The sequence below is a fragment of the Equus caballus genome, chromosome 13 (assembly GCF_041296265.1).
Source record: "Equus caballus isolate H_3958 breed thoroughbred chromosome 13, TB-T2T, whole genome shotgun sequence".
Taxonomy (NCBI): Eukaryota; Metazoa; Chordata; class Mammalia; order Perissodactyla; family Equidae; genus Equus; species Equus caballus.
In genome coordinates, this window is record NC_091696.1 from 34,189,270 (window position 1) to 34,261,358 (window position 72,089).

Below are 72,089 nucleotides of genomic sequence, written 5' to 3' on the forward strand. Positions count from 1 at the left end.
TTAACTATTTATATTTTTGAGGATTTATAAAAGATGGGATGAACTTAGGTTTCAGAAGATTGTTGCAACATTATAGTTGACTCCTTTTCATTTTGTCTTAGCAGCATTTTAAGGCACATTCAATTTGTTGAAAGCTAAACATCATAGATTATTTGTCATCACATGAACTGATTTCTTGAAAATTCATATGAACAACCTGTTGTTTCCCCTCTATTCACTCATTTTATCATTTGACACTCATTCAGTTGGTAAAATTAACAGTTTGACAATACCATGTCTGAGAGATGGGGATCAGTGGGATCTCCTACGATCACTGGCGGGATATACACTGAAAGAGCAATTTTGGGAAGCCAAATTTGCATTCCTTGCAAATTTGAGCATTCCTATACTCTATGAATCAGTAATTCCATTCCTGGTTATACCCAAGGCAAAATTTAACTCACGTACTTGCATAAGAATTTCATGGAAGCTCTCTTTTTAATAGCAAAAAGCTGAAACAACTCAAATGCCCATGACTGGAGAATGAAAAATACATTATAGTTTATCCAGACAGTGTAATATTATACAGCAGTGAAAATAAATAAAATACAGTTATGTGCAGCAACATGTCGATGGGATCCTTTTAGCTGCTCTTGAGTCAAAAAAGCAAGTCTTAGAAGGTGACATATTACATAATACCCTTTCTATGAATTTCAAAAACAAGTAAAACTAAACAATGTATTATTTAGCTGGGCATACAAATTTAACACATCTGAAAAAAGACGACCAGGAAACACAAAATTCAGAACAGTGATTACCTCCGAGATGGAAGGATGAGCTAGATGGGGAGCCCAGGGGAGATATGAGTTTTTGGTAATGATCTTGTTGTTGGGTGGGTTCACAGGTATGTATTCATTACTTTCCTGAAAATAAAGACAGAAAGAATAATTAAACTAGAAGGAGCCATGCACAGAACAATGATGACAGGCGGTCATGAGATCAGGATTATGATTAAGCTATTCATGTGCCCCTAAGATTCCATCTCCCCTTTCTTCCCACTGCCAGCAAAGAATCTCACAAACATTCAGACAGAAGAAGGGAGTTTCTTTCAAAGAAACAAACATTAGGACAGCTCCCTAAACTCTTTGCAGCACTTCATGCCACAGCTGTACATAAAACTCACGTTTTGGTCATACTTTAGTAATTCAATTCTAGTTTTCCTCTGTTGACATCCGAGAGGGGACTTAGCCATCAGACTCTGGGTGACCTGGGGACCTGGAACCAAGGCATGTCACTAGTGACCTCACTTTGTCCAGTGTCTTCTAGCTTCACTCCACTCCATAAAAGTGGGACTCAAAACCAGGAATGTACTGCAGGGGTGGGGCCTCATAAAAGTGCTAGGGGACGTTATATATAGACAGACACACGCCGCTCTGCCTTCTCCTAGGAATCAGAGGGCACTAGGTAAACACAAAGGAGGAGCAGGGATGGGAATGTTACTGTGCCAGAGCTGGGGCAAAGCACAGAAACTTGGAGAAGCCTCTTTTTTCTCGAGTGAATGGGACTTGTTCATCCATTCCCCCAGCTATGAAATCTGTAATGAGTGCCACTGTGTGCCAGGCACTGTGCTGGGCACTGGGCAATCAAAGCCCCTGTCTGCAGAGAGTTTACAATAAGTAAAGGAGGTAATGTAATTTTAGAGTCTCCAAAATTTGCTGTGTGACCTTGGGACAGTAACAACTTCTCTGGTCCTTGGTTTCCTCCAGGGCCTGTTTCATGGGCCCCATGTGACTGCACTCAGAACGGCGCTGTGCTTGGTTTAATGCTCTGCTGTTGCCATCTTGACATTCCTCATAATTTTAATTTTGCACAGAGCCCCGCAAATTATGTAGCTGCTGTTGGTTTCTTGACTTGTGAAACAGGGTTAAAATAGTACCTTCCTAGAAACAGAAAGTAGGGGTTGGGGGAGGGGGAAATGGGAGATGAGTTTCAGTTTTTCAAGATGACAAGGTTCTAGAGAGCTGTTGCACAACGATGTGCACAACAACATGAACGTAAATGTGAATTTTGCAAGAAAGTGAACATGCTTAACACTACTGAACACAAAAATGGTTATGATGGCAAATATTGTTATGTGTAAAAAAAGAAAAGAAGACAAAAAAATGTACCTTCCTCATAGGTTTGTTAAGACAATTCCATCACAGTGGCTGGCGCAGAAGCTCCATGTAAATGTGGTTTGGGAAATAAATTAAAGTGGCAAATGCTAGAGATGTTTCTTTGAAGTGCTTGCAACTAGGATAAATATAACAACAACACAACAACTATGGCTGGCATTTGCCGCCTGTTTCCTATTTGCACGCCTTGTGCCACATACTTTTAATGTAATCCGCCTAAATCCCCCCAAGAACCCTGTGAATATGTCCCAATATTATCCCTACTTTATAAATGAGGCAATGAGGTTCAGAGAGGTGAGGTCAGGTACTTGAGGTGACACAGGAGCTATGATTTAAAACAGGGTGTGCCTGGCTGGGAAGAGCAATCTTTTAACCACTGACTCTATTTTACGCCCAAGGCATCCTATGGAGGGGCCCGTGGGAAGGGGTGCCCTCTCTCCGGGTACCAGGCGCAAAGTTGGTCCAGTGCCAGCACACTGTGCCCTGGCGTTCCTCCGTCTCCCGCCTCTCCTCTGTTATCTTTGGTCTTGTGTTTTTATCTTGTTTCTACTCCTAAATTAAGCTCCCAGAGGGCAGTCTTCTCTAAGGCACCTGGCAGGTGCTGGGCAATTATTTGTGGAGCCCCAAAATGACTCTTGATAAGTGGTTCTGTCTGGCTTTGCCAACAGTAACAAGCTTGATGGGTTAAAGCAGGGCAGTGGCCTTCAATCTCCCCTCATCCTCCCAAAGCTCCCTTGAGGAAGTGCAAATGGGGCCGCCTTTTGTACGTAGGCCATCCCTCGGGCTTTGTGCTTGCCCCTCCCCAACTCTGCATCCAGGACTACTGATCCAATGGCTCTGGCACTGTGTAGCTGCTTGGTGTGTCCTATCTCATTTATCCTTACCGTGATCCTGTGCGGTAGGTGCGATTCTTCTCCAAGTTTTACACAGGAGGAAAACTGAGGCATAGAGAGATGAGCCCAAGGTCACACACCCTGGAAGTGAGTCCAAGGTCACAGCTAGCAGCGATGGAGCCAGGATTCAAACGCAGTGGTGAGCTTACTCCTCCTGTCAGGGGTTCCTGGTGGTGTCTGTCAAACCCGCGCCATCTTAGGCATGAACCTTGCCTTTGGTATGCTGGCTTTGCTCCTGGAGAACACTGGATGAAAGGGGTGGGGCAAAGGAGTAAGGCACTCCTTCATCTCATAGATCCTTCTTGATTGACAGCTTGTTCCTGGCTTCGTTCTAGGTACTTGGGATACAGCAGTGAACACGATGGGCAAGGCTTTTGCTCCCCTGGAGTTTCCATTCTAGTGTGGGAGAGGCACAATAAGCAGCTAGACAAGCAAAGAGAAAATAAGTGTGGAATGTGATAAGTGCTATGAAGAAAATAAAACAAGGTAGTGAGATGGAGAGTGGGCAAGGGTGACAACACTGGATGGTCAAGATAAGCATCTGTAAGGAGGTGACCTTGAGTTGGCATCTGAATGACAAGAATTAGCCGTGTGAAGTTCTGGGGAAAGAAATTTCTAGGTAGGGTGAACGGCAAGTGAAAGAGCCCCGAGGTGTGATCCAGGGACAGTCAAAAGGCTGGAGTAGGGGCCGGCCCGGTGGCGCAGCGGTTAAGTTTGCACGTTCTGCTTTGGTGGCCAGGGGTTCACCCGTTTGGATCCCGGGTGCGGACATGGCACTGCTTGGCAAGCCAAGCTGTGGTAGTCGTCCCACATATAAAGTAGAGGAAGATGGGCACAGATGTTAGCTGAGGGCCAGTCTTCCTCAGCAAAAAGAGGAAGATTGGCAACATATGTTAGCTCAGGGCTAATCTTCCTCAAAAAAAACAAAAAAGGCTGGAGTGGCTGAAGTGTAGATAATGATGGGGAGTGACAGGCCTTAAGCCACAGAGGTAAGCTGGAGCCAGATCATGGAGGACCATAAAAGCCATTTAAACAAATTTTGATTTGAGAGAGGAATGTCCTAGAGGAGAACTCAGGACCACATACGTTAACGTTCAGGGCCGTTTGAGTGTGGCTGGTACCATGTGTTCCTAAGACCCAAGTTACAGCTGAACTATAACTACCTTCAGGAGCATCCTGGGAGGTTCCAGGAACTTGAAGGGGCCCGGGATGGCATGGCGTTGTCAGGTGTGGTTTATTTAAAAGGCAGAGGCTGGGTGACACATACACCATGGCTCATAGCATCGTTCCCAATAGTCATATGACCAGGTTACAGCTTCAGACAGGTAGGGAAGGATGATCCCGAGGACAGCTGTTTCTTCCTGCAGCTCATGGAGCCTGTTCCACCTGTCGTGCAGGCTGGTGACATAGATCTATCGGGAATGGGTCAAATGTAACTGTAATAATATAGGCCTGTGACTTGGTCGAGGGCCCAGAAGGCGCTAGCAGTAGAAATCCTCCCCAGTGAAGCAGGAAAAGGGAGACAGGGAGGGAATTATTGCCCGTATTGCAGCACTCTGTGCCACAGAGCTTGTTCCAAAGGCAGAGGCTGGAGAGTCGGCATCAGCAGGGCTTTGCGGGATGTGCAGGTGATTCTGATGCACAGCCAGGATTAAGAACCACCGAATTCGAGGTTGCGCATGGTTAAGTGCACAGGTGTAGGCACCCACAGCCTGGGTTCAAATCCCAGCTCTGCCACATACTACGTGAGGGGCACTGAGTAAGTCATGTAAACACACCATACCACAGTTTCCTCACTGTCAAATGGAGCTAATAATAATTTTATAGGCTGTTTATAGGCTGTTGCAAGGAATAAAGCAGCTGAGAGCAGTACCCACACAGAGTAAGTGCCATGGAAACATTGGCCGTCATTGTGCTATTTCATTGACCTTCAGGACCATCCTGTCAAGAAAGTCTCATTATTATTCAGATTTACGAATCAGAACTGAAGTTAAGTGACCTTTCCAAGGTCATACTGAAAGTATTTTATTTGCCAAAACAAAAAGACAAAAAACCCAAATTCCATCCCACAATGCTCGAATCATCTGGAGTCCAGTGAATGCGTGTTACCCATTGCTCTGAAGGCAGGAGGCAATACTAACACCTTTCCTGCAGGGTTGTTGCCCTGAAGGTGAAACGTGGCAGTTAAAAAGGGGGGGGTGGGGCAAAATTCCGCTCGCAGTCACTGCGAGTAACTCCTCCCAGATGGATGCTGTGCGGACGGCAATTGTAAACTCTGGACAAAAGGTGAGAAACTGACTACCTGAGGAGGGGCTGGAGGGGTGTCGTCACTTGGAGGAAGGGGACAGTACTGGGTGAGTGTCTGTATTCCCAGGGCAAGTTCGTCCCAAGGGTGGATGGCTGAAACTCCGCTAGAATGCACCCGGTTTTACTGGCCTGAAGAACCAGAAGTCAGGGTATACACAAACACAGCCTCTGGAGATGGAGGGGGGTGTCCTGGAAAGGGAGATCCAGAAAAGGGAGTCCCAAAGTCTACACATGAACTCAGCCCAAATCTCTAGCAGAACCCGTGTATACAGGGCCACTCTATCAAAGGCGAACGAAAGCCAACTGACGCTTCAGCCACTGCGGACCCCAGGGGAGGCAGGCCCCAGTTTGAGTTCAGCCAAGCTAACTGCCTGCCTTAAAAAAAAAAAAAAAAGGAATGAGATAGCCTGCTATGTACTGATTTGGAAGGGTGTTCAAAACATACAGTTAGGTGCAAAGCACAGTAAAAACCAGTGTATAATATGCTACCGAAATTACACATATATATATAAAGCTATTTGTAGACATATATATACACACATGTATACATGCATATATATACACACTTTATATATCTAGGATATTTCTGAAGAACTGAAAGGATGCACAAACTGGCAACAGTGATTGCCTTCTGGGAAGAGAAAATGCAATTGGATGATTGGTCGAAAAATATGAGAGGAAGAACCACTTTTTTCCCTTTGGTTTTTTTCTTTTTAAATTCATTGAGGCATAATTTTTGTACAGAAAAACTCACCCTTTTTAATTTACAGTTTTCTGAGTTTTGGCAAACATATGCAATCAGGTAACAACCACTAAGTCAAGATATAGAGGAGCCAGACTGGTGGCAGGTAGCAGTTAAGTTCTTGCGCTCCACTTCAGTAGCCTGGGATTTCCCAGCCTGGGTCCCGGGCACAGACCTAGCGCCACTTATCAAGCCATGCTGTGGCAGGCATCCCACATATAAAGTGGAGGACGACGAACACAGATATTAGCTCAGGGCCAATCTTCCTCAAAAACAAACAAACCAAAACCAAAAAAAAAGATAGAGAATGTATTTTTTTTTTGGTGAGAAAGATTGACCCTGAACTAACATTTATTGCCAATCTTCCTCTTTTTGCCTGAGGAAGATTGTCACCGAGCTAACATCTGTGCCCATCTTCCTCTATTTCGTATGCAGGACGCTGCCACAGCATGGCTTGATGAGCAATGTGTAAGTCCACACCCGGGTCTGAATCTGCAAACCCTAGGCTACCAAACCAGAGCACACAAATTTAACCACTACGCCACCAGGCCAGCCCCAGAATATCTCTGGGAAAGGCAAAATTGTAGGAACAGAAAACAGGTCAATGGTTGTCAGGGGCTGGAAGCAGAGTGAGGGGTTGACTACAAAGGAGCACGTGGGAATCTTGAGGGTGACAGAGATATTCTTCCATTGATGGATGCACCACGTTTGGTGTATACACCAGTTGAATATTTGATTTGTTTCCTGTTGGGGCAGTTATGAATAACACTTCTATAAAATTCATGTATAGGTTTTTTTATGGGGAAACAATAGTCTTTTCAACAAATATTCCTGGGGAAACTGGATATCCCACATGCAAAAGAGTAAAGTCAAACTCCTACCTCACACCATGTGCAGACTTACCTGGAAATAAGTCATAGACCTAAATATAAAAGCTAAAACTATAAAACTCCTAGAAGAAAACATAGGAATAAAGCTTTGTGACTATAGATCAGGCAATGATTTCCTAGATATAACACCAAAGAAAAAAATAGCTACCTTGCACTTCATTGAAATTAAAAACTTCTGTGCGTCAAAGGACATCATCAAGAAAGTGAAAAGACAAACCACATAATGGGAGAAAATATCTGCAAATTATATGTCTGATAAGGGACCTGTATTCAGACTATATAAAGAACTCATAACTCAACAACAAAGAGACAAATAACCCAATTTTTAAATGTTCAAAGGATCTGAATACATATTTCTCTAAAGAACATATATAAATGGCCAATAAGCACATGAAAAGATGTTCAACATCATTAGTCATTAAGGAAATGCAAAGAAAGCAATAAGATACCACTTTATACCCACTAGATGGCTGTGATCAAAAAGGACTGTAACAAGTGTTGACGAAGGTGTGGGGAAACAGGAACCCTCATATGTTGCTGAAGGGAATAGAAACTGGTATAGCTGCTATGGAAAACAGTTTGGAAGTTCCTCAAGAAGTTAAATATAGAATTATCATAAGACCTTGAAATTTTATGCCTGGATACGTACCCGAGAAGTGAAACTCATGTCCGTACAAACACTTGTACATGATTGTTCATAGCAGCATTATTCATAATAGCCAAAAAGTGGAAACAATCCAAACATCCACCACTGGATAAATGCAGAAAAAAAACTCTATACAATGGAATATTATTCAGCCATTAAAAAGCTAGACTATTATTCAGTGTCAAGTACGAATACATGCTAGAACCTGGATCTGGGCTGGCTCAGATCACCGTATAAATGGAATCATAGAGTATGCTGCCTTTTGAGGCTGCCTTCTTTCACTTAGCATATTGCATTTGGGAAATTCATCCATGTTGTTACAGCAGCAGTTCATTCCCTTTAGTTGTTGACTAATCTTCCATTGGCACCCTTGTTGAAATTCAATTAACCATAAATATAAGAGTTTATTTCTGAACTCTCAAATCTATTCTGTTGATCTGTCTATCCTTAAGCCAGTACCACACTGTCTTGATTACTGGAGCTTTATAGTAAGTTTGAAATCAGCAAGTGTGAGTCCTTCAATGTTGTTCTTTTTTTAAGATTGTTTTGGATATTCAGGGCCCCTTTTATTTCAACATGAATTTTAGCATCAGCTTATCAATTTATGGAAAAAATCTGGCTAGAATTTTGAAACAAATTGCATTGAATTTGTCAATGAGTTTGAGGAGTCTTGCCATCTTAACAGTGTTAAGTCTTCTGATCCATGAATATGGGATGTCTTTCCATTTATTTAAGATTCTTTAACTACTTTCAGCAATGTTTTGTAGCAGTCACCATATAAGCCTTTCTCTTCCATTGTTAAATTTATTCCTAAATATTTTATTCTTTTTGATGATATTGTATCTGGAATTCTTTTCTTAATTTCATTTTCAGATTGTGCATTGATAGTTTATATATCTTTTTTGGTGAAATATCTTAAAATATTTTGCCCATTTTTTAACTGGGTTTTTCATTTTCTTCTTTTGTTTCAAGAGTTCCTTGGATTTTTATTGTATAGCAGAACATGTTTTATAAATATTCTCTCCTTGTCTGTAGCTTGTTTTTCCATTTCTTTAACAGAGTCTTTCAAGCAGCAGAAGTTTAACATTTTGATGAAGTTCAATATGTCAAACTTTTCTCTTGTGGATCATGCATTTTCTGTCTTATCTAAGAAATTTTTGCTTCACTCAAGGTAACAAATATTTTCTCCTATGTTTTCTTCTAGACGTTTTATAATTTTAGGTTTTACATTTTGAGTTAATTTTTGATTATGGGTTGAGGCTTATTTTTGTTTTCATATGGATTTGCAATTTTTACAGTACTATTTACTCAATAGGCTGTCCTTTCTCTCTTGAATGCCTTTTCACGTCTTTTGAGAGTAATCCATTTCATACATGTGTTTTGCTTTGCTTTTATTTTGAAATGTATATATTGAAAAGTGCATAAAATACATGTCTTCAATTTACAGAATAATTATGTGGAGTACCATCCAGGTCAATCTCCAATTACAACCCCATTCTTCTCTCCAAGAGCACTGACCATCTCGATTTTGCAGTAATGATTCTCTTGCTCTCATTTAAAGACTTACTATGTATGTATGTATCCTTAAACAATGTAGTTTAGTTTTGACTGTTTTTGAACATTATTATATGAATGGAATCACAGAGTGTGTTCTTTTTTATTTTCAATTGGTAAAATACACATTACATACAATTTACCATCTTAGCCATCTCTGAGCACACATTTCAGTGGTATTAAGCACATTCACAGTGTTGTGCAACTATCACCACCATCCATCTCCAGAACTTTTTTTCACCTTGCAAAACTGAAACTCTGTATGCATTAAACAATAACTCCCTGTTAACCCTGAATGTTATCTTTTTCATCTTGCTTCTTTTTTTCAACATGATGTTTGTGAGAGATCTCCATGACATCTTATATAACAAGGTAGCTTATTCATTTTTAGTGTTACATAATGGTGTTTCTCAAAATTGGAGCATCTAAGAGGTCAAAACTATTTTTTTGGTACTAATTACACATACCTTGTACGTAATACTAAGAAGTTATTTGCCTTTTTTATCTTTATTCTCTCATGAATGTACTGTGGAACTTTCCAGAAACTACATGATGTGTGATATTGCAACAGACTCAATGTGGAATCAGATATGAGAATGCGGCTGTCTCCTATTAAGGCAGACATTAAAGAGATTTGCAAAAATCTAAAGTAATGCTGCCATTCTTGCTAGGTTTTAATTTTTTTTGGAAAATAGGTTATTTTTCATAACTATTATTTATGTATTTATTATTTTTTAAATGTATTTATTATTTTATTTATTATTTATTTATTATTATTTATTTATTTATTATTTTAAAAATGAATAAATAAATATTTGTAAAGTTTTTCAGTTTAAATTTCCTATATAGTAAATACGTATAGATAGAACCCATATAAACAAAAGCTCTTTGAGGTGGTCAATGGTTCTTAAGAAAGTAAAGAATCCTGAGGTTAAAAAGCTTGAGAAGTACTGCTGTATAATATCCATTGTGTATTGAATATATCACAATTTTATTTATGCAGTGTGCTGTATCTGGACATATGGGATGCTTCCAACAGCATTACAAACAACGCTCCTCTGAACAATCTTGACTGTATCTCCTGCTGCAGGTCTTCAGCTTTAATAATGTCACACTGTTTTCCACGGTGCTTGCGCCCCTTCGTATTCCCACCAGCAGTAAACGAGTGCCGATAGCTCTACATTTCAACCAACACGTGGAATTACAATGCGTTTTAATTTCTGTTGCCAATTTTGTGCATGTATGATAGAGATCTACTTTCCATCGTGTGGGATCCTGGATTTTGTTTCATGTCCATGTTCAATTGTAAAAATTACACTATATGTTTTTAAAAAGCAAATTTGTCTTTACAAGACCATTTTAAAATCTTTGCATACAAATATGTTAGGTGCTTACAGATTTTTTTCTTCTGAAAAATTTCCTTATAAAAATAGAATGTGCTATTCATCAGCATGTCCTATTTTTGGGGCAAATATGGATGGATGGCAGAGCTAGAATTTTAACCTGTGTGTCTCTCTTACTCCAGGCTCTTTCTCTTGTCTTTAGGAGAGCATGGTGGCAGGCAGCTGGTCTTTTCTTGTTTTATTTTGATATAATTTTAAGCAACTTGCTCTAGTGGGAGCTCCTGATGGCTGCCCCCTAGTGGACTCCAGCGAGACTGCGCTCACCGGATTGTAAGACGCTCCCCCTGCCTCACTCTGCTCATTCCCGCTGAAGGGCAAGGCCTCTGCTCTGTGTTAGCACACTGCTTCCAGCAGAGTGTAAACAAATCGATAATCCCGTGTGGCCACGGGGTAAAGAAGTGACATTCTTACCCCTGCAGAAGGAGTACACTCTTGGGGACCGAGATCAAGGTGGGCCTATAGCGTCACCGCTTTGGTTTCAAATTTGGTTGGGTATCAGACTGAAGAGGAACAGCAGGCTTTAACTTAATACGGTTTCTCAACCTCAGCACTATTGACATTTTGAGTTAGATAACCTTTTGTTGTGGGGGTTGTCCTGTGCATCGTACGATGTTTAACAGCATCCTTGGCCTCCACTCACTAGATGCCAATAGCATCCTTCCTCTAGTTGTGACAGCCCAAAATGTCTCCAGACATTGCCAAATGTCCCTTGGTGGACAAAATAGGCCCAATTGAGAAACACTCTTATAGGGGGATAGAAAGCAGGAGATTCAGCTCGCACAGTTCTCCATCCCGTCAGGAGGGCCAGCAGTACCAGGTACCGCACAGCGTCTGTTGCCCCCTCACCACACAGCGCGTGAGCTGCCCTGACCAGAGCCAAGGTGTGCGTGAGTCACCTTCATACGGAGAAGCCTTGGCCTTGATTTAGCACCAATCTTTTATGTCATATTAGTCACATGGGCCTGAGACGAGCATGCAGATTCAGAGAGCCTCCGATACAGGTGCATTTCCACAGGGCAGAAGAAACTGTCACAACACTCCACGCTTCTCCTGCACTGGCAGAACTCAGAGACCTGAGGTCGCTGCCAGGTAGGCCTGCCCCAGCCCAGGCCTGAAACAAATTAACCCTTTCCTCACACTGCCACAAAACCCCACCAAGCACGGTAGAGTTGGTTTGTTAAGTGCTTCCCCACCTTGCAGAGATGCTGTCTCGCCACCAGCCCACCAAAAAAAGACCAAACCTCAGGCTTCTGTGTTACCAGGACCTGCATAACCTTGGCAGCCTCCATCTAAGTCTACTTTCAGCTCCTCCAATCCCTACATCCCGATGAACTTCGTGGGGCCATCCAAAATCTAGGCTTCTGGAGTGGCTTGCGGTGGCTTACTTTGCTCGTCCATTTAAACTCCTTTATATCATGTACATTGGCTGAGTTAAGGTACATTGCCTATATCTGGAAACATTTGTCAGCCTGTAGAGACATCTTGAAACGTTCCCTTGAAAGAAAAGTTTGGGGAAATTCACAGGCCATGATTCCACGCCGGTGGGACACCACGATGCTTTCAAACTCTGGTGGCTTCTTACATGGCAAAGTAGTCTAGGGAACATTGGCAGCTGTTGGAAATGTGCTGGGGGCCAAGGAAAATCAAAGAGTTGCCCCTCCTTCTTGTTAAATGCCTCAGACCCTCAGAGATCCTTACTTTACTCCTCTCCCAGGGCCATAGAGGAATTCAGGGGAAACAATCTTTTACCCCCAATTTAGGTTGCTGGAAGGATAACTTGTAAACTTGGATTTACTGATGGCCATTGGGGAGACCCAGCTTGGAACGGAGTTTGTCCAGTGGAGTTCCCCTAGAGGCAGATCCTGCGACAAGGATGTGAGTGCAAGTGGCTTATTTGGCAGTTGATCCCAGGAAGCACCAGGAGGGGATTAGAGTCATGAGACAGGGATGGGAAGGAAGCTAGTTAAGAGTGTTTTAGGGAACAGGTTACTGCCATGGGCAACTGGGAGGCAGACTCCACTGGGGAAGTCTGGGAAATAGTAGAGAACACGCATCATAGAGTCATCCCGAGCAACAGAGAGAAATGGGGTATTGATCCATCAATTCTTATGGGCATTTCTTAAGGGCACTCCCAGCCTCCCTTGCAGGTGGACCACGAGGGCTCCAGTGGCCAGAGAGAGCCCTCAGGTAAAGAGTTGCAGCTGCTTTCAGATGGGAGCTATTGTGAAAACAGGGCACTTAGATTCCCTCATGCTTCACATTAGGTTCTTCACTCTGTCCGGTCACTGGTCCTTCCAGGTGGTGGCCCATTATTACAATTTCTTAAAAAAAAAAAAGGGTTAGTGGGGTAGGCTACATCTCTGCTGTTTCAGTTGGTCCTGAATCTGTAATTTATCTTCAATCACCATTCTCAAGTCTCCTCAACTTTTGGCCAACAATTATTTTTCTCATAAATTTCTTTTTTATTGAGATATAATTCACAGACCATAAAATTCACTCCTTTAAAATGTATAATGCGATGGCTTTTAGTATACTCACAAAGCTGTGCAATCATCACCCCACACCCATTGGCAGTCACTCCCCACTCCCTTGCCCCACCCCACCACCCAAACCCTGGCAACTACTTTCTGTCTCTGTAGCCTTGCCTATTCTAGAGATTTCATATAAGTGGAATCATACAATTTGTGGTCCTTTGCATCTGGCCTCTTTCACTCAGCATACTATTTTTAAGGTTCATCCATATTGTAGCATGTATCAATATTTTATTCCTTTTCTGGCTGAAAAATATTCTTTTGCACAAATATACTACTTTGTTTATCCATTCGAGATGGACATTTGGGTTGTTTCTACTTTTTGGCCATGATGAATGATGCTGCAATGAACATTTGTGTACAAGTTTGCATGTGGACATGTGTTTTCATTTCTCTCTCTTTTTTTTTTTTTTTTGAGGAAGATTAGCCCTGAGCTAACTACTGCCAATCCTCCTCTCCCTGCTGAGGAAGACCGGCCCCAAGCCAACATCCTCCGTGCCCATCTTCCTCCACTCCATACATGGGATGCCCACCACAGCATGACACCAAGCGGTGCCATGTCTGCACCCGGGATCCAAACTGGTGAACCCCAGGCCGCCGAGAAGCGGAACGTGAGAATGCAACCGCTGCGCCACTGGGCCGGCCCCTCACTTCTCTTGAGTATGTATCTAGGAGTGAAATTGCTTGGTCATATGATAACTCATAGTTTAACTTTTTGAGGAACTGCCAAACTGTTTTCCAAAGCAGCTGCACTATTTTGCATTCCCACCAGCAGTGTAGGAAGGTTCCGATTTTTTCCCATCCTCACCAACACTTCTTCTTTTTGATTCTGGCCATCCTGGTGGGCGTGAAGTGATATCTCGTGGTTTTGATTTGCATTTCCCTAATGACTGATGATGCTGAGCATCTTTTCCTGTGCTTATTTTGGCCAGGAATTCTGCTTGTCTGGTGGGTTAGCCTAGATCTTCATTCCTGAGGGCTCTGAGCCCCTGGTTTGCATGCTGAAGGAGGCTGGGGTTGCTGTAATTGCCTCTTTACTGTTAAAATTGGGCATTACAGCACCAAGGGGCACCCCAGTAAATCCTCTGAGTTTCAGAATCCTCTTCTCTGTCCTCATTACGTGGCAGCAATCCTATGTCTTTGTGATAATGAGAGTCAACTGGCTCTGCTAATATTTTAGCTGTTTTTTTTTTGGCCTGCTGGGCTACCGGCATAGGAGCCCCAAATGACCACGTAGCAGCTTAGCTTTAGGTTAGTGGAACGGTTACTGTTTCACCTGGTAGGAGCATCCTTCCCCTGGGAACCAGGGCCTTTAGTTCAGCAAGACTTAACCTTGCAGGGAAAGGAAACACAGACTCCCTAAGAGGGTCACTGGAAGTGATGGTGGAGGGGCAGTGACGCTGCCCCTTGGCTCTCAGATCCACGCATTGTAACTTTTAGGGACACACGCCATATAATGCTGTTGGTTCAAAGCATATATTGCATCTTGAGGGACAGCATCCTGACCTCCAAGGTGTCATCTCCAAGCTGGTATCTTACCTGTGCAAAAAAGAGGCCATTTCAGTGTTCCATCAGACAGGCAGCTTCTGAATGATGTGGAATATCATGGCCATGGTCATCTTTCCTTCATCATAAAATGAGTCCCATGGCCTATGACTTCGTTACCCAGGATCCCATGATGAGAAATCAGACACTTTGTGAGTCTTCAGATAGCGGTGCTAGTTGAGCAAAGAAATCCATTCTTGGAATCCACACGAATCCCAGTAGAGACAAATCACTTCCCCCTCCAGGGTACAAATGATCTAATGCAATCAACTTGCCACCCGTGGGCTGTTTGGGTTTTTCCAGGGACGGCATCATACTGAGGGTTCAGTGTCAACAGAGGATGCCAACAGGCCAAATGTCCAGCAGCAGCAGTGGCTAGATGAGCCTTGGTGGGAGGGAGCCCATGCTGTCGGGCCCTTGCCAAGTCTCCATCTCTGCTACCTGGTTATTCTGTTCAGGAGCTCACAGTTATAGCTAAATACAGAAGCTGGCTGACTTCCACTGCCCAGTCACCACCCTGTCCATCCGGTTGTTCACTTGCCTTCTTGTGCTGGATGCTCACTGATGGGCACCGACATGAGGCACAAGCATCCACACACTTTGTTCTCCCGCAGATCCATCCACATACTTCTGCCTCAAGATCTCTGATCTTCTAATACTGCTCCTTCAAGGCTCCTGACCAATCATTTAAGCCATTTTAGCGCCACCAAGAAGTCAGCATACATCCTTAACTCAGGCCACTTATCTTTTCTCACAAAGTTGACGACCAAGTATACTGCCCAAAGCTCTGTCTAGTCTTCAAAAGCTGCCGCAAGGGGGGACGTAGTTCAGGAGCCATACACTTTCAGCTCACACGAGTGGATTGAGCCAACCCATCCGTGAACTTGGCTTGGATTTTCTCCTTCTCCATCAGGCAGGTAGGACACAGGTAGGAGCTGAGGACGAGAGTCAGAATCAGGGAGGTAGATAACAGGGAGGTCTGGGCCACAGGTTGGTGTGACCTAATTGAACCCTCTGCACCTGCTCAGGACTGATCCCACATGTGCCATTTCCACTGTACTATGAATTTCTGCTCACTTGCCCAATCTTATGATTTGAGGGGTCTAACAACAGCCAGCTCCTGATTGGTGGGTATCCTATGGTAAGGTACTCAGTCTTTGCTAGAGCCCGGTAGCATGCCAGGAACGGCTTTTTCAAATAGTGAAGAGTTCTCTGCTGCAGATGGCATGGCCTTTGTCCAGAACCCTAGGGGTCTGTGTTGCAACTCTCCTATTGAGGCTTGCCAGAAATTCCACACGTTGTTGTTTTCTACCATGGGTACTTCTATGCCATGGGATCTCATGTTATACTACTCAAGTGGCAGGACCACTTGTACCGTGCAAACTCTGCTGCAAAGCCCTCTTTTTCTCTGGGCCTAATTAAAAACCAATAGCTCTCTGAGTTAGAAACAGCATCCCCAATTACGTATGAGTTGTCTCTAACACCCCAAGAGGCGTACCTTGTGCTATATCTTCTTAGTGATATGAAGTGCAAGATGCAGCGTCGTCTCCTTCATGTGGATAGGATGTCTTGCTATGCCCTAGACCATTAGGCTGGAAGGAAAGCCTCACCAATGGGCAGGCTCCTTAATCTTCGCAGAGTTTATGCAGAATGTGCAGACACTTTCCACTTCCTGCTTACCAGGTCCGGTTAGCATGGTCTGATCAGTACAGTGGACCTGAGTGATATTCTGTGGCATGTCCAGAAGATCAAGGTCCCTTGGGACTACATTGTGACAGAGAGCAGGAGCATTGATAGAGCTTGGGACAAGACCATGCATGTGTACAAGTGAACTGAACTGCTCCGGATCCTCCTTTCTGATGGGGATTGAAAAGAACTCATCCGACAGGCCCACGGATGACTCAGTGCAGAGGCTGCATTCATTTCTGCTGGTGGAGATTTCCGAAGAGCAAGAGGCAGCCATTGAAGGGTTTTGATTAGGGGAATGACATAATTATATTGGCATTGTAAAGGGCCTCATGGGATTCTGTGTGGGCAATGGTTTGGGGGAGAGGGCAAGAATGCATGCAGTAAGAGCTCATATTTTGTGTCCTCCACATATTTGGACTTGCTGCCTGTGAGTTTGGCTGTATTCACTGAATGGCTAAGTGAGAAGATAGGAGCTGGGATGAGACCGAGGTGTTGCTTAAGGTAAATAACACTGGCTGCTGTAACAAATGACCCGCAAATCCCAGTGTCCTAATACAATAAAAAATTATTTCTTACATGACAGTCCAACGCAGGTCTCATATTTTGTGCCCTTCACATATTTGGAGTTGTCTGGTGGGCTTGGCTCCATTCACTAAATAGCTGAGAGAAATAGCAAAGTCCAGCCTCACTCTGGATCCTGGCTGCTGTCCTTACCATTGAGCCAGTTTTCCTGTTACTAGTAGCCAAAAGCATCTGAACTGGTATAAGTACTGCTATGATGTTCACCACAGCACTGAGCTGCTCGCGCTCTCCTGCGCCACTACACAGAGAGAGAGTCTGCCTTCAAAAGAGGCCAACACAGAAAAACTGAGCCAAGAGGTTTAGAAAGACAAATTCCCAGGGCTATTTTTTGAAGGCCTGATCCAGCAGTGCTGGCATAATCAGTTACACAAGCCTGTAAACCAACTCTCTCCCCCTTTATTTTTAAGACAGTCTGAACTGAGGTTCTGCCATTTGCAATTAAAGAGTCCTAACTCTTACAAAGTTGCACCAGAAGGTGGGAAAATGAAATTGCTCCTGCTACGGGATGGGAAGAGCAGCAAAAACTGGAAACGGAGCCAGCTCTGATGGAAGTGCTCTGACTTGACTTTGTCATTTGTTAAAACATGTGATTGGGAGAAAGATCATTCTAAGATCAGCTGTTGAAACCAACTAGAGTTGAGCTGGAGCCTGGTACCACAAAGTAAGGATTCGACGGACTTAGGAGTAGATGGAGGGTGGTACAGCAGACATTCAGTGCCCACCCTATGCCCTTGGTGCTCCTATTCCATTCCATATTGACTGCCTCCTACTGTAAGCAGCTGCATCTCAGCCTGAGCACTTCCTGTTGGACTAGGAGCACTGAGGAGTTAACCCCCCGGGAGTGGCCAATAGCAATAACAAAGTGGATAACTCTGAGAGCGTTTCGCACAGTCTCCCACATGCCCCCAGTGGGGTCAGAGCTCCAGATGCCCACAGCTGTAACCTGCTCAGTAAAAAGCACCCTTCATTTGCTTCTTTCCTTTTCCCCTGTCATACTTCCTGTTACGGATTGACTTGTGCCTCCGCCACCCAAATTCCTATGTTGAAACCCTAACCCCAGTACTTCAGAATGTGAAGGACACACAGAGAGACACCAGGGGTGCACGCACAGAGGGACAACCATGTGAAGGGGCAGCAAGAGGAGGGCCATCTGCAAGCCAAGAGGAAACCAACCCTGCCAGCACTTTGACGTAGTCTTCTAGCCTCCAGAGATGTGAGAGAATAAATTTCTAAGTGCCGGAGTAGACTAATGCCCTTCCCCAATCCTCTCCTGGTGCCTCCTGAAATCACCTCCAAACAAACTACTTACACTCAGATCCTTTTCTCAGGAACCCAACTCTCAGACCAATGACAAGGAGGGAATGGGGTACATGGAATTTTATAGCTCAAGCTGCGTGCCCGGAAGTCAGGGCCGACGCGATACAGCGCACTGCTGAAAGGTGTGGGGTTTGGAGTCAGAAGTGGACCCAAGTCCTGGCTCCACCATCTCTTGGACAAGTTGCTTAACTTCTTTTTTTTTTTTTTTTTTAAAGATTGGCACCTGAGCTAACAGCTGTTGCCAATCTTCTTCTTCTTTTTTTTTTTTTTTTTGCTTTTTCTCCCCAAATCCCCCCAGGTACATAGTTGTATATTCTAGTTGTGGGTCCTTCTAGTTGTGCTATGTGGCACGCCACCTCAGCATGGCCTGATGAGCGGTGCCTTGTCCGCGCCCAGGATCCAAACCGGGGAAACCCTGGTCTGATGAAGCGGAATCTGCGAATTTAACCACTCAGCTACAGGGCCCGCCCCAGTTGCTTAACTTCAAGTCTCAGCTTCCTCTTCTGTAAAATGATAATGCCACAGACCCTGCCTCAGCCGGGTGCTGTGAGGGTGAACCGAGAGAATGTTGGTAAAATGCTTAGCGCATGCCCGGCAGGTCGGCATTAAAGGAGCCTTAGCTAATCCAGGTGGTAGTGTGTTCGTGAAAGGTGAGTCCCCTCCCACTGCATGGTCCCAGACGAAGCCCCATGGGTGGAATAAAAGGAAAGAAAATGGTGGGCTCTGTCTTTGCTGTTTCTAGTCCAGGTGGGCAGACCATGGCAGCGTTTCTTGTGTCCTAGAGAAAAGAGCACTTCAGTGGGACCAGGGGCCTCCGTTCTGGTACTAACTCTTTAGTCTTTCAGTTCCTGAGGGCAGGGATCTTGTGTGCTTTGCTATCTATTTATTGCCAGAGTCTAGCATAGTGCCCGACGCGGATGGATAAATATGCGTTGAATGACGGGCTGAGTATGACTTTGGGGAGGCCCTTGAGAAGTGCAGCTTCTAGGAGTGAAAAACGGGTGTAAAAACCTTTCTCACAGGGGCTGGCCCCGTGCCCGAGTGGTTAAGTTCGCGCGCTCTGCTGCAGGCGGCCCAGTGTTTCGTTGGTTCGAATCCTGGGTGCGGACATGGCACTGCTCATCAAGCCACGCTGAGGCGGCGTCCCACATGCCACAACTAGAAGGACCCACAACGAAGAATATACAACTATGTACTGGGGGGTTTTGGGGAGAAAAAGGAAAAAATAAAAAAATCTTAAAAAAAAAAAAAACCTTTCTCACAGAATGCGTGTGTTGGTCCAGTGATGTAGTGAGGGGCCTCATAAACGGGATTATCTCTCTGACTACGAGACGGTGGTTCTCTCCAGCCAGGCACTGCGCCTCGCGGATGAAGAAGGGTGTTCTGAAGCCAGCTGAGATTGAGTTACAACTCCACCCATGCCATTTATGAGCTGTGTGGACCTCATCGCAGAACCTAACCTCTCTGTGGATTACCACAATTCAGCGATTAGTGAACTCCGTGCTGGGGCCCACCCTTAGCTTTTCCACATTTGAGCCCTTCCGGCCAGCTTTCTGCTCAGGTTTCTGTGTGACCACTAGAGGTCAGCCTAACCCCAACGTTCAAAGCTCCCGGCCCAGGCCAAGAAACCGTGGCTACTGCGTCCAGAGGCAGAAGCAGAGATGTCCTGTGAAACTGGACACATGCGCCTTCCAAGTGTGTGTCTGACCTTCCCCACCAGCACTGGGAGTTTATCACCAGACTAAGAGGACGGAGACTCCCGTTGAGTTATTTCCGGGAAATCAGCAGGGGAGAAAAGGAGACAAAAGAAAGAGAGCTGGAAGTAATATACCTTTAAGTATTAGGTACGCTTTGGGGACTCGTAAAAATAATTTTGCACTTATTAACCGGTTTAACGCTGATAAACGGGATAGGTTCATAAGCGACTGAGATTAGCTTGGGCCCAGGCCTGACTGCCGGTAAGAACCAGCCAATTGATTTCACGCCTGGGGTCTGAGAATCCTAAGCTCTGAGCACTTCCCAGGCGCTGACATCTTTTGGGTGTGTTGGAGGAGGGAGGGCACTCGATCCCTCCCTCCTTCTTTCCTGTCTGTGGCTCTTTGGGGGTCTCATAGACATGGGTTCAAATCCTGGTACTGCTGCTTGCCAGCCTTGTGGCCTCGCTGTGCCTCAGTTTCCCTCTCCGTAAAATGTAGAACCTTTCTAGCAGGTCACCCTCCGACCTCTCTGACTCCTCTTCTGTGTCCTCCGGAGTGCGAGCTCCTGGAGGGGAGGTTCTTTCTTGTTTAGTACGATCTTTCTAATGCCTAGAACAGTACCTGGCCCGTAGCAGGTGCTCAAGAAATATTTGCTGATGGTTGCCTGACTCTTCCCACTGAATGTCCCTTAACGTGTAAGTGTCCTCTCCCCCTTTCTATATTCCTAGTGAGAGCACATGACTTCAATAATTTCCTAGTGACTGTTAAGCCATTCATTCATTCATTCATTCATTCCCGAACACTGTGCTTCTGATAAGTTCTGGGACTAGGAAGAGGCATGAGGTGCCCCCTCTTGCGAGTTTCCAGTCCAGGCTGAGACAAGCTGGCAAATATGAGTCCCAGTCTCAGCAGTCCCATCCCATCTGGCTCCACCATCCATGGACGTTTCCTGTGTACTGACCTTTGCCCACTTAGAAGCAGAACTCATTTTGGCCTCTTTGGCTAAGGGAAGAGTAGCACTGGGCTAGGCAGTCTCATCAGGTGTTACAGAAGAGGCAAGAACTGGGAGCATCTCTGAGGCTGCCCTAGAGAGATGGCCATGGGCAGGCCAGGTCGAGTCTTGGCTCTTTTGTTTTTTTTAAAGATTTTATTTTTTTCCTTTTTCTCCCCAAAGTCCGCTGGTACATAATTGCATATTTTAGTTGTGGGTCCTTCTAGTTGTGGCATGTGGGATGCCACCTCAGCATGGCTTGATGAGCGGTGCCATGTCTGCGCCCAGGATCCGAGCCAGTGAAACCCTGGGCCGCCTCAGTGGAGTGCACGACCTTAATCACTCGACCACGGGGCAGCCCCTGGGCTCTCTTTTGAATGGACAGGCAAGGAGGAACCAGGCTTCCCTGGTCCGAGGAACCTGCTAATCTTCCTAAAACTCGTTGCTAAAAAGCCAGCCACACTCAGACAGTTCATATGTAGGTTTCGATCCTAAATGCAAATAGATGCATTATAAGCCAGTCACACCTGCTCCTTTCAAGGCCTGTAGGCTTCAGGTAATTAGGGAGAGTCTCTTAGCCAAAGAGAGAAAGCCTCATTACAAAGGGGCACTTCCCAGACCCTGGAGAGATCCGCCCTCCCCCCCCCCCCCCCCCCCCCCCCCCCCGCCAGGAATCCAGAGCCCTACCATCCTTTGAGACTGTTCTGCATCTTCTGACTCATTGAGCGGTGGGCAGGTCTGACATCGTGGGGTAGACCAGATGGACCTTGAGCAGTGTTTGGGGCACACATGGGCATTGTTCCTCATGATAATCAATCAGCAACGTGGCAGCTACTGCAGTTCTTACTGGACCAGGTAGGTGGCCTTTCAGCCCTGATGCTGTGCGGGGCTCACTGACAGTCAACAGCAACGTTTCAGCCGTACTTGCTAGGGGTCCGTCATTGTTCCAAGTCCTGGTATACATTAACCCCCACAGCAGCCTAGCGAGGTGGGTACTGTTATCATCAGCCCCATTTTACAGAAGAGGAAACTGAGGCACACAAATCCCAGTCGTGGGACGAAGGTCACGCAGTTGACAGATGGCAGAGCTTCGATTTGAACCTCTGTAGTTTGACTCCAAGTCAGGGCCCTGAGCTTCCACACTGTATTACCTCCCAGGGGAGTCAGGGGGACTCCGTTTTCGCCAGGCACTGACTGGTTCCCAGTCCAGCTCTGTCCCTTCTGGATGTTGTAAATAGATAAAGGCTGTGGTGGCTCTATCTAGTCTGGAGTACGACTTTTTCTTTGGCTTTTGATCTTAAAAACTGAGAATTTGCTTCCCTTGTTCTCTGGTTTTCCGTGACAACCTTCTCCCTAAGGCGATGGGTAGGTGACTCATGTTGCGTTGCCTGGGGGATTGGGGTGGGGAAGAGCCTCAGAGAACTCGAGATGAAATATATCACACCCGCTTCTATCTCGCTCCCCGCTCCCCGTCTCCTCTAGCTCCCCTTTGTTCTACTTCCCGTCAGCCTCAGTCTTGGGGGTGGGGTTTAAGATTCTGTGGCCGGCCCAGGCCTAGCCCTCTGGGCAGTGCTGGCCAGTAGAAATATAATGCAAGCCACATGTGTAATTTTAAGCTTTCTAGTAGCCACCTTAAAAAGGTAAAAAGACGCCAAGCAAATTAATTTAATTTTATTTTTTTCTTTTTTTTTAAAGATTGGCACCTGAGCTAACAACTGTTGCCAATCTTTTTTTTTTTCTGTTTTTTCTCCCCAAATCCCCCAAGTACACAGCTGTATATTTTAGTTGTGGGTCCCTCTAGCTGTGGCATGTGGGACACCGCCCCATGATGGCCTGACGAGTGGCGCCATGTCAACACCCAGGATCCAAACCAGTGAAACCCTGGGCCACCAAAGCAGAGTGCACGAACTTAACCACTCGGCCAGGGGGCCACCCCACTCCTTTTTTTCTTTTGAGGACGATTAGCCCTGAGCTAACATCTGCTGCCAATCCTCCTCTTTTTTGCTGAGGAAGACTGGCCCTGAGCTAACATCCGTGCCCATCTTCCTCTACTTTATATGTGGGACGCCTGCCACAGCATGGCTTGCCAAGCGGTGCCATGTCTGCATCCAGGATCCGAACCTCGAACCCCGGGCCACCGAAGCAGAACGTGCGAACTTAACCCCTGCGCCACCAGGCCAGACCCGGAAATTAATTTTAGTAATGTTTTATTTAACTCAGCATGTCTAAACTATTATTATTTCAATATGTTATCAGTATAAAAATTCATTACGTTCCTTTTTTCACACTAAATCTTTGAAAATACTGGTGTGTTTAGGCCCAGTGGCTGCTGCATTGGACAGCACAGCTCTGGAGCCCTGGACTTCTACGTTCTGGAGTGATCTCACTTCAGCCACTAATGTCAGAAGATGGCTTACGTCCCAGGGTTATGCTTGTCCCCAACTTAATTTCTCCTGGAGAAGTGAACTTTGTTCTCTTTTAGCGGAGAATTGTGCTGGGTTTGGCAATCGTGGGATGTTTTCCAGAAGGCAAATGCTAAACCCTGACCCAGGTTGGCTTAACACGTGGAGAACAGGACAATATTTATTCCTACAACAACTACTTATTGAAGACTTTAGAAATTCAAGATCCTGTTCAAGGTTCTGGGGAAATGGGAGCCAATTCTCTCTACAGAGGTAAGATTCTGGTGATCTGCAGAAGGTTCTGCTCAAATCTTCAGCTGAGTGCAGATCAGAGGAAACTACCTGAGGCCAAGGAAAGGGCACCGAGAAGAATCAGGCTGAGCTTACACGGGGTCGGGAATTATTTGTATTCTCACCAATCACATGTGGGATATGGGCAGAATCCTGGGAAAGATATTGCTCAGTAGTGCCCAAATTAACCCTAGGCTAAAGACTGTTCTGGACCTGCCTAGCAATCTTAAAAGCAGGCTTCGAAACATTCAAGTTGTTTCTAGTAACTTAACTGCATTCTAAAACAAAATGCAAATGTATTTAAAGGAAGACAGAAAATTTCAGCACTTGACAATGTAAAATTCACAATGTCTGGCATCCAAGAAAAAATTACCAGGCATGCAAAGAAGCAGGAAATAGGAGCTATAATGAAGGGAAGAAAATCAATCAATAGAAACAGCTCCAGAAATGTCACAGATGACAGAGTTAGCAGACAAGGACATGAAAACAGCCATTAGAAACACGCTCCATATGCTCAAAAAGGGAGAGGAAAGCACAAGCATGTTAATGAGAGACACGAGAGATATAAAAAAAGACCCAAGTCAAACTTCAAGATCCGGGAATCTCAAGGAAACCCAAGCAAATCTTGGCTTCAACACTTGCTGTGCAACCATGGGCAAGTTAGTACCTCTGTCTGAGCCTGGGTTTCCTCGTCTGTTGCATACTAGCTAACACACCCTGAGCGTTCGTTCTGTGCCAGGCACTGTTCTAAGAGCTTTCCAGAACAAAATGACGTAGGTGTTGTTATGATCACCTCCATTTGACAGATGAGGAGACGAAGGATGAGGCGCAGAAAGCTGAGGTAACACTGCAGCTTACATGGCGCAGAGGCCTGGTGGATCCAGAATTCAAACCAGAGCCCAGGCTCTCAGCCTCTATGTGCTTCTACCTCTCTCAGCTCAGAAAGACTGGAAAAATAATAGTATTTGCCACATAGGCTTTTTTTTAAAAAAATTTATTTTTTCATTTCGGCTTTATTGACGTATAATTGACAAATGAAATTGTAAGATATTTAAAGCGTACATTTTGATGATCTGATATACATACATATTGTGAAAGGATTCTTCCCAGTTAGTTAATTAACTCATCCATCACTCCATCACCTCACATATTTATCTTTTTTTTTGGGTGAGAACATTTAAGTTCTATTCTCTTAGCAAATTTCATTCATACAATACAATGTTACCAACTACAGTCACCCTGTTTTCCTTTGGATCCTCAGACCTTGTTCATCTTGTAGCTGAAAGTTCACAGGCTTTTTGTGATGGTTAAACCCAATACTCCACGTGAATGTGTTCATTTAGCGCAGAGTGTTTGTTCAAAGCAAAAAATAAATGAAAACTTCAAGTGGGTTCAGAATGGCTGGTGTGGGGAGAGGTAAGGTCTGTGAGGTCACGAAGGAGCACTGACACCACTATTTGCCAACCACGGGATGGAAGGTTCTGGAGGCCACAGCCCACTCTGGGCTGTCGTGTAGAAACCTTGCTTCCCTTGGGTGCCCACCCCTTCCCACATCCCCACCTGCTCTTTCCCTGGAAAGGAGGAAGTGGGTGAAGCGTTGTGGCTTCTTTCTTCCTTCCCCTCTACTGGGAGTGAGCCAGGTATGGTCAGGGAAGCTGAGCGAAGAGAAGTTGACTGAAGGCTCTTTATGTCTTTGTTCTTTTTTGAGTCACCAAAATGGCATACTTCTTGTTTTGTTTAAAGATGTTGTCAGATCTCGAAAGAAGTACACAGGCATATTGGGTAAACGATCCAGTGTAATCTGGCTTCTAAAATGATCTTTGCTGCATTCTGAAAGATTTTCTTGGTTCTGGATTAGATCGATGGAACCTGAGTTCGAGCCCTGGTCAACTCTGCCATTTCCTGTCCAGACTGATCCCTGGGACCAAGTATTGGAGAAAAAGGCAAGTCTGCAGTTTACTAAAGCTGTGGACATCACTTAACAGGTTGGAATTACCCTCTTTTATGTATCTATTTCTTTGCATAGATATTTCCAAAGTTTTCGTCAAAGTTAGGTTAGTATCATTGTTACATTTATTCCTTAAAATTTCCTTTTATTGTTTCTTATTACGAAAATAACACATGTTCCTTGAACATTTAGAAAAGGTAGGTAAATAAAAAGAAGGAAACAAAGATTACCGGTTGTCCAGCACACTTTAAATTTTGAGGTATATTTTTCCAGCATTTAAAAAATGTCTTATCTGATGAAAATGGGGGTCACACTTTTAAAAATTGATGTATCATGGGTATCTTCCTTGGCCATTGTTTATTCTTCTGTAACGTAAATTTTTGTGTGGCCCCATGATAAAGATACAATCAGGTTACATTAAATGCAAATTTGAATTACACAGTTTGAAATAGTAGGGTATAAAATATTAATTAAATCTTGTTTTATGGGCAAAATTTGAAATAATGTGAATCCGGCTTTCCATTGATTTTTCGTAGGAAATTTAATCTTGCGTAATGTAAGTTCTGCATTCTGCGAGACCTTCAGCAATACCATCCCTTGCGTAAAATATGACTATCCTCCACTGCCGTTTATTTAGCCAGCCCCCTATTGATGGTCACTTATTACCGAAATGAGCTTCTTGGAGGATAAATCTTCACACATGTCCGTGATGATCTCTTTAGAAAAAATTCTTAGACGTGGAATTGCTGGGTCCAGGCTTTGGATGCACATTATCAAAATCCCGTCCTGAAAGGTGGTGTTAACATTTGTTTAACAAATTTTTATATAGTGCTGACCATGTGCCAGGCTCTGCTCTAAGAACTGTGCATTGCATCCTCATCATGGCCATACACAGTAGGTACTATTATCATCATCCCCATTTGACAGATGAGGAAGCTAAGTCAGCTGCAGGTGCCTGGGTCACAGATCTAAGTGTAGAGCTGGCTTCTGAGTCCTAGCTCCAACCCGCTCTGCTATGCTGCTTCTCCATCATTCTGAGCAGCAAACTACCAGGTCATTTCCCGGTACCCTTGCCCCCAAGGGGTGGTATCTAGCAGCTCAAAGAGATTCTGAATATACTACTTACACTAAGGAAATCAATCCACCAAAATGTGATTTCTGAGCGCTGGTAACATCAGAGACAAAAAGAAGTTCTAGTCCTTGGCTATCAGTGAATTGCTGGCCTGTTTGATTTCTTTTTTAAGAAACCCCATCAAAGTAATATTTTTGGAAGCTTCCCTCAGGCAGAAGAGACCTCTCATCTTTGGTCTTCATGTAACAGATGTTTGTGGGGTCCATCAGTTCTCTCCAAGGCTCTGCTCACAGCACCAGGATTTTAGGGAACTCTCCTAAGCTGCGGCCCTCTGCCTCTGCTGTCGCTACAGATGCTGGCTCCGTGCTTTGAGGTCTCCACAGCCTGCCACAGTCCCTGACCCAGTGCTTGCTTTATTCGCACACTGCCGTGAACTGTCACGCTGAGAGACTAACAAAGAGGCATGGCACTCTGTAGCTTTTAACCTGAGGTAGAGAGCTGAGTTTGTGTACTCTCCCTGAGCTCACCTGCGGGATGACTAATTCTTTTCCAAGACCTCTAGACCCTTGCCTTAGTTAGGGTACAAAATGCTAAGTTGCTATATCATAAATATCCAGCAATATGTGGCTTACAGATAGCTGGTTCTCTCTCATGTAACAGTTCCGAGGCAGCAGTTCTGATCAGCAGGATGGCTCTAATCTGCATGGTTTTCCTGGGACCCAAGTTCCTTCCATCATGATGCTTTGCCATGTTAGGCCACTAACCCTGTATGCACAGTCAAGGATTCCAGCCAGTGAGAAAGGGAAAGGACACAGAGGAGCCACGCCCAGGCTCAAGGTCTGGGCACAGATCACTTCCACTTGAGTCCATTGGCAAGAACTGAAATGTCATAACACCTAACCGCAAGGGAGGCAGGGGACGTGTAGCTCAGCCACGCACCCGGAAAGAAGGAGAGAACGGGTCTGCAGGAGAGCTCATGGCGTCCAGGGACCCTCCAAGCAAGAGGCAAACCCACCTGGGCATCTGTCTGCGCACAGTGAGGTAATCTTGATAATTATTTCTTGTCCCTCTTCCTATATCATGTCAATGGGTGAATTTAAGAATGGGATATGTACACATCTGGAATTTATTTAGTCTCGGTACACCAGCCTCATGGGCTCTGCAAACTTATCCTAAAAACATGTATTCATCTTCTTGTTTGCTCTGTTTGACTCAAAAATTAGCTCATAATTTAAAGTTAGAGCAGAGTACACAGGCTTTGGGGACAAAAAATCCTGAATAAGAAGCCCAGCTCCACCATTTACCGACCTTCTGTGCGGCTTTGGCCATGTTACTTAAACCCTCAACATATCCAGAGGAAGAGCGAAGGCTGCTTCTCCCCTGACACCCTTGGGGTCTCATTGGCCCTGCTAGCTTGTGTGCCTGTCCCGGAACTGCGGTTTGGGGAACGAGCTTAGCTGAATGGTTTAAGCCACTTGGGACCCACTCCTGGAGCCAGGGATGTGGTCACTCCCAAACAACTCTACGGCTGTCATAGAGTTCCTCCAAAGGGAAATTGGGTTGTAATTACCAGAAAGGCAGCCCAAACAACAGATGTCCACTACAGAGAAAGTGTATGAAGAATGAGTTAATTGGGCCTAATTATGGCCCAATTTTTATTTGTTTTTTGAAATTACAAGCTGACTTCTTTGATGACGATGGATGAACTAATGGTCTCTGGCAGTTTTCGTTCATATCCGTCTTAGCTGACTTTTAGAATTTCCTTTCACTGCTTTGTCCACACCAATGAATGCTTTCTTTCCCCCATGGTGTCTTCAGTGTCTTTCTGACCTACAGGTTCATCAGACACCCGTAGACCAATGGATTGAAGAGGAACCCAGCAGGAATCTGTATATTTCTGAACTTCCAGTATTTGCCTTAGAAAGGGCAATGAACTTTTGAATATATATATCATAGGCTTTGGAGACAAAAGTTTTGTATATATATAAAATTATATATACATATAAAATATATGTATATAAATATATGTCCATATATTTAATATAGATAAGTAAACTTTTGGAATCTGTTTCTCCTTTGTAAAATTTTACAATAGAAATTGATGCTCTCTAAAGTTCTTTTCAGGGCTGGCCTGGTGGCATAGTGGTTAAGTTTGCGCACTCTTTTTTGGTGGCCCAGGGTTCGCGGGCTGGGATCTTGGGCACAGACCTACAAACCACGCATCAAGCCATGCTGTGAGGGCATCCCACATACAAAATAGAAGGTGGCCACAGATGTCAGCTCAGCGAAAATCTTCCTCGAGCAAAAAGAGGAAGACTGGCAACAGATGTTAGCTCAGGGCCAATCTTCCTCACCAAAAAAAATAAATAAATGAAATTCTTTTCAGCATGAAGGCCCTTTGGAGACGCTGCTCTATAGTATAACAACAATAATAGTTGCGTACTCACTGGACGCTGCCCTAGGCTCTAATACATATAGTATTTGACCTCATTTAATTTTCACAACAACCACACAAGGTGTGAACTATTATTACTTCCTTTTAGAGATGAGAAAATTGAGGATTAAGGAAGTTGTGTGATTTTTTGTTCAAGGTCACATTAGAAGTGGTCACTCGGAGCTGGAATCAAGGTTGGTCAGATCCCACAGTCTTGTGCTCTTAATTGTGCTCTGCTGCCCTGCAGCTCCTACTTGGGAGGAAAGGACTCAGATGTGGGAGACAGAAAGACTTGGACTTGAATTCTAGATTTAGCACTGTGTGACTTTGTGAAAGTTATTTAACCTCTCTGAGCTTCAGGAAGATATACGATGGAAATAATAATTACTATCTTATGGGTAAGTGGTTAAATTGAAGTAGTTAAATTAACAGATGTAAAATTTTGGGCACATAGTAGGTACTCAATAAGGGACATCTATCTTAATGATTCACTAAACCAGCTAGATGCACGAGAACTCTATGAGTGAGTCACTGCTTTGAATGCCCATCATAAATAAGTATGTCTGTGAAAGATGTTGTCTTTAATGAAACTTTGCCTGTTTCAAACTGAAAGACATGTGTTTGACATATACAACTGACATGTGATGGAGCAGGGATAAAATTTTTAAAATACCCATACCAGTGAATGCTGTTTTGCAAACAGAAGTGTTTTTCCTCTTTCAGTAATCTGGGTCATTTTCCCTGTTAAGGGAAACCGTTTTCTCTAGCCCATGAGATTTATTTTCCTAGGAAAGAGAAGAGGTGAAAACACTTGCTAACACACAGAAGGCCATAGGATAGGGAAGAAGAAGGATATGATGCAGGGGAGTTCCACACAGGGAGGGAGGGGAAGTGGCACACGTGCCTCCCTTTTGGTCTAGGGGGTTGGACGTCAGAGTAGAGGAAAAGAGGAAGCACAAGGGGCCAGATAAGTGTGTCCTCTGTCCCTTCCTCTGGATCACAGCTCCTGCTGGGTGGAGTGGCAGGTGTAGATGAAAATCAACCAGAGGCATTTGGCTTGCCCGTAATCCCTATTAGGGATTCTGGGATGAAATGAGTCACAGGGAGCCTGCCTCAACATGAGAAGGCTGCAGTATCACTGATAGTGTACTGTGCTCATGCAGAGAGGGCCTGGGCTGGTGTCTTGAGTCTCTGTCAATTCCCAAGTGCCTGGGAACACCCCAGCAACCCCCTCCACCATTCTCCACCATCACCAAGAGGGACAAAGAAGCAACTGAATGTGCTAGCTGTCCTTTTCTTGTAAGGTCAAAATGACCCTGCAGCTAAGAACTGCAGGATGGATTACTTGGGCCAGGGAGATTGAATCGAAGTCACAACCAAGTCTCAGAAGGATCCACAGAGCCAGTGAAAGCTAAGGTGGGACCTACTCAGCACAGGGTGCTGGCCCAGCCACCCAGGAGTATCAGCAAGTAGGAGCACAGACCATGAGTTCTACCAGCTGTGGTACTCAGCAGCAGAGGCCAGAAGGAGCATCAGTGATGGGGCAGGACAAGGAACATCTCTGTGGAGGGCAGTGAAGATCCCGGAGACAGCACAATGAGGAGTCTGTGGACCTCATCCTTTGCCCACCTCCATCATCAGAAGGAAGTGTAAGATTTACTGTGCCCCTACATGCCATCTTGAAAAGGAGAATGAGGAACCAGCCCTTGAGAGGACATAGATATCCATGGTAGTGAATGTGAACCTTAAATTGGATTAAATATTTATCCAAAAGAAATTGAGCCAACTTGGGAGAGACTGTTCTGAACTAGAAGTGACCGAGTTTCCTTAATTGGAAGTTAAGATTTTTCACCTCTGCCATCAGTGGGATAGGAGCTCATGAGCAAGATATTTACAAATGAGAAAGCTCATTTTTTGCACACTGAGTTGTACTATGTAGCAGATACTGTTGGTTGCTCTGATTTTAGGGGTCCTCCTTCTTTCTTTGCAGCCATTTGTTCTGGGAAACTGGCCCTTTCCCCCATGACCCAGAATGAGATATTGATTAGTCCAAACTGGTCACTGTGCCCCTCTTCCCTTGTCAGCAATTGGTTTAGGCATGGGCTTGTGCAACAATTCTGGCCATGAGACATTGGGACACTACTGGGGGGCATCTGGGAAGATTTCCCTCACTGAAAAGGAGAGATACACAGGGAAGAAAGTCTCCATTCTGATGCAGTTAATGACTGGAACTGTGGCAGACAGCTTAGGACCAAGAGGCCAGTTAGCTGAGGACTAGCAGACACACTGTGAGGGCAGGGTAGGAAGCTAGAGGGAAGCTCGGTCCATGATGATGCTGTCACACTGCTGAATGGACCACACTACACCCACCCTTCTTGTTATGTGAGAAAACAAATTCCATAAGTTAAAGATATTTGAGGTGAATATCTGTTACTTGCAGCCAAAAGCACCCTAAATGAGGCAGGGTGTAGGCAAATTTTCGGCCTTGCTACTCTGGCTGCATAAATGTATCCATATGATTGCAAAAAGGAAAATAATGCTAACAGTCATTAATACTGAAGACCACTTAAATTACTTCCTCCACGAAAGCTTTATTTCCAGACTACTGAACCCTCTGGGTTTGACAGCAGCGTCTATTTCACACGGTAGCATCTCCTCTTATTTGCCTTCAGTACCTTTCCTAAGGGACGAGACGAAGCCACACTTGTTAATTCTTCTTGAACATGAACAAAAGGATCTTTTTTACCCTTTTAAAATATATTATTAAAATGTAAAAAGAATATGTTTCCTCTAGAGTTGCTTGGAAACTGAACTGGGAGCAGTTAAACCTCAAACTCACTGACGCTTTTTGGCTTTAACTGGAATCACCTTTGCCTTTTCCTATGGAAGAAAAGAAGTCTTAGAACATGAAAGTATTTCCAGAAGAAGTGGATTTTAACTGCTGAGCTGACCAGAGATAGAAGACTCACACCAACCGGAGATGTATAATTGGGCTCTTTTTTTAACATTCAAAGTTCTCTCTGACTCTCCAAAATTGTATCTACTTTGGTTTAGCTTATTTTTTTCCCTAATCAAATGACAGTTTTTGGAGTTCATCATCACACATGCCTACTTACTTTGTGCAAATTATTTCAGGATAATTTACTAGCTGGAGAGAAAGAGGGAGGGCAGGAGGGAGAGAAGGAAAGATAGAGGGCAGGAGGGGGAGAGGGAGAGAGAGAGAGAGAGAACTGATCCTTCCAAGGACTGTTTCCATTGCAAAATATCCCAGAATTTCGTATTCAATGGACCAGCAATTCTCAAGCCACGTCTTTCCTTTTAGAAATGCTGTGATGTTCTAAGGTAACTTCAAGGGGTAAGTTGGAGACTGGGATAGAAGATGGCAAATTGTCACTGCTTCCCTCTGCTTCAATTTGAACAAGCTCAGATATTATTTGTTTTAAACCGGGGGCTTTGAAAAGGGCTTGTGGAAAAAAATATTTCCATTGCAAAATAGAGTTTTAAAACAACAGTGTTCTATAAGAACAAACAAATGCATACCATTCAAATATTATGGCCTGACCTTTAGTGTCATGTGGGTTTCTCACACAAAATAGCAGATGAGAATAGAATTTAAGTGAATAATATTGTAGTAGTTAGAGTAGTTATTATCCAATGTAACAAATAAACACCAAATGTTCAGTGGCTTAACACTGTAGACATTTATACATCGCTCATTCAAGGCATGCACTCTAGTCAGTGGCAGTTCTCCACCTGGCAGTCATTCAGGGACCCAGTTGTATTGGTTGTCTATTGCTGTGTAACAAATTACCCCATGAAAACGCTTTTTATCTCACACAGTTTCAGAGGGTCAGGAATTTGGGACTGGCTTAGATGGGTGTTTCTGGATAGAGTCTCTCATGAGGTTGTATTCAAGATATTGGCTGGGGCACAGTGATCTGAAAACTTGACTGAGATCTGCTTCCAAGATGGCACACTCATGGCTAACAAGTTGATCTTGGCTGTTGGTAAGAAGGTTCAGTTCCTTATGATGTGGACCTCTCCACAGGGCTGCTTCAGCATCCTTGGAACACAGTATTGGCTTTCCCCAGAGTGAGCGATCCAAGATAAAGCAAGACAGAAACTACAATGTCTTTCCTGACTTAGCCTTGCAAGCTGTACTTCACCATTTCCATTAAATCCTATTGATTACACGTCAGTCCTATTCAGTATAAAAGGTGAATACATAGGTGTGAATACCTGGAGGTGAGACTCATTGGGAACCATATTAGAGGCTGGCTACCACATTAGGATCCTGCTGTCTTGTGGCTACCATCCCCTTGGGTCTTAGCATTTTCTGCTTCAAGGCAGAGGAAGAGGAAAGAGCACAAAGGAGCCCCATGTGGGAGGCTTTTACGGACCAGGATAAGAAGTGGTGCACATTACTTCCATTCACACTCCATGGTCAGAACTTGATCATGTGGTGCCCCTAACTATAAAGGTGGCTAGGAAATGTCATCCCTTGCTGGGGAGCCTCTTCCCAGCAACAACCCTGTGTTACGGAAGGGAGAGCATGAACTTTTGGTGGAAAGAGAATGGTCTCTGCCATGGAAGGACTAAAAAGTTAATATATGCAGAATGCTCAACATAATGGCACAGAGCAAATGCTCACTGAATGATAATCATTATATACAGCTCTTCTGATGATCTAGTGCCTACTCAGAACATGAGATGTATTTGCCTTAAATAAAGATTTATTGTGGGGCCGGCCTCATGGCCGAGTGGTTAAGTTTGCACGTTCTGCATCAGCAGCCCAGGGTTTTACTGGTTAGGATCGTGGGCATGGACATGGCACCGCTGGTCAGGCCATGCTGAGGCGGCATCCCATATAGCACAACCAGAAGGACCTAAACTAGAATATACAACTATGTACTGGGGGGCTTTGGGGAGAAGAAGAAAAGAAAAAAAAAAGATTGGCAACAGATGTTAGCTCAGGTGCCAATCTTTAAAAAAACAATAAAATAAAGGTTTGTTGTATGGATGAATGAGTTAAGGTAATGGATGTGAGAATGGTGCAAGTGGGAGGAATTATAGTTGATATTTCTTGAATTGAATTTCTTGAAGTTACATTGGCTATCCTTATGGAGGTACAGATGATTCTCTGGAAGTGGATATTACTGTCCCCATTTCAGTTGGTCAACTAGAGATAGCAAACATTTAAGGCTTTGAGCGTGATATGGTCATTGTTGCAACTACTCGACTTTGTCCTGTGTAAGCAGCCATAGACAACATGGAAATGAATAGGCATGGCGGTGTTCCGATAAAACTTGATTTACAAAACAGGTGGTAGACTGGATCTGGCCCAGGGGCTGTAGTTTTCTGACCCCTAAGGCATTGAGAAGGCAAGGGCAAAGCCGCAAGCAACAACATGGATAAATCTCTAAAAAACATTGAATGGAAAAAGACAAACACCAAAGAATCTTCCATTTGTATAAAGTTCAAAAGCTTGAAAAATTAAATTGTATTGTTTAGGGGTGCATACTGAGGTGGTGAAACTATAAAGCAAAATAAGGAATTGATTATACAAAACGCCAGGATTATGGTTACCCCTGGAGAGTCAGGAGGGGAATGTAAGTGGGAGGGGGCACACAAAGCACTCCTGGAGTGCTGGCAATAATCTTATTTCTTGACCTGGTGGTGGTTTCACAGGCGTTCACTTTAAACAATTTGTTAAGTTGTATTTTTATGTTTTATACACAAAGAGTGCATTCTGTTTCTCCATAAAATGTTGAATAAAAATGAATATTAAGAATCATGCACCATGCTATTATGCTCCATTAACTAATTGAAATCTCTTTTCTTTGGTTAACAGACATTAACCTTTATTTCTACATCATTCTTATTAGTCAACTCATTGGTATTCAGGCCTGGCTATGCATCAGAATCTCTGGTGGAGTATTTCTTCCCCCAAAACACAGACGCCTGAGCCCATCCTCTAAAGATTTTGACTCAGCAGATCCAGATGGGGGCCCAGGCCTGGAGAGTTTGCAGACACTCCCCAAGTGATGGGGATATGCAGCTGATGCTGAGAACCTCTCGTTTAAACTGTGCTATCTTACCACAGTTTCTGCATAGAATTCCCCTTAGTCACACACTTCGCCCCCAATATTCCTCCAAATTGACAAGCTGAGCATTTTATTTTTAATTGCGTTTGCAATTTGAAGTTGGTTTTCCTTTGAGTAAAAAAGTCCAGTCCTATTCATGGTGTTATCTCATCTGACATTTATTCTAGCCTCCCATTCACCCACTCTCTTAAACTGCAACACCTTGAAACTGCCTTTTTAATACACGCATTTCCTTATTTGAAGCCAAGTGCACATTCTTGGCTCCTTACAGCCAAACCTGTCACTCCTCCTTTCTCCCTGCGTTGCAGAGGGCTTGCCACCCACCCTAGCGTAGATAAGTGCCTGTTTATCCCTGCCTTTGTTTCTGGGCCCTAAGTCAGTTTCCTATCAAGAGGAAACATTCCTTCCATCCTCTGCTGACTCATCTTTATCAGCATTTACTGGAGAACCTTATCAATGGCCTTTTGAACATCTACATAAATTAAATTTATCCCTCTTATCCTCATTCTTTATTTACCCTTCCAAACATCTCTAGCAATTACAAAATATTCCAGATTGACTTCCTCTTTGAGGAAGCACTGCGCTTCTTCCCAATAGGTTTGAAATAAATGTTTAATAATTTGTCCATTGGAAGGTAATCTCCATTTCTGTTAAGCCAGGGTAACCATAAGTCCCTGTTAGCCTTGGACAGTCTTGCTTTATGCCTGGTAATTGTCAATGGGGCCCTCTTTTACTTAAAGAAAAAAAAGTGTCAGTTTGGGTGGTGAATTTGATGGTGACCTTATTAAAGTTCACGCGGTACAGTTGAAAAATAACAAGAGGAAGAATCAGGAGATCTGGTTCCACATCCCTCTAGGTCACAAACCAGCTGTGTGGGTTTGATGATTATAAACGCTCACTCTCAAAGTGTACTCCCCAGACCAACAGCATCAGCATCTCCTGGGAGCCCGTTAGAAATGCAGAATCTCGGGCCCCAGCGCAGACCTACTGAACTAGAATTTGCTCTTAACAAGACTCCCAGGTGATTTGAATGCACAATACAGTTTTTGAAGCGCTGTCCTAAATCTCGCTGGGCTTTGGTTTATTAATAAAATTAAAACTACAGCATTAAAAACAATGTCAGTGCATTCAGTTCATTGCATTTTAATAACAAACCCACAGGAACAACAGAGAAGTACATTAAAAATGTGTACTTACAGGGAGGATGACTTGCTTTTTTTAAAAAAAGTGAAGGAATGGAATCTTCTGTACAACTAAGTGCTACAAACACCATTTAGTTGTCATCCATAAGACATGTACCTGGCTAAGATGGCTGTCATTGGAGGAGAGCACCCTGCACAGATGGAGGCATTTGTGAGCAGCCAGTACTCATCGGAGCTGGACCTGGTGTCCTCTGTCCATGTAAAGAGTACCTGGTGGGGGGCCGGCTCCGTGGCCGAGTGGTTAAGTTGGCGCACTCCGCTGCGGTGGCCCAGGGTTCGGATCCTGGGCGTGGACATGGCACCGCTCATCAGGCCACGTTGAGGCGGTGTCCCACATCCCACAGCTGGAAGGACCTGCAACTAAGATATATAACTCTGTACAGCGGGGGTTTGGGGAGATAAAGCAGAAAAAAAAAAAAAAGATTGGCAACAGTTGTTAGCCCAGGTGCCAGTCTTTAAAAAAAAAAAAGAGTACCTGTGGGCCACCACTAGCATCTAATGTATATTTTACTAAATTTGATGCATTCTTCTCTATTCTCTCTTATTAGTGTTCGAAGCATTTACTAATTACTCTTTGATAATGGTAACTTTTTTTCATCGAGGTTATGATAGTTTATAACGTTGTGAAATTTCAGCTGTACATTATCATTTGTCGGTCATCTTACAGGTGTGCCCCTTCACCCTTTGTGTCCACTCCCCACGCCACTTCCCCCTGGTGACCATTAATCTGTTCTCTTTGTCCTTGTGTTTATCTTCCACATATGAGTGGAATCATACAGAGTTTGTCTTTGTCTATCTGGCTGATTTCGCTTAACATAATACCCTCCAGGTCCATCCACGTTGTAGTAAATGGGATGATTTTATCAGATAATGGTAACTTTTAAAATCCTGTGTTAATTCTTTTCAAACATTTTCATGGATGTCATAAGAGCGGGAGTGGATCCTCTGAAGCAGGCAAACTGCTCTCTGAAAGTCTGGCATTTGCTTAAAATTATGTGTTTTATCTCTAAAATCCAAATAAATTGCATCGTCTAGAAAAAAGAGAAAAAAAATGTACCTGTCTTAAAAATCCAAATGCTGCATCATCTAGAAAATACTTAACTGGTTTATTTATGATTATTATAGAGTTGTTCACTAACATTTTGACTTACATGAATGCTGTGTGTCCCTGTTTTGCAATAAAATTCCCACACAAGCAAAAGTGGGAAGAAAAAAAACCTTGTAATACCTTTTTTTTTTTTTTTTTGAGGAAGATTAGCCCTGAGCTAATATCTGTGACCATCTTCTTCTACTTTATATGTGGGACGCCTACCACAGCTTGGCTTGATAAGCGGTGTGTAGGTCCACGCCAGGGATCCGAACTGGCAAACCCCAGGCTGCCAAAGTGGAGTGTGTGAACTTAACCACTGCACCACCAGGCCGGCCCCTTGTAATGTTTGTTTTTGTCTCTTATTTTTCCATTCTCAGTCATACACTGAGATTGCTTTTACCCACTCAGAAAAAACAGTATTATATGCAAATTCCCAATAACAGCAAAAAGGAAAAGCTATTTTTCTCTCTTTTTTTAGGAAGATTAGCCCTGAGCTAACTGCTGCCAATCCTCCTCTTTTTGCTGAGGAAGACTGGCCCTGAGCTAAAACATCCATGCCCATAGTCCTCTACTTTATATGTGGGACGCCTGCCATGCCAAATGCTGCCATGTCCGCATCTGGGATCTAAACCAGCGAACCCTGGGCCGCCAAAGTGGAACGTGTGCACTTAACCGCTGTGCCACCGGGCCGGCCCCAGGAAAAGCTATTTTTACTGAGGTGAGAAGGAAATCTTCCTTGTCATACTGGTCTTGGGGAGCATATGCAGCATGCTTTCCAGATGTTTTGCAGTGTGGTAGTTACTGCTATAGACTGAACACTTGTGTCCCCCCAAAATTCATGTGTTGAAATTCTGTCCCCCAATGTGATGGTACTAGGAGATGGGGCCTTTGAGAGGTCATTAGGTCACAAGGGGGGAGCCCTCATGAGTGGGATTAGTGCCCTTCCAAGAGAGGCCCTACAGAGACCCCTTGCCCCTTCTGCCAGTGAGGACACAGGGGGAAGACAGCACAAGAAGATCTTAAAAGCAGCCGAGGAAGAAAAGACAATTAACCTAGTGTGTAGGCCGACAACGGAGCTCTCAACAGCAATAACACTAATCAGAAGACAATGAAGTAATATCTTTAATGTTCTGAGAGAAAACGATATGTATGAACCAGACACTGAACGTGCAGCTGACTTCACCTTGGACTTTCTAGCCTCCAGGACTGTGAGAAAGCAACGTCTGCTGTTTAAGAGCCCCAGTCTATGGCATTCTGTTATAGCAGCCCAAATGGCACAAGACACTTACTCACTGGGCACTAGTGGCACCAGGTTGGTATCTTCAAACAAGTAAGCCTGGTAGTCCTTGCTTGCCTCCCTAAAGCACCAATGTCAACTTTTTGGAAGCCCAGATCTGGTGTGAAATCCAGGGCAATCGCTCACACCACACACAGGAAGGAATGTTCATGCGTTCTATAGATCTCTGATAACACCTGGTTTCATGGAATGGCCTTGCACCAAACTTGTAGCAACGAGGTTTCACTGCTCCGTTGAAAAAGGATGTGCTCTTACAAGAGATTTCTCTAGAGAGCTTTTCCCTGGGTGTTTTTTCACTGGCTGATTGGCAGGCACTCTCTTTATCATCAGCCAAGGTGGAGGGAAAGCCTCATTGCCCCCTGCTTCTTGGTGAGAACTGGGTGAGCACGGGCTGTCTGGTGGTGGTGGCCGAACACAATTTATAGATCCCCACAGCATGCTGACTTCACAAGGATACTCTGCAGATATGAAGGTTTTTTGTTGTTTGTTTTTTTTTTTGAGGGAGATTAGCCCTGAGCTAATATCTGCCACCAATCCCCCTCTTTTTGCTGAGGAAGACTGGCCCTGAGCTAACATCCATGTCCACCTTCCTCTACTTTATATGTGGGACGCCTACCACAGCGTGGCTTGGCAAGCGGTGCCATGTCTGCACCCGGGATCTGAACCGGCAAACCTGAGGCTGCTGAAGCGGAACGTGTGAACTTAACCACTGCACCACTGGGCTGGCCCAGTTTTTTTGTTTTTTGCTGAGGAAGATTCGCCCTGAGCTAACATCTGTACCAATCTTCCTCTGTCTTTTAGTTTGTAGGCTGCCAGCACTGCATGGCTGCTAACAGAGCGGTGTAGGCCTGCACCCGAGAATGAAACCCGGGTTGCCGAGGTGGAGCGTGCCAAACATAACCAGCAGGCCACCGGTGCTGGCCCCACATATAAAGTTTTAATTGTGGCCCTGAGGCTGGCCAATATACTGTTGACACAAGTAATCCATGATCAATCCATAAATCAAAATTGGGGTAAGTTTATTATATAAGCCAGGTCTGAGGACTATAGCCCCTGGGGGCTTCCTTCCCTAAGGAATGAAGCTCACCTAAAAAGTGGGGTGTACAGAGTGGTTATATGCCATCTTGGAACAAAGAGCATAAATCACACATGACAGGAGTATTTCTTTTACTACTGTCACGAGATGCTTAGCTCGCACAGCAGGTCAGTGGTCACAAGGTGAGCACAGCAGGTCAGTAATTAATCTTTAGTTTCTTGGAAGAGATGCTTATCCTTAAGGAAATGGCGATATGGGGGGGAAGCTTCATCCTTGTCTTTAAGGGCATCATTCTTGTCTTTGGGACATTGTAAATGTTTAATGCAGATGTACAACGCCTGCTCAACAGGCCACATCAGGCCTTTCTGGAAAAACAAGGTCAGGCCGAATTAGTTTTAAACCAAACAGCTTCCTCATATACTCCAATATATCCTATTGCTTTTTATTTACTTATCATTGCCCATCCTGTGGGGCCTAGAAACTTCCAATATTTCACTCCCTGTATCCCCCTGCCCCCATGTACAGATGAGTATTTCCTAATGGGATTCTTGCATATACTCTATAAACACTCATTATGCATCATGCTTGGGGGATGTAGACACTCAGGGAGCTCAGTCCAGTGAGGGAGACGATCTCCAAGACTATCAAGACAGTTTAATGAGAGAGAAAAAAGAGCATGCACCTCGTTCATGGGAATGTGATGTACCTTGCTTACCTGGGAAGGTCAGGGAACAATTTTAGGCAGAGGTAAGACTTGACCTGAATCTCAGAGGATAAATAGGAGTGAAAAAGGCAGGTGACATCCTCTGGGGGAAGGTCACTGTAGGACAGTGGTTCTCAGTTGGGGCTGACCCCCAATCCCGATCCCCCCAGATATTAGGTAATGTCTAGAGACATTTTGGTTGTTGCAACTTGGGGGGTTTTCCACTGGCATCTAGTGGGTAGAGGCCATAGCTGCTGCTAAACATCCTACAATGTACAGGGCAGCCCCCCAACTACCTGGGCCCAATTGTCAACAGTGCCGAGGTTGAGAAATCCTGCACTAGGAGAACGGAAAAGCATCTTTAAAGGACATGAAGCATTGGAGGATGAATAGGTCGGAAAACTGATGCAGAGGTACCTAGCAGGCAGTGGAGCTAGAGAAGAGTCCTCTGATGTGTGTCTTTCCCAACGCCACCAAGCAACTCAACTGTTCCCAGCGCACACTGACTGGGTGTCCTACAAATTTAATTCAATTCTGGCACTATCTTCCTGGAGACAGCACCAGATTCCGCAAATTGAGAGCTTAGTCCCAAGAGACTGCCCTCGCTTCAGATGCCAATCACAAGTCCAGGTTTTTACCTGTGCTTCTTACTCGCTGGCTATAAGGTTCCTAGACCCCCTCCTTGGTTCGATTAATTTGCTAGAGTGTCTCACAGAACTCAAGATAAACATTTACTTACATTTGCCAGTTTATTATAAAGGATATTATAAAGGATACAGATGGACAGGCAGATGAAGCACATAGGGTGAGTTCTGGAAGGGTTCCGAGCACTGGAGCTTCTGTTCCCAAGGCACTGGGGCGTGCCGTCTTCCCAGCATGTGGATGCCTTCACCAACCCAGAAGCTCTTCAAATCTCACTATTCAAGAGTTTTTCTAAAGCTTAACCGGCTTCCCAGAAGTCAGCTAGTGGGCCTGGAAATTCCAGCCCTCTAATCACCTGGTCTTTCTGGTGACGAGCCTCATCGTGAGGCTGTCCAGAGGCCCCATCCTAAGTCATCTCATTAGCATAAACTCAGGTGTGCTTGGAAAGGCTCCTTATGAATAATAAAAGACCTTTTATCACTCACGGAACTCCAAGTGTTTTAGGAGCTTGTGCCAGGACCTGGGGACAAAGACCAAATATATTTCTTATTATACCACAGCATCAAATTTAACAATAGCTTTGTATATCGAGATAACAGTACAGAACAGTAGCCTGGGGGCATTAAGAAACCCCTGAAGAGTTATTTTTTTAAAAATTAAAGTAATATATGCTCTTACAAAAACAATGCTAAAGGATTGTGCCAGTAATCTCATTATTGGAATTACATGCCATTAATTTTCCTCTTTATTTACTAACATTTCTTTTGGAAATATCACGTAAATATTTTGTTACAAATGTTATTTTTACAGTACAATGTTATTAATTTTAATTTATTTAAGAAAAAGCTAATCATAAAAATGAAACCATAAAAGAACTATGAGAAAACGTGTGTGATTATTTTCCCAGATCCGAGGGAGGAGGAAAACCTTTTGAGCGTTAACAGCAAACAACTCATGAAGGGGAATACCCTTGGGTTTTACTATATAAAAATTCAAAACAGTGCTTAGAAAGTTACCAGGAAACAAGAAGAACCCTGTTAAACATAAAAATAATGGAAGAAATCATGACAGGAATGATTGATATTATTACGTTATTCTTCAAGTATCTGTGGCTCAAATATGTGTTAAGCAAAATGAAAAGGCTAAAGGCATTGTGGAAAAAACTTTAATATCAAAGATAGTCTTACAACTCAATAAAGAAAACCCCAATAATATCCAAGTATGAGAAATCAGCAAAGGACTTACAGATCTGTGGTGTGCACCTATATGTAGGTAATAAACATAAAAATATGGTTTAACCATGCTCGCAATGAAATAAATACATATTCAAATAATGAGAAACAGTTTTTCCTATCAAATAGGTGAAGTGTAAAGAAAAACTATCCACATAATGCTCAATTTTGGAGAAGTTCGGGAGAAGGTACAGCAAGATCCACCCTTTCATATTCTCGATGGAGGGGTAAACTTGAAAACCTTTTGAAAAGCAATTTGGCAGTATGTACCAAGAGCCTGGAAAAAGTTTATACCCTTTGGCCAGGGAATTCTGTTACCCAACCCTAAGGGACTGGTGACCTGCAAGTGGGTTCTTTTGCTGGGAGCCGCCCACCCAGTAGAACAAGACCGGGTTCGGAATGGCGGAGCAGAAACGTTATTCATTGATCAGTGAATGGAGGAGGCAGAGCTCGTGGTCTGTAACACCTTCTCCCTGAAGGGAAGGTGAACAGCGTTCTTGTGGGATGTGAAGTGGGAAGGGTCTCTGTGTCATGTTCGGGGTGGGGGCATTTGGGGCATGCGCACACCTTCCCTTCTGGCACACGGCACCTTTTGCACACGTTTCCTTTCGCACAGCACGCCATTGCCATCTTGGACCTTTCTGGTTTGGACCCGTCCTTCTGTTTAGCCATCTGGCATTATCCTGCCTTGGTTCCTATAAGTAAGCACAAATTGAAAACAAAGGATTTGACATGGAAAATGTATTAGAGACTTCCCTTGGTGACAATTCTACTTCTAGGAATCTATCCTGAGGAAATAAACAGAGATATAATGAGAGATTATGTATAATTGTTCATCAATGATGCTCTTATACGTGCCCAACAAGAAGGGCAAGAATACGTTATGATACACCCACCCAGTATGGTAAACTAATTTTTGGATGTATTTTTAATGACAAGGGAGAAATGCTCATGGCATATTGTTAAGGAAACGAGGTGAGACACAAAAATATTTTTATTTTGATTTGGCCCCAAACATCATGTAAATAGTGATGTGTATGCATGTGAGTATAACAGAGTACCTTGGCTAGAACTCGACTATTCTGCGTAGTTAGATAGCACTGCCTTAGAGGTGTTTCTGTTAATTTTGGGAAACAGAGTTGCTTTTCATGAGGATTATTTTAGGCTGGTTACTTTTAAAAACTGCAGACAGGAAGGAGGCTCTGAGGAGTGGAGTTTGCTTGCCCTTTGATGAGAGACATCTGCATTTGTGAAGGAAGTCTCCATCTGTGGGGGTGTCTCCCTCTCTGCACCAGGAGGAAGGGGGATGACCTTATCTCTGGAAACTCTTAATGGGGACGACAAGGACTTAAGTCTTGTTTATTGTGCTTGTCTGGTAACCTCATGTAGCTGACTCCCCCCACCACTAACATCCTCCTGGAAGCACAGGACATCCTGACTTAATCCGGTCTGATTCTTATCTAAAGTTATAGGAGCACCCAATAACCAGACCCCACCTGCACTGATACCATTTTAACAACTTTTTAACATATTCTTTCCTTTGTCTTGTGAAGAGATAACTCACATACCTATGCCTTAAATTTAGCCCTACCCTCAACCCATGTTTGCAGCAGCAGCTCTGACTGCCCATGGGTCCTGTCCCCATGCTACTCCATACTATTCTCTAAATAAAAGAGCACTATTGCCAGACCTTGACAATCCAAGAAATCTTTCTTTTGACTCCTCGTCTCACTGACCCTACATCACTTCAACTGCATGAAATGCTTGTGGACGCCTAAAACATATCTGATTCACATCCAAGCTCCTCTGCCTGGGGCCCTGGAGGAAAGATAAGGTTGCAATTTGGGTCCTGAACATGTCTAATGATCTTGGGGTATACCCGATGGAAACCTGCCTGAAGGGACAGACTGCACTGACCCCTAGACAAACACCATCAGATTCAGGGAGGAATGGTTCCTTGGGGTCTGGGCTCCGCGGAAGGGTCAGGAGGTTGAGAAGGAGCAGAAATTCTGGGTCGTGACCAGGCTAGAATGCTCATGCTCCCTGGGAAGGAAAAAGCTGAATGGTGGCATTAGAGGAACTGCCTCACCTGAGGCCTGAGTCACTATGTTGGGGGACCACCCAGAGCCATCAGGCAGTAAAATGGAATAGCTATGCCATCAAGGGCCTGAACCTCTTAGTGAAGGTGACCCACCTTGGAAAAGTCTGGATGCTGAAGGGGCAGGCATTTCTCTACCAGCCAGAGAGAAACGTAGGCAACGGAGACCCACAGAGGCTAGTGAAAGGGGCAAGAAGCTTAAGCAGTCAGCGGCAACAAAAAGTGGCATTGGTGGTGACGAGTGGGCGTGCCCCTGCACAGGTGGCTGAGCAGTCTGTCAACAGCATGATGCATCAGGGCTGGCATGGCCAAGCGGCAGCAGCAAGGGCGCAGGGAATGGAGAGGACCAGAGCTGTTGTAGAGCAACTCCCAGGCTGCATGTAGGAGCCTGTCTTGCATGTGAGATACTTCCCTCGTTTTGAGAATTCCTAGAGACACAAGGGGGAAGTGTCTTGCCATTTGATGGGTGGTACTAGCCATCCACTGGATGAAGGACAAGCTGTGAAGGTGGAGCCCTGCCTGGCCAGCTATATTTTAGACTTCACCTAGCGTTATTTGAATTCTAATGCAGTGACTAACCACTACCCCTAGAAGAGAGCCAGGAGTCTCCTCCTCACTATGGCTGGTAAACTGCTAGCTGAGTGGTACACATGACCTGGTGACCCTGCTGGCCTTTGGGATACAGCAAAGAAAGAGAAAACATTTGAAACTGCTAGGATTTTATCCCTATCAGTCCCCAAGGAGAGACTTTGGGTGTGGGGAGAGCGCACTGTTGAGGCATGGAAGTTTAGCCTGGAAACTTTTTCAGGAAGAGATGGGGAGGAGGAGTATATTTATAAGGACAATAGCTCATGTAAGAGAAGAGTTCGGGGGTTATCTGGCTCGGGCGACTCAGATGGGATATCATCAGATTTTGATCTCACGCTCTCCATCTCTTGGCCCTGGTTCTTCCATGTTAATTCCATTCTCTGCTTGCAAGGCCAGGTGTTAGAGGGTTTAAAGCAGCCTTGGTTGTGGGTCGGGGGATGGCAGTCCCAGACTGCTTAATGGCTGCTTGGTCCATCTTTAGCATTCCATATCATTTTAGTTCATTTTACAAGAAGACAGCTCTATTACCTTGCCCTTCTAACCTTCTAGTCTGTGTCTTCAAATAAGGGGACAGGGATGACAGCAAAATGAAAGGCTAAGGTGCCCTCCCCACTTCTACCCCGAGGAGGACACGTGAGTCTTCCTTTCGTTGATGCTGGAGAAGCCCTTTTCAGTGAAAGCTGAACTTTTATCCCAGCTTCAGAGGACTCAACTGATCCTAAGATAGTTCTTTGGGGCAGGTGACAGTCTCTGAAAATCTCTCTGCTCCTTGGAAACTTTGAAGGCGTGCAACCAAAAATGTCCCTTGAAGACAACAAGCAAATGGAAAATGTAATCCCCAAACGGACTCTGGCATAATGAAAAGTGGCCCCTGGAGAGAGAGGACATTGAGTTCAATGGAAACTCCCCCACATACTTGCTGTGGAGAAATCTTCAAATCATATTCTACACCTTTGCAAAAGGAGAGAATTGGACTTACTCAAGTGTTTTCTAATACTCTTTATACATACATAGTCCTCAAAACAAGCCTAGGAGGTGGATTCTTATCTCCCCCACTTTACAAAGAGGAAATGGAGGTGCAGAGAGGTACCCTGCGTGGGACTTGAACTCAGCTCTGTCCTGCTCCGGGGCGGGTGCGAGGCATTCCCTCAGGGAGCTAAGGGTTCAGAATATTTCTCCAAAGCTGATTTGACTACACAGGACAGAACTGCTTCTCTCTGGCTTAGAATCCACCAGCTCAACCGTTTTGTGTTCATTTGTGTTTTCGTAGTTTCAAGGAGCCACACCTTGTGTTCACAAGGAGGTGCTCAAAAAGTCACCCGTGGACAGAAGTCGGAGCCCAGGGGTGTGAGGTGGAGGTACAAGGGGTTGAGGGTGCTTGCAGGACAAATTCCGACGGGAGACTTTTCACAAGGGAAGCCAGACGAAAACCGTGTGAACAAAGCCACTCCTAGCTGCTGACTTCCTCCGCCGTCTTTTAGATCTCTCAACTTTGATCTTTGTTTTCTTATTTTCTCCTACAGATCTTTTCAACATAGTTCCTTCCTCATTGTTACATCTTTAACTTTTCAACTTTGCCTTTTCATCTTTAACTTTTCATGGGGTGTTTTTTTTTTAAACTTTGGGTGTATGATTGTCATAACTTCTTTGCATTGATCTGCATTCTTTTATTTCAAACCATATCTGTTTTTGCCTCTTTTAAATCTCAGCCTTGTTTTATTTGAATCTTAACAAAAGAAACATCATATCTCAAGTATCTAGTCTTCTCTTTTAATTCTCTCTCCCATCACATTTTAGCATTTTATTATTCACATAAAAATTTTAATAGATGTATTTAAATGCAGTTGCGTATAAAATAAAAAGTAAAAATCCTCACTCCCTAATCACATTCCCTAGAGGTAATTATTGTGAACAGTTGAGTGTCTGCTCCATTCAGGCGCCCCCCTGCCACCCTCCCGGAAACCGGTAAATCACGTAAACATGTAACACTCACATATTCATTTTTTACTAAAAACAAGATCTCACCATTCTCAACCTTCTGCAGTTTGCGTTTTTGCTTTTTATTTTTACATACCATGATCGATCTCATTTCAAACCTTATTCGTTTTCTTTATTCTTCCCCTCTGTGACTTAAATGGAATAAAAACATCACACTCATGATTTATTCCAAGTCTTATAATTTGATTATTTATATAGAGGGGCACTATTCTGCTTTGTCAACTGATGCGTTTTTTCCTCTTATAGGTTCCCCTTACCCAATGACCCCCCTCCACCTGGACAATGAGAAACGAAGCATCTGTAGCCTTAATGGAGAATGTCATGGAGGAATGGCTTTTGAACTCCTAAAGCTGAGATCGTGGTCTCTACCTCAGATTTAGAAGACTATTTGCTTAGCCAATTTTCCCTGCTCTAGAGGAGGTGAAAATTCCCTGGGCTGGGGCAGAGATGAAGAGTAGAAGAAAGTGTGAGAATGAGACAGAGGCGGGGGCCTTTGCAATGGGAAGGAGAAATGATTCGGACTCTGTTAGAGACTGAATGCTTGTGTCCCCCCAAAACTCTGATGTTGACGCCCTAATCCCCAGTGTGGCTCTGTTTGGAATAAGGAAGTATTAAGGTTAAATGAGGTTGTAAAGGTGGGGCCCCAATCCGACAGGATTAGTGTCCTTATAAGAAGAGACACCGGAAGGTTTGTCCTCTCTCTTTCTCTCCATGCATGTGAACGGAGGAAAGGCCATAAGGGGACACAGCGAGAAGGCAACTGTCTGTGGGCCAGGAAGAGGGCCCTCGCCAGAAAATGAACCCTGTTGGACCTTGATTTCAGACTTCCCAGCCTCCAGACGATGAGAAAATAAATTTCGGTTGTTTAAACCACTCAGTTTGTAGTATTTAGTTCTGGCTGCCAGAGCAGACTAATACAGACTCTTAGGTTTGGGAATTTCTGTATCACATCCAGGGGGTCTTGGGGAGGAGATAGCCCTCATTTATTCATTCAACAAATACTTAACGAGGGCCAATCATATGCGAGGCACTGTTCTAGGAGCCAAGGATATAGCCATGAACCAATAGATGCAGCTCCTGCTTACATTCTTAAATCTACCAGGTGCCGGCATGCTGTGACAGCCATAACCTAGGAGTGATGGCTTGGTAGTGGCTAGGCAGAAAGGGCATGAGACTCCCCACACATTTCCTGCTGCCCCAGAGCAGCATGGGAGAGCCTCTGAGGCAAAAGTAGGAGGTGGTAGAAAGTGAAAACGGAAGAGAAAAGAAAGAGGGAAAAGGAATGGTTGTCAATGCTGGACCCTCCTCTGTTTTTCCTGATTCTCTTTGCGCAATGGTTGATAGACTCATAGACTCAGAGACCAGCTTATCTAGTGCTTCTCAAACCTCAGTATGCGTTAGACTCTCGTGGAGGGCTTGTTAAAGCATACATTCTGGGCCCCTGCCCGGGAAATTCTGATATGGGAGCTCTGGGTAGCGCCCAAGCATTCTCTATCAAACTTTAGGGGAGGCCAGCTGCCCCAGTCCACAGTGCGAGTAGCTCTGATCTCATGTAACATTTTCAAACAGACACCCACAGAGGTAAATGACTCGCCCAAGGTCATACACAAGTCATACAGCAAGTCAGCAGAGAAGGTGGCCTCAAGGACAACAAGGATCTGTATTGTCTCTTATAGGACCATACACATGGACCAATCCCACTGATCCCTTTGGGATCAAGGGAAATGGTACGCTCTGATCGGCTGGGCCTGGGCCACAGGCCACCTCTGGGGCTGAGGGTGGAGTCAGCTCCATCACAAATACATGTTCTTTTTTTAATTTAATTTAATTTTTTTATTTTAATTTTTAATTTTTTTATTTTTACTTCTTCTCTCCAAACCCCCTCAGTACATAGTTGCATATTTCAGTTGTGGGTCCTTCTAGTTGTGGCATGTGGGTCACTGCCTCAGTGTGGCCTGACCAGCGGTGCTGTGTCGGTGCCCAGGATCCGAACCGGTGAAACCTTGAGCCGCTGAAGCAGAGCACGCGAACTTAATCACCCGGCCATGGGACCGGCCCCAGAACCTCATGTTCTTACAGTGAGAGAAGTTTGTTCCCCAATGAAAACAAACGGAATCGAAGTATGTGATTGTTGTTGGGCTGAAACAATACATTCTGTAGACCATAAACTCCTGGGGAGGGCAGATGGGCAATTCAGACAAAACCTCATCGTATGTAAGGGCAAAGGCTTGAGAAAGAGCTTGCCCAGGTTCAAAATCCCACTTGCTATGTGACTCTGGGAAATGGATATAATAAATATAATATATATATAAATAATATGGGAAGAATATCCATACTATTTCATAAGGCCGTTATGAGGACTGAATGAGACGATGCATATAAAGCACTTAGCACAGTGTACACTTAGCACTTAGTACACTGCAAGTGTTCCCCAAATGTGTCCTCCTCATCCACGGGGTGTGGGGAGAGGCAGTCTAGTTCCTGACCACGTGCCAACCACCATGATGCCCTGAGCAATGCCTGTCATGGAGCCCACCTTCAGAATGGAGGGTTGACTTCATGTCTAAAACCCGGCACTGAACAGAAGAGACATAGTTTGGGAGACTCTTTGGGATGGGTTCATGGCTCTAGGGCTCAGTCAAGGATTGTTTGTCCTTTTTTTGGTGAAGCTGACAATCCTGGGGAAGAAGGTCACAGAAGGGGGGTTTTCAAGGGATGGGCCTTTTCATTCCCATGGGATATATGTAACTTTTGGCCTAGCCTCCCTCTGGGGAAGAGGTGTGTGAGTTGCCCACAGGAATTGGGAAGCATAGGTTGGGCTATTGACCCAAGAGCCAGGACCCTGGTGTCTGTCCGACAAGGAATGAGCTGGGTCCCAGGTAGCAGCCACCAGACCCCCTTGCTCTACTTTGCTTAGCGGCTGCCACCATAACCCCCACGACTTGGTTTCTGGGCAGCAAGGACTGGGGTGGGGCCCAGGGAGTCACAAGGACCTTCAGTAGGGATGTTCCCGTTTGGCTTGGAAGGGTGGGTGAGACTAAAAATACCACCTACATGACATATTTACTCTTCTCTTGTTGATACCCCAGAGAGATTGCCAAGAGTCACTACCACCAAGCCTGTGATTAAACCATAATAACCACTTTCACGTTTATAAATTTTGTCCTTGATATCAGAGAGGAGTATTTTTAGGCTAGAACTTGGTGCTAACACATACCAATGCGAGAGTGTGGATTTAAGCAAGTGTATCTCTCCTTAAGGTTTACTTCCCAAGACACAGCAACGAGGCCAGGAAGGTTCCATCCTCAGGAGTTGAACTAGGAAACTCCAAGCACACCAGGGTACAAATCCCTGTATCCCAGGGCCCCTCACCAAATGTGGAAGCTTCAGGGACTCCCATGCTCTTTTATCCTCCCAACCTCCTAGGGCTACTTATTCCTTCATTCATTCACTCATTCATTCATTGATCTGTTCATTAACTAACTCCTTCAACATATATATATATTGAGTGCTTATTAGATGCCAGGCACTGGGGATAAGGCAGTAAATAAATAAACAAGGTTCCTACTTTCATGGAGTTTACATTGCAGTGGTGGTTGTTGTTGATTGGGGAACCAGACAATAAATACATTTAGTTATTTATTTAGAATTAAATAATATGAAGGAAATAAACAGGCAGAAATGCTCTATAGTAACTGTGGAGGCAGATGGAGAGAGTAGATGGCGAGATCAAGGAGGTAATTTGTGAGCTGAGAAGGAGCCAGCCAATGAAAAGCCAACTCTCTGCTTCCGCTTTTTTGATCCCAACCCCCCACTTCTCCCCGCCCTCGTAACCCTTCTTGTGCCCAGTTCCAAGGTAAACATCTTCCACCTCTCCATGAACCTGTTTTAACTGAAACTTGACTCTTCTTCCAGGATTTCACTTCCTCCTGCAGCTCTTGCAAATAGGGGTTCCTCATTGTCCACACCCCACTTGTTCTGGGTCAGAAGGAGGATGTTGGAGCCCTTATTCTCAGTGCTCTTTCCACAGGCATGTCAACATCCCCACTCCTTTGAGACTCCCACCGTCGGATTATACCACATCCTCCCTCTGGTTGCTGTCATTCACCTACTTCCTAGATACTCCTCACTGAAGACTTTGGGACCTGGTCCAGAGTCTTCATTTTCAAGCCAAATACTGACAGTCACCTGCATTGTTCATCTGGTTCTCTAGCCTAAAAGTCCTCTGACCTTGATTCTTTTGACTTTCACCTCCACGTCATTTCAGCCCTTTTCCACAGCTACAGCGTGGGCCCGCATGGACTCCATCTTAAAAATCTTACAGTGCTATATCTCACTCTAAACACGGTAAAACCAAGTTTCCTCAAGCCTATTTCTCAGCATGGTATCACAAGCAAAAGAAATACTCCTTCTCCAGAGAGCCATGAAAAACACTGTGAGTCCTTACTGAAAGGGTCTTGAGACAGTGGCAGAGGGGCAGGCTACATCAGACAATATCCAGGAAGACTTCCTAAAAATGATCTCCACTGTCTCCCCAGAGTCCCACATCTATGGCAGTTCTTTATCTCTTGTCCTTGCAGCCCACTCAAAACTCCCAGGCCTCTTCCTTCTCCTGTCTCACCCTCCCGTTCCTCTTTGCCTCCTCTTGCCAGCTGCTTATTCTCCTCTGCCTCAAGTTGGACCTGTCTTTTTAAAATGCCCTTGTGTAGAGTTCTTCATGTGTTCTGCATCTTCATCCATTGCCCCAGCAGCAGATCAAACAATCAAAGAACCTCCCCTCCTTGGAAAATGGGTGTGGGTGGGAGATTGTAAATATTTACCCTATGATTTGTCCTTATCACACCCCTCAGTGTCTGTCATCTCCTGTCCTTCCAGAGCTCTTGTTCCCATTCCTCCCACAACACCTATCCTTCCACCTTGTAGTGACCTCCAGTGCCCCATTCTCTCCCAGTCCACTGGCCCCCGTCTCATGCCTCTTCGCCCCTTCTCAAGCTCAGACTCATCTTGGGGGTGGTCATCTGAAATGATCATTTCTCTTGTTCTTCTCGACTTCTATCTTTTCATCATACCTGTCAAGCCAAACTCAATCCAAATTCCTCAATCAGCCTTTCTGCATCTACACCTGGAGAAAAATCACACAAATTGGAAACTGGTGCCTTGCAAACCCATGGCAACAAAAGCTGGGCCCACAGAGCTGCTCAGTACTCCTCTGACTGGTCCACCACCTGCTCCTTCTCCTGTTCCTCTCAACCTGCATCCAGTGTACCTGAAGCCAAACCATGCTTGGACTTTCCAGTTGCAAGAACAAATCATTCCTCTCCTGTGTTATCTTGTGTGTTTATTTAATTCGAATTGGATTTCTTCCGCTTGAAGTCAAAAGACTTCCGACAAATAGAATGACCCCAAGCTCAGAAAAGGTGCTGGGAGAGAGGGGAAAAAGCCCCTTCTGAATGAACATTAAGCGGTGAGTAGCTAATAATTCACCATGGGGTCCAGTCTCTGCAAATTCTGAGGATGAGTATGATCATCTGGGAAGCATAGGCAGCTCTTATAGAGAATATTCTGGAAGACAATTGACGAGAGTAGCTCTGTCCTCTTCCTGTCTTTGCTTCAAATCCCTCTTAGAAAAGCAGAACTGCCTGCAGTCTGAAATGGACAATCAGACACTGCTAACAGCTGCAGCCCAAGAACTTCGGTTCTTGGCAAAAGGATCCTGACACAAAAGTATTTCTTTGTGGAAAATTATGCATTCATCGGGCTCATTTCAAACAAAATATGATTTGCATCTTAACTTCCTGTAACAAGCTCCAGTTCTTCTGTGGATTTCAGAATGTCTGATTTTGTTGGACCAGATTGGTGGGGCACATGCTTTACCAAACAGTTGAAATTCAAGCCCAGGTTTTTCTTATTTTAAATAGCAACAGCTGCTAAGCATAATTATTGTATTTCATCAAAATAAACTCACTAAGTTGCTGCTGAATGTTCCTTGGAGCTGCTCTGCTGGGGGCTGGGGGTCCTCAGGGCTGTCAAAGAATGTACACAGTTTGGATCTGAAAAACACAGGATGTGAGGCTCCAGGCCTGGAGGAGGAGGGATGGACAATTCCAAGAACAGAGAAAGGAAAAGGCCGTCTCTAGCTGGAGGCGGATCCCGTGAGGTACTTCCCTCTTAACATCTGGTTGGGCTTTCTCTCTGCAATGTTCCACAATTCCAAATTTCTGAAAGATTGGAAGGATACGGGGAGGGAAGCGAATCTTGGGTACCAACTAGGTCCCTGGCACTGCTGTGGGGGTGTTATCTGTTTATGTGGCAGCCAGCATGATCTCTCCTAGGGAGAATTCAAATCATGTCACTCTCCTGCTTAAAACCCTCCTCCAGTGACTTCTCATTCCAGTGGTCAACCTTGGCTCTCCATCAGAATCACGGGGGAGCTTTAAAAAAACCCCACATGCCCAGGCTGCACTCCAAATTATATCAGAATTGGTGGGGGTGGGGCCAGACATCAGTGTTTGTTTAAAGCTTCCTGGGTGATTCCAATGCACAGTCAGTACCAGGAACCATTGCGTTAGACCCTGAGTTAAATCCAAACTTCTGACCAAAGCCAGGGGGCCCTGAGTGATCTCAAACCCCATCTTCAAACGCTCATCCTCTGTCTTAACTCAGGTCAAGCTACTGGTCTTTCAGTTCTCTGGTTTGTGTGGACCAAAGAACTTTCCATACTTTCCATCACAGAATGATCATACTTTCCATGTCCACAAAGATCCTTTGCGATCTGGCCTCTGCCCACCTCTCCAGCCTCTCCTGGGGCTCCTCCCCCTCTCCCCACTGCCCTTCTTTCTGTTCTTTAAATCCGTCTCTCCTTCCAGAACCTCTGCACCTGCCATTCCCTTTACCTTCTTCTGGTAACACATTCTTTGCCCAGGTCCTCACATGTGTGACCTGTCATTCAGGCCTCTGAGAAGCCTTCTATGACAGGCCACCTCTAACCTACCCCCGGTCAGTTTTCATCTCATTACTTCGAATTGTTTCCTGAATAGCATATCACCGTCTGAAGTTATCTTGTTTGTCTGCTTGTTTTTTGTCTCCCTCTGAGAAGTTAAGCTCTATGGGAGCTGAGCCCCACCTAGGTATTCTTCATTGCTGTACCCCCCATGCATTGGTATGTAGCAGATGTTCAGTAAATATTTGTTGAATGAAAGAATGAAGGCATAGCATGTCACTCAAGTATTGGCTGAATGAAGGGTCTCATTTGATTCTCCTAACAACAGGTGTTAGCACCATTGTATAGATAATTCATCAGGATTGGAGGTTAAGTAATTTTTCCAAGGTTGCAAATCATGGCAGAGGTTCACAGGCTCTTGCCACTGAAGGAAGAGTAGGTTATTGGGGGGAAAATGGGAAGCAGACATCCTTTTTTTCAGATTATGGATTTTTGGGGACTCTGCCATCACTAGAAACGGCAACTCCTTCACTAATTGGCAAAGATATGTAATTAGGTTTTAATTGTGGGCTTCTGAAGGGGCTATTTTAAAACCACATCTGTTGCAGACTTTGGTGGAATCTCACCCTCTGACCTTCAAGAGGGTGATGGAAGGGCAATTGCGATGATTTGGAAACGAAGGGAAAACCTCGTGATTTTGGGGTGACATGCTCTCAGCCTGCCCATAGGAGCTGGGGGCTGGAAAAAGCAGCAGGGCTCCAAATCTCAGGGACTCCCCTGCTGTTGACTCATAGCAATTGTCAGCTGGTTTCTGCAGAGATCTGCACCCTACACTGAGACGAGAACCGGCGTGAGTCATACAGTGATGGTCTCTGTAGCCGGCCAGCCGATGTTACAGGGCTGAAAAGGAATGTGGATTTTGGCTTCCTCTGCACGGTTCGTCCAGGAGCCTTTATCAGTATGGGAAACCAAGAGCATCCTGATCCTCAGCTTCACATCCGGATTTAAAAATAATAACAACAAGAGGTGATGAATTAGTCTGCTAAGGCTGCCATAACAAAATACCACCGACTAGGGGGCTTAACCTCAGATGCTTATTTTCTCACAGTTCTGGAGACTGAAGTCCAAGATCAAGGTGCTGGCAGGTTTGGTTTCTCCTGAGGCTGCTCTCCTTGGCTTGCAGATGGTGCCTTCCCACTGTATCTTTCCTCTGTGCATGGGCATTCATTCTTGGTGTCCGTGCGTCCACATTTCTTCTTCTCAGGACACCAGTAAGACTGGATTCGGGCCCACCCTAATGGCCACATTTTAACTTGGTTACCTCTTCAAAGACCCTGTCTCCAAACATAGTCATATTCTGAGTACTGGGGGTTTGGGCTTCAACATAGGAATTTTGGGGGGACACAGTTTAGCCCCTAACAGGTGATATTTATTGAATGCTTATTACCTGTTAACCTCATGCAAATTATTTTACAAACATCACCTCACATAATTTCCCCAAATACCCTGAAAGTTTAGACTATTATTATAACTCATTTCATAAAACCAAAAAACTGAAATAGAGAAGGAAATTGTCCAAGTTTTCACAGTTAAAAGCGCCAGAGCTCAGATTCAAGCCTGGGTATCTCTGATTTTGCACTCTTTTCTCATAAAGTCTGTGCTAAATTGCTGAATGCTACAATTCTGGCTTGTCTCTTCTCTCCTTGTGAAATCGCTGTTACGTATATTTTTTTGAGTAGTAAATATCTGTTTTTTATGTCTCACCTGTTCTCTAATAATTTTTATCTCTTTATTCTAAAAAAATAAAGAGATCCTGGGAGATTTTCTTGAGCTTGATCTTTGTCACTTATTCATTTTTCTGCCATAACTAATCTGTTCTTTCTATTTGTGTAAAAAATTCACGAAGGAAATTTTCTCCCTTTCAGGTCACTTTCCTGTTCATGATGTTTCTTCTCCATGCTTGCCCCTTCGTGTTTCTGCGAGAACAATGAGGAAGGGAGTATCAGCTGGGTACTGTATGAATTAAACATAATGATTACGTAGCCATGACTTCTGAGAGGAAGGTATGGCAGCCTGCTTTAGAAATCATCTCAGGTAAAACAAAGCAAAACAGACCAGGAACGACCTAGGGGGGCTGCCTGCATGCCCAGAGAAATCCTCCCCGATGTCCAGGACATGGACATGTTGGCCATTGAAGCCATGCTCGCTTCACTATCTTCTCTACTGTTCATCAGCCCGCTCGCTTTTCCCTCTCTCTGATGTTCAGTCTCTTAGTATGAGACCAGAAACCCTGCCCCAGGTGTGAATCCCCTCCAAGCTGCAGAAAAGCTGAAGAGCAGCGGGTTAGGAACACCAGTAAGAAGCAACAGCGTTTGGCAGCATAGAGACGGAAGAGAAGTTGAGCATCACGTTGAGGTTTAAGCCTCAGGGTTGAGAATTTAAAGCTCTGATTTACCTTGCACTCGAAGCACCAGCATAACTTCAAGGCCCACTGAAGTTTCCCTTTCTCTCAATGACCTCGTGGCCTGTCTGGTCTACTGCAGAAGGAGGGGGTGCAGGCTATCCCAGCTGAGTAGTGTTGTCCTGTGTGGAGATTTTTTTGGCATTCTCTGCACTTCCAGAGAGAAATAAGAAGAGAGAGCTGGGTTATTTCTTTGCTGGAGAAGCAGGGAGGTTGGCTCCATGACGGTCTCTGAGCTAAGTGCCCTGACTCTTGCCAGATGTCTTCTCTGTCAACCAAGCTCCCCCAGAGGTGTTTCCAGTGCCTCTGGCTCCCCTCTCCCCAACCCCACGTGTTTGTTTAGATTCGAAAAAGGGGTTGATTGTAGCAGCCTCTGGGCACACAATTCAAAAATACTCAAACCACAAGGAGAAATTTGCCCAACTCGCATTGTACCCATCCACACAGACCTGCCCCCAGCTATACTGAGGGGGACTTTTCATAGCAGCCTGAAGGTCAGTGCTACTGTCCTATGCCAAATCTGAGCAGTTCAGGCTTCAAATCACTTTCTGAATACTCTGTGAGATGGGCTCAGAGAAACAAGGCCAATGACCTTGAGGCTGTGCATACAGGTGATGATTATAACAGGGTGATCCGGAAAGGAGAGGCTCCATCATCTCCAGGAAGCCCAGCCCCCAATCTCCTTGATCTTGCTCATGCTGGTCTTCCGTTTTCCTTTCAGTCCCTTTCTCTGCCTGCCAAAATGTGACAACTCTTTCTCAGTCTAAATTTTAGAAATCACCTGTTTTTATGAAGCTTTCCCCTGTTCTGAGAATTAACTTCATCTGCACTCTGTTAGCACTGTGCATACACCTCTCATTCATAGGTTCGATAAATATTTATTTACCAGATCCTGGGGGCTGGTCTTTTGTTAGGCAATGGAGATACAGTGGTGAACGACATAGATAAGGCCGTAGCTTTCTTGGGGCTTACTTTCTAGGTTGCAGAGACAGACCAAAAAAACTCTCAGCAATGTATTTCTCTCCCCCGCTAGGTCGTGAGCTGCATTATCATCATAGTGGTCATCGCCATCCTCGTCCCCCACATCTTGCCAAACCCCTCTATCACTTACTATGTGCCTGGCTCTTCAGGCACCACCTGTTAACTCACGTAAGGCAGGCACCATGCCTTACTCACCCTGTGTACCGCCCTGATCCCCGCAGCCCATAGTGCCTAGCATCATGCCTGCCATGTGGTAGACACTCAATTCATCCTTGTTGAATTCATGATTCATCTATTGTCATATAATTAATTCTAAGGAAGCCTAGGCAGGTGATGTTCGTAACAGAAATATTTGAATCCAAAGGGACCTCAGGAATAAATTTGTCCTGTTCTTCTTAACCCAATCTCCTGAACATATTCAAACATACACACAGGGTCTAACTAGGGAAACGGTAACGCCTTCTAGTACTTAGCACGGAGGAAATGTATGCAGGGACTTGGTTAGACAGGTGATGGAGGAGATAATGGTAAGTTGTGGTAGACTGGAAAAACGATCCCCAATTTTTCCTCTCCCATCAATAAATGGAGTCTATTTCTTTACCTCTTGAATCCGGGTGGGTTTTCTGACCTGTTTTGAGAGGTAGCGTTGTTGTATAAGTTCTAAGCTTGGGCCTCAAGAGGTTTTTCCTATTTCTCTTCTCTTTCTGGGTACCAGCTGCCAACTAAATATGCCTGGGCTAGACTGTTGGATGATGAGAGACGCATGGACCCACCATCTCCCCAGATGCCAGCCAGCCAGCTCCCAAAGTAGAGCCCCCTGCTGCCTTGGCAGCTGACTGTGGACGCATGAGCAAGCCCAGCCAGGACCAGCAGAATTGCTCAGCTGATCCCAGTCTAAATTGCTACCTTATGGATTGTGAGCTACAAATAAACGGTGGTTGTTTTAAGCCGTTAAGTTTTGGGGTAGTTTGTTTCACAACAAAAGCGGAGCGTTACGGGAAATAACCCAGAGATTAGCAACAGCAGGGAGTCACTGCTATGTTAGGCTGTAGAGACAAAGGGAGGAGGCAATATAGCCAGGGCCCAGAGCTCCCAAAAGATGAGGAACGAGGCGTAGACATATCCCATGGAGGCTCAGAGGAACAGAGTAGCTGGAGGAGAGGCAGCTGACTGCAGCAGACAGGGGGAAGAAATACCCTGGCTTTTCGCTTTATCTGCCCTCCAGTCTCCCACCAGGGCCTGCCATCAGCTGAGCTCAGCTGGCAGCCAGTTGGGACGAGAGCCTGGAGATGCAGACTTCAGGAGTCAGCCTTTCTGCAACAGAGAGCAGAGCCGGGGAAGGGCTGGGAATGGATCTGAGGGCAAACAGGCCCAGGACTGACACTACACATCCTTTAGGGGAAAGAAAAGGAAGTGAGTTCACTGATTGAACTTTCAAAACAGCGCAATTGCATTCTCTTCTTTGTGTTTTATTCCCTGCTCAGGAATTTAGCTCAAAATAAAAATGAATTCTAGCAACTGGAGAACTGTGATTGCAAGTGTCTCAACTTTTTACAAAATATTCAACCAAGCTGAATTAGCCTATTTATAAAATGTTGCACCCACAATGCCCCATCAAAACGCAAATCATCAAAACAGCCTGAATGACGCTGGAGTTAGGTCAAAAAACACAGAAGTTTTAAAACACCAATTTGGTTAATTTTAATTCATTCAGCAACCATTAAAAACTTTTTGTATGCCGATCAAGTACAATGAAGGGTGATGCCACAGATTTGCACACACATCTACACACAGATAATTGGAATATAGTACAGATGTTGTCATTGAGGTATGAAGGTGGGGGTCATTTAAGCTGGGTTTTGAAGAATAAGTTAGAGTTCACCAGATGGAAAAGAGAAAGAACAGTTTTTCAGGAGGAGTGTGCAAAGGTTCAGAGACAAGATGTCATATTTAAGAAACTATAAGTACTGTAGCTTGGTGTGGCTGGAACACTGAGTGTGGGAGGAATATGGAGAGAGATGAGGCCATAGATGTGGCAGGGGCTAGACCATAGAGGCCTTAAATGTTGTGCTGAGGAGTTTGCCCTTTATAGGCAATTGGGAGACATCAGTATTTTTATTTTAGTAGATTTTTGAGAATTAAAAATAATACATGGGCACATGTACGGTGACGGATGGTAATTAGTCTTTGGGTGGTAAGCATGATGTAATCTACACAGAAATCGAAATATAACGACGTACACCTGAAACTTATGCAGTATTATAAGCCAATGTTACCTCAATTAAAAAAAAATACATGTTTATTTTAAGGAGCTGAAAGATGACATAAAAGGTGAAAAGAGGTCATGATCTCTGCCCTCTTTTATCCTTGAGGTAGCCAGGGCTAGTAATCAGGACACAGCTTTCTCTTCTCCAGGGTTGGTTGGTTTTCTTATTTGCTGTGGCTTGGAGTGCAAAAAATACACTTATTACTCTGCAACTTGCTTTTTTCCCTTAACAACATATGGACATCACTCCAGATGAGTTAGATTTAACTCAAATATTTCTTCAGCCATTCTCTTACTGGTGGGCATTCAACTTGTCTGTTTTTAGCAGTTACAATAATATTGTGGTATGCCTCCTTGACGATGAGTCTGGGGATATTGGGCTCTCGTTTCAGTAAAATAGATTCTGGGTCAATGGATGTTTGCATTTTTTATTTTAATGGATGTGTCTCAATTACTTTTTTAATAGGTTGCAGCTATTCCTATTTCTCAACACTGTCAAACAGAACTGGACATTAACACTTTTTCACTTCTAAATTTAGGCAAATGTAATGAATGAAAGAAAGGCTGTATTGGTTTAATTTGCATTTCCTTGACTTCTACTGACACTGAGCATCTGATCATGCTTATTGACAATTTGCATGTTCCCTTATGTGAATTGCCAGCTCATTTTTCTATTCAGTTGTCTTTTTCTTATCAACTGGTAAAAGTTCTTTGAATATTAGTAATTGTTAATTTTTATCCATGTGTTTTGCAAAGGTTCTCATTCCACCTCAGATTATCAGTTGCCTTTTTTTTTTTAAAAGTCTTTTTATTTGGAAATGATTAGAAACTAACAGGGTGTTGTGAAAATGCTAGAGTCCCATGTACCTTCAGCCAGCTTCTCCCAAAGGTAGCATCTTACATAACTATAGTGCAATATCAAAACCTCATTTGTCTTTTGATGTAGTTTATGATATTATTTTGATTTTTATAACTTTATTGTAAATTTCAATATCTAGTAAGGTAAGTCCCACTTCTCCATACTTTTTCATTTTCTTGACTATTCTCAGATTCTTATTTTTTCCATTTGAAATTTAAAATAATTTTAGCCCCTTAATCCCCTTATCTTCTCCCTAAATTTCTCTTGGAATTCTGATTGCAACTCACTTAAAGTTAGATATTAGTTTGCAAGGGATTGACATTTTAAGATATCAAGTTTTCCTATCCAGGAATGTAATATTTCTCTCCAACTATTCAGGCCTTATTTTATGTCCTTTGAGAAGATTTTAGTTTTCTTCGTGTAGATCATGTGCCTTCTAAGAATAATTTATTCATAGGCATGTTACAGTTTTGTCACTAGCATGAATGATGTATTAGTTTCCTTTTGCTGCTGTAACCAATTATCACAAATTTAGCGGCTTAAAAACTGCACAAATTTATCTTAAGTTCTGAAGGTCAGAATGCGTAAAATGAGGGGCTGCAGTCCGCAGCGCTGTGCTCCCACTGGAGGCTCTAGAAGAGTATCCATTTCTTTGCCTTTTCCTGCTGGTCAAGGCCACCTGCATTCCTTGGCTCTTGGCCCCCTCCTTGAATCACTCCCACCTCTGTGTTCATCATCCCATCTACTCTTCTTTGACTCTGCCTCCCTCCTTTAGGGGATGATGATTACATTGGGCTCATCTGGGTATCAAGAGACTCACCTCATTTCCAGGTCCTTAACTTAATCATATCTGCAAAGTTCCTTTTGTCACATAAGGAACATATTCACAGGTTTTGAAGAATAATATGTGGACATCTTTTGAGGGGGTCATTATTCTATCTACCACTAATGGGATTATTATTTTTAACTCATTCCATGTCTTACTGTTTATTTCTAGCACAAATAAAAATTTATTTTTGTATATTTAACTACTATCTCTCACCTTACCAAAGTTTAATTATTTCAAATAGTTTTTGGTAGAGTCTTTTGGATTTTCTAAATATGCAATCTTATCATGTGGAAATATAATTTTTAGCTCTTCTTTTTCCATAATTTATAGGGATTATTTAATTAAAAATAATAAATAATAATTAACTTATTACATTAGTTGAGGTCTCCAAAGTAACACCAAGAATGATGATTTTGACAGAAATGACTTCAGTATAATATCATAGTTGCTACTGGTTTTTGGTAAATAATCTTTATCATTTTGAAATAGCCTTCTTTTCTGTCTATTGGTGGGAAATGAGCTCACCCCACTTCTCACCTCTTTTGGGGTTGTGGAGGAGGTGGCTATCCGCTCATAACTCTGCGTCCAGGAAGGAGACAAATGGTTTTCTTTCGTTCACTCAAACAGATCAAATCAGCCCAAGTAAATACTTCCATTTCAGGTCTCCTGGGATCAGCAAGACAGGGCACTCCCCACCAAGGACACACAAAGGAACCTCGGTGTCTACCATTCATCTCTTCTCGGGGAACCATATCATCTTTGCCTCAGTCCAGGAAAGGAAGTCCCATAGCTGTCCCCCTCTGGAAGTCTCAGAACAACTCCTAGCCTCGTACACCTTCTAGTTTCTCTCAGAACTCCTATTTTGGTGTTCATGTCACTCGAAGAACAGATTGTAAACGGGAGGGATTGGAGATATTCACTCAGTTTTCCATCTTCCTAGAATCTCCTCAATCATATCACGCTGAAGTTTTGTTTTTGTTTGTTTGTTTTTTTAAAGATTTTATTTTTTTCCTTTTTCTCCCCAAAGCGCCCCCGGTACATAGTTGTATATTCTTAGTTGTGGGTCCTTCTAGTTGTGGCAGGTGGGACGCCGCCTCAACGTGGCTTGATGAGCGGTACCATGTCCGCGCCCAGGATTCGAACCGACGAAACACTGGGCCGCCTGCAGTGGAGCGCGCGAACTTAACCACTCGGCCACAGGGCCGGCCCCCACACCGAAGTTTTGAAGCGGAAGAACAGCTTGATCAGATTTCTGTTTTATAAAGTATTTCTGGAAGAAATAAGTGGTTTCTTAAGTGATTGATTTGAACAGCATCCCAGTTAAAAGACTGTCTGACAAGGAGGACTGTTAAATAAAATATGGCATATCCATGCCGTGTCCACTAGTTAGCTGTCGCTACACCACCAAGGAATCCTCTAATACCAGTCGGGTGTCCCACAATTCAACTCAGTTCAATTCTGACATAATCTACCTGGAGGGAGCATCAAATCCCACAGGCTAAAGGCTCAGTCCTACAAGACTGCCTCTCCCCAACTTCAGAAACCAATTGCAAGTCCAGGCTTGTCACCTGTGCTTCTGACTGAATGGCTGTAGCTGGGAGATTCCCACAACCCCCTCCTTGGGTTTGATTCATTTGCTAGAGGGGCTCACAGAACTCAGAGAAACAGTTTACTTACTAGATCACTGGTTTATTATAAAAAGATGTAACTCAGGAACAGCCAGATGGAAGACAGGCACAGGACAAGGCACATGGGAAGGGGTGAGGAGCTCCTGTGCCCTCTCTGGGTGTACCACCCTCCCAGCACTTCCATGTGTTTACTAACCCAGAAGCTCTTTGAACCTTGTCCTTCAGGGTTTTTAAAAAAATTTTTTAAAAATTTTTTCCTTTTTCTCCCCAAAGCCCCCCAGTACATAGTTGTATATTCTTCATTGTGGGTCCTTCTAGTTGTGGCATGTGGGACGCTGCCTCAGCGTGGTTTGATGAGCAGTGCCATGTCCGCGCCTAGGATTCGAACCAACGAAACACTGGGCCGCCTACAGTGGAGCACGTGAACTTAATCACTCGGCCACGGGGCCAGCCCCTTGTCCCTCTGGGTTTTTATGGAGCTTCATTACACAGGCATGATGGATTAAATCATTGTCCACTGGTGACTGAACTCAATCTCCAGCCCCTCTTCCATCCCCAGAGGTTGGGGTGGGACTGAAAGTTCCAACTCTCCAATCTTACGGTTGGCTCCGCTGACAACCAGCCCACATCCTTAGGTACTTTCCAAAAGTCACCTCATAAACACAACAAAAGATACTTTGCTCTCATCACAGGATATTCCAAGGGTTTTAGGATTGCTCTGCCAGAAATGGGGACCAAGACCAAGTATGTATTTCTTAATATTAATCACAATATCACAGAGGGGATTACACAAGGCTATGAATACTAGAAAACAGGAGTCATCTTAGAGGGAGACTGTCACACAATAGAATACTATATAGCAGCCCAAATTAGGTGGGTCTGTATAGACAGACATGGAAAATCTCCCAGACATATTGTTACATGAAAAAAGGAAGTAGCAAAACCATTTATGGCACCACTTACGTTAAAAAAATACAAGAGATAGTAAATTTTATTCTGTATAGATATGCATAGAAAATACACAAATCTCTCCCAGCTGATTACCATGGTTACATCTTGAATTTTTGATTATCTATATTGTTTGAATTTTTAAAAAATGATAATATATTCATGTTTTGTGCAGTTAGCAATAATTTTCAAAGAATAAATAAAACAAATTATGAGCGCAGCAGAGAGATGATGGTGCAGAATTGGTATGGCAGTAAGGGAGATGGAGAAAAACGGGATGGAAGGGAGAGGGATTTAGAAGGTAAAAACGAAGAGATTTTAAATCATCTGATAGAGAGGAGTCTAGGATCTCTTAAGGTTTTGAGCTTAGTGATGGGGTAGATGAGGCTTTCTTTCATTTAATTAGGGAACACAGAAAGAATAACAGATTTTGGGGCAATTGGTATAATTGTCTAAACACTTAGTTTCCTTAACAACCTCCTCCAGGCTTAAGACATACAAGGCCGCTGATACCTGTTGGTCCTACGTCTGGCGAGATGATTAAGAGAAAGCTGAGAAATGAACCTCCACCCAAATCCTTGACTATCCTGCTCAGTTAGCCTCCCTACTCCCTCCAGGGGCAGAGGAAAATGCCAGGGGAGTTATTTATTATTACAATGAGAGCTTTGGCCAAAGACTCCAATGCCATCCTCTTGTTGAGTTAGGCTGATGGGCACGTGAGCCTAGAGCACACCACTTGTCTCAAGTGGTAAATCCTAAATAACCTACTGCAGGCCACCTTCTCTCCCATCCCACTCTGGATCTCCTTCAGGCCTCTACTTCAGAGAAGTCTTGGACCCTTTTCTGCCATACTGGTGACCTCAGATCGGAAAGAAGTAAACCAAGATTGGGATCCATAAATAAGAATCCAAAGAGAAAAGACAAGGCTAGAGCTTCTTGCTTCTCTCTTCATCATGCCAACCTCCGCTCCTCATCAACACCCAGGACCTGTACTACCCAGGCCTTAGTGCATAAAACTAATTCTCTTGAGGTGTGTGCGTGCGTATCTGTGTGTCAGAGGTGGGCCTGGGGTGAAGGTGATGGTTGGTGGCACTTAGAATTCAAATATCCTGACAAATAAAAATGGCAAGTAATAGGACATATTGGAATATATGAGGAAGCCATTTGGTGTAAACCTAATTCGGCCTGACCTTGTCTTTCCAAAAGGGCCTGACCGAGGCCGTTGAGCATGCATTGTATATCTGCTTTAGAGATTCCCTAAGGCAAGAACAAAGGCCCTTGAGATAAAGGTGCAACTTCCCTCCCCCTCCCAACGTTGGTATCTCCTTAAGGGTTAAGCATCTTTCCTTAGGCTAGGAACTGATTGCTGCGCTCACCTGTGACCTCCCAGCTTGAGACAATGGACTTGCCTCCTGCTACGCCCACCAAGACAGCAGACCCACTACCTGCTGTGTCCATCAAGTGCTGTGCCGACAGGGCAATCTTGTGACTATTGAGGGAGGGACATTTCAATCATATTTGAAACAACCTCTTTGAGGGTATATAACCACCCTGTGTACCCCCACTTCTTTGGAGTGCTCTGTTCCTTTGTGGAAAGACTCTCACGGGTTATAATCCTAAGATTTAAGCTCAGAATAAACTCACCCAAATTTTCATTTATAGATTGGTTATGGATTATTTTCGTCGACAGTCCCCTCCGTAGTTGGTTCTCCTTTAAACTAGAGTTAGGTTGACAACCAGACTGTGGACAACCAAGGATGGTGTTGCTTTGGGGTTGCTTAGGTCACCCACCCGAGGAAAAACAGTCCCGCCCATGACTTCAGTCATCGCAGTTTCTCCCTGCTCTACATCTGAGACCAATGAGAAGTGACTGCTGGACTTAACAAGGGCCCTTTAAAAATATCTCTTTGGCATTGGCCCCAGAAGCTGCTGAAAAAGGTCAGGAAGGAAGTTAAATTAACCTTATGGCCATACTCTTCACTGGACCTAGGAGTCTCCCCGGGTTAATGATCATTTCAATGGTGCTCAGTTACAGTGTCCACTTAGGCCCTCAGAGAGTGTTTAATATAATAAATAAGGTTCAAACCATGCAACACTCATGATGCAAAATTCTCTAGGCATGCCACCATTTATCAACTTGATCCCTTGTTCCCATAGAGCAATTAAAGCTCCTTCCACCTTTTCCTCTTAAGTGCAGCCAGCAGGGGTCTCCTTCAGGTGTTCACTGGCTGGAACTGGATTCTTTCTTCCGCATTCACAGCAGGGATCCTCAGCCCAGGTTGTGCATTAGAATCACCTGGGAGCTTGAAAAGCCCTCAGCCCCCGCGCCCCGCCCCCCCCCCCCCCCCCCCCCCCCCCCCCCCCGCCCCACTCCTGGAGGATTTTTTAAAGCTCATCAGGTGATTCTAACGGGCAGCCAGGGTTGAGAAGGACTCACCTACGGCCTGGGGACGTTTGTGGACTAAGCAACAGCTCATCCAGATGGATTTTCTCCAATTACAAGTCTGTTGTTTCCACTTTTCTAAAGTCCTAATCTCACAGAACGTTCTGTGATGATGGAAACGTTCACATCAGGACTGAACTAGAGTGAGCCAAGTGAGGCATGGAGGGTGCAAAATTTAAGGAGGCTCTTACGTTAGGATGCCGACCCTCCACTCGCACGCCCCTAGGACTGAGTGCCTCCTTAATTTTGAAGCTTAAGCGCCTCACTCTTAATCTTGGCCCCGTTCATACGGCATGTGCATTCTCAGGCATGTGCATTCTCGAAGGGGGAGATACGGCCTCCAAGGGGACAAAAAATTCGTTCCTGGTTGGAGGTGGGGCCAAAAAATCTTGCTGTTTTTGTATAGGAAGCACAGACATACTTATAGTACATAAACAGATATATAGTACATCTATGTTATTAAAATTTCATGAGGGGATGACTAGGGAAAAAAAATTTCTAAAAAGGCTCCTTGGGGAAGCAATAGTGGAGAAAAAGGTGGAGAAACACTGATATAGAACATTGAACGTAAGTGTTTTCGAGCACTTGAAATGTAGCTAGTGAGACTGAGAAACTGAATTTTAAGTTACAGGTAATTTTAATTAATTTCAATTTAAATACCTACCTATGGTTGCTGACTATTACGTTGCCCAGCACGGATTGAGAAGGTGGACGAGACAAATAAGATTATCACAGACTCTGCTCTGTTCCAAAGCACAAACATATTCTGGAAACAAATGGGATCACCCTGGCAGTTCTCAATGCTAGCACTGATCCATTCATTCACATAATCTCTCAGAACCCGACATATTACCGGCCATGCACCAGAGAGGTGCAGATGGAAAGCAGAGTAGAGGAAAAAGAAAGATGAAACTCAATGGGGACAAATGCACTATAAAGGGTAAAGAGGGGACTGTCCTAGGGGAAAATGACTTCCCAGATATGTGACTGACCTCACTGAGTGGTGCTTGAAACACACTTCACACACTCTCCTTATGACCAGGACACCTTGCATTCATAAAAGTTCATTTTTCCATACAATTCCCTAGCTTTGCTCTCCCCAAAGTCCCAATCTTAAACTTATATCACGTTAGTTGTCCATCCTTACCAGGATCCCAGTAGGCCTGATGCGACTGTTTCCTATTCTAGAATTCATTGGGCCTATGCGTTCTGCTCCAAAGGCCCCTCTCTGTTTCCACACTTGTCCACACTGGAGACACCCCCCCCCCCCCCCCCCCCCCACCGCAGCAACTCTCCAGCCTAAAGCTGTTGTGTCTTCAGGAGCCCCGGAAGAACAGAATGTCCTCTAACCCTGCCTTTCCTTAGTTTTGTTTATTTAAAAAAATAACAATAAACATTTGTTATCTCAAAAAGTGTTTGTGAGTGAGGAGTTCAGGATTAGACTAGCTGTGTGGTTTTGGCATAGGGTCTCTCATGAGGTTGCAGTTGAGACGTCAGCCAGAGGAGTTGTCATGTGAAGGTTTGCCTGGGGCTGGAGGGCCAGCTTCCAAGATGGTTCACCTTACTCTCATGGCTGGCGAGTTGGCTGGCTGCTGGCAGGAGGCCTCGGTTCCTTGCCGCACAGACCTCTCCCTTGGGCTGCTTGAGTGTTCTTCAACTGTTTAACTCTTCAGTGAACTTTCTCTGATAGTCCTAAAAGTATTTTTTTTTGCCCACCATGATTCATGCAGCAGAACCCAGTGGTACTTGCTCAGGAGTTCTAGCTGCCTTCTCCTCTGGTGCTTCCCTACGCTTTTTCAAGTGAAATTGGTTGGGTAAGTTGGTTCCTTTCTCTTTTACCAGGGTAGGGCTGACACCCCAGGTGCTTTCTTCCTCCTTCCTCTTTCATTGCCAAGATTCCTCACTGGACTGCAAGGTTAAAGCCTGTTTGTCAAGCTGATTCCGTCCATCCTTGAGTTTCTGATATTCTTTTTTCAAATTCTGAGCTATTATTTGTTCTCCAGATATTGAAATCTGAAGCCATCTTACCTCTTGAGATGCTCCTCAGAAAACCTGGATTTTAGAACAAAATGGCCTTTTAATTCCCTAAAAAACTCTAGGGTATGCAATAATTTTTATTGTTTTCTTTCCAATTCACCTGAAGAAAACAACACATCCCTGTGGAGTAAGATCCTCCTTCCTCCTTATCTGTCCATTGATGTTTGAACCCACTTGGGGCGCCTAACTCCATGACCATTATCGAGGCTTAGGAGCAGCCAGCTCTGGCTGAGAAACAGAATGAGAAGAATATGAATATTGCACACCACACCATTTACCAACCCCCAAAGCCGCATGCTGGCTCCCAGCCTGCTTTGAGGTGAGCCAGCCTTGGTCCTACAAGTGAGTAGGACCTGGAGCGTTCCAATGTGGGACTGAGTTCCTTCCCACCGCTGAATCTGTTCTGTGGTATGCTGGAGCCTGCTCGTACCAGCACACAAGAGATGACAGCTAAATTTTCAGGATTTTTATAAGCTAGCTGTTAAACATAACCTTTATTAAAAATTGAGTTATATTGACTTATGATTAACTAAATTACATTTTAAAAGGTAAGAAATACTCAAAACTCATTGTTTCCAAATAATTTTACATTTTGCTATTATCTATGCTCTTGAAGTATGTATATACCTACATACATATGCGAATTACTTAGCATATATTCATATAAATATTGTGGAAATACTATATAATGGAGTTCTACTGAGCATCTCTCCCCAACTCCCAACTCTGTGTTCAGTGACATCATGTTGGTACCTTGAAATCAGCTGCAGTTGATTATTTACACCATGGAAATCAGCCAATGCTTCAAATTAATGATTGATTTATTGTTTCATTGATTAGATGTCTAGAGTTTAGAAAGTGATCGAGAACATTTTAATAATGCAGATTAAACATAAAAATGTATTGTGTCTGTAGTGGTACATTGTGAATACACAAAATATTGTGAAATCGTGATTGAATTATAACCGTAGATTGGCTATAGATGTAAGAGTTCAGCAAACTTAACAAAAGCAGTCCATAAGAATTAATTGCACAGTAAAAGAAACAATCAATAGAGTGAAAAGGCAACCAATGGAATGGGAGAAAATATTTGAAAACTATATTTCTGATAAGGGGTTAATATCTAAAACAGACAAGGAACTCTTACAACTCAATAGTAAAATAACTAACAACTTGATTGAAAAGTGGGCTAAGGACTTGAATAGAAATTTTCCACAGAAGACATACAAATGGCCAATAAGCATATGAAAGATGCTCAACATCAACAACTATCAGGGAAATGCAAATCAAAACCACAATGAGATATCATCTCACCCCATTACGGTGGCTGTTATCAAAAACTCAAGACAGCAAGTGTTGGTGAGGACGTGGAGAAATTGCAAGCCTTGTACACTGGTGGTAGGAATGTAAATGGTTCAGCTGCTATGGAAAATGGTATGGAGTTTCCTAAAAAATTAAAAATAGGGGGCCGGCCCTATGGCCAAGTGGTTAAGTTTGTGTGCTCTGCTTCAGCAGCCCAGGGTTTTGCTGGTTCAGATCCTGGGTGTGGACATGTCACTGCTCATCAGGCCATGTTGAGGCTGTGTCCCACATGCCACAACCGGAAGGACCCACAGCTAAAATATACAACTATGTACTGGGGGGATTTGGGGAGAAAAAGCAAAAAAAAGAAAAATTAAAAATAGAACTACCATCTGAGCCAGCAAACCCATTTCTGGTATTTATCCCCCAAAATTGAAATCAGGATCTCAAAGAGATATCTGTACTCCCCTGTTCATTACAGCCCTAGTTACAATAGCCAAGATATGGAAACAATCTAAATTCCCATCAGTTGATGAACAGATAAAGAAAAGGAGGTCTAGACATACAATGGAATATTACTCAGCCTTAAAAAAGAGGGAAATCCTGCCGTATGCAACAACGTGGATGAGCCTGGAGGACATTATGCCAAGGGAAATAAACCAGTCACAGAACAAATACTGCATGATACCACTTGTATGAAGTATCCAAAATAGTTAAACTCATGGAAGTGAAGAATGGAACTGTGGTTGCCCGGGGCTGGAAGAAAGAGGAAATGGGCAGTTCTTAATCAACAGGTATAAAATTGCAGTTATGCAAGAGGAGTAAGTTCTGGAGATCTGCTTTACAGCATTGTGCTCATACGTAACAATGCTATATGTACTTGAAAACGTGTAAAGAGGATATATCTCATATTAAATGTTTTTAAGCACAATAAAAAAAACCACAATTAATTGGTTATGTGTAATTTATAATGAAGAGCAGTTTATATTTTATTATTATTTGCAAATTGTGTGATGCACATTCTTTATATTAGTGAAGTTTAAAATAAACTTATGTTTGTATATACACATGTGTTATTGTCCCCTTAGAGCTGGTTGTTAAGCCTTGACCAGCCGAACCTGGCTGTCCAAGCAGGACTTTGGTGAAAAGGAGTGCAGCTGTGTGCCGCCAGCTCAGCCCCTACCACGCGCAGATGCCCGCTCCGCGAGGCCCTGTCCCGTGGCAGGAACGGCGCTTCTTCCGCCTGGGACTTGGCCGAGAAGTGCAGTTTGGCTCTCACAGGGAGGCATCCTCCCAGGAGCCGGCCACCCACTTCCCTGCCTCCCGCGCACACTCGCTTCCCTCTGCCAAATCACCAGATGTGAGACGTGTCTCAGCACAGGAAAGGAACGAGCAAAGATGGCGGGGATCCGGAGCCCCTAAGTTCTCAGCCTCCTGTTCTCTCCCGGGATGTCAAGAGAGTTGTGTCCAGGCAAAACCATCATTTTTTTTTCTCTAAGAAATGTTTCTTCATGCGTGGCCTCCAACCACCTCTTTTGGAACCACCTGGTGCGCATGGACATTCCGGGACCCTACCCAGGCTTGCTGGGTTGTAATGTCTGAGGGTAGAGCGTGCAGTTTTAACTGCTCCATTCATTCATTCATCTACTGAGTGCCCGCTGTCTGCCAGGCACTGTTCTGGGCTGTGGATATGCCAGGGAACAAAACAGACAAAATCCCTATTTGCATGGAGGTTCTAGCTAACGGGGGAAACACCAACTAGATAAGATATTTAAGTAAAATATATAGTCTATTAGCTAGTGGTAAGTGCCAGGGGGAAAATAAAGGCAGGAAAGGGGATAGGAAGTATGAAGGTGAAATTTGAGTAAAGACCTGAAGGAAGATAGAGAGGAGCCCTATGAATATATTGGGGGGTGGGGGAAGGGCTCCAGGCAGAGGTAACAACAAACACAACAGCCCCAAATTCCATCATGCTGCCACCTCTAACCCCTGGAAACCACGGATATGTTTTCTGTCCTCATAGGTTTGCCTTTTCCAGGTTGTCATACAAATGGAGTCAAACAGTATGTAGACTTTTGAGTCTGGCTTGTTGCACTTAGCATGTTGCATTGGACACTTATTCAAGTTATTGTGGGTATCAGCAGTTTGCTGTTTTTTATTGCTAATCAGTATTCCATCGTGGGGATGCGCCACAGTTTGTTTAGCCATTCACCAGCTGAAGGACGTTTCGGTTGTTTCCAGTTTGGGTTATCACGAACAGATCTGATATCAACATTCATGTATGGGGTTTTGTGTGAACATATCTTTTCATTTTTCTT

The 72,089-nt window shown here is 44.2% G+C and overlaps 1 long non-coding RNA gene across 3 annotated transcripts; it reads left to right on the plus strand.

Moving 5' to 3' along the window:
• Positions 1-5,253: 5,253 nt before the first annotated feature.
• On the plus strand, positions 5,254-58,414 carry LOC111767523 (uncharacterized). Of its 3 annotated transcripts, XR_011424709.1 has the most exons (6): positions 5,260-5,332; positions 10,731-11,038; positions 13,542-13,779; positions 25,492-25,618; positions 27,314-27,694; positions 58,175-58,414. It is a non-coding gene; the product is annotated as an uncharacterized lncRNA (long non-coding RNA). The 3 variants fall into 3 exon arrangements; XR_002799250.2 differs by lacking the exons at positions 10,731-11,038; positions 13,542-13,779; positions 25,492-25,618; positions 27,314-27,694; positions 58,175-58,414 and adding exons at positions 8,691-8,802; positions 9,079-9,205; positions 10,189-10,524 and having other exon boundaries at positions 5,254-5,332; XR_002799249.2 differs by lacking the exons at positions 10,731-11,038; positions 13,542-13,779; positions 25,492-25,618; positions 27,314-27,694; positions 58,175-58,414 and adding exons at positions 8,691-8,802; positions 9,079-9,201; positions 10,189-10,524 and having other exon boundaries at positions 5,254-5,332.
• The last annotated feature ends 13,675 nt before the right edge of the window (positions 58,415-72,089 follow it).